This window comes from Paralichthys olivaceus, chromosome 17, assembly GCF_024713975.1.
Source record: "Paralichthys olivaceus isolate ysfri-2021 chromosome 17, ASM2471397v2, whole genome shotgun sequence".
In the NCBI taxonomy this organism is placed as follows: domain Eukaryota; kingdom Metazoa; phylum Chordata; class Actinopteri; order Pleuronectiformes; family Paralichthyidae; genus Paralichthys; species Paralichthys olivaceus.
In genome coordinates, this window is record NC_091109.1 from 8898126 (window position 1) to 8959073 (window position 60948).

General features: G+C 41.1%; 3 protein-coding genes and 1 non-coding gene across 5 annotated transcripts; 3 read left to right on the forward strand and 1 right to left on the reverse strand.

The window, feature by feature from the left end:
* Nucleotides 1–34940: 34940 nt before the first annotated feature.
* On the forward strand, nucleotides 34941–39459 carry LOC109629528 (protein MFI-like). The gene is made up of 9 exons (XM_069513106.1): nucleotides 34941–34945; nucleotides 36098–36188; nucleotides 36273–36365; nucleotides 36436–36489; nucleotides 36584–36793; nucleotides 36978–37108; nucleotides 37430–37594; nucleotides 37745–37800; nucleotides 38070–39459. The coding sequence occupies exons 1-9, from the start codon at nucleotides 34941–34943 to the stop codon at nucleotides 38114–38116; spliced, it is 852 nt and encodes a 283-aa protein (XP_069369207.1). The 3' UTR covers nucleotides 38117–39459.
* On the reverse strand, nucleotides 39395–39466 carry trnac-gca (transfer RNA cysteine (anticodon GCA)). Its single transcript has one exon. It is a non-coding gene; the product is annotated as a tRNA-Cys (tRNA).
* A 127-nt stretch (nucleotides 39467–39593) lies between these two features.
* pomp (proteasome maturation protein) lies at nucleotides 39594–42746 on the forward strand. Its single transcript, XM_069512880.1, has 6 exons — nucleotides 39594–39746; nucleotides 40033–40130; nucleotides 40950–41010; nucleotides 41964–42065; nucleotides 42154–42247; nucleotides 42348–42746. The coding sequence occupies exons 1-6, from the start codon at nucleotides 39744–39746 to the stop codon at nucleotides 42413–42415; spliced, it is 426 nt and encodes a 141-aa protein (XP_069368981.1). The 5' UTR covers nucleotides 39594–39743; the 3' UTR covers nucleotides 42416–42746.
* A 676-nt stretch (nucleotides 42747–43422) lies between these two features.
* LOC109629640 (homeodomain-interacting protein kinase 1-like) lies at nucleotides 43423–46527 on the forward strand. 2 transcript variants are annotated; one of them, XM_020087409.2, is made up of 8 exons: nucleotides 43423–43799; nucleotides 43992–44183; nucleotides 44265–44446; nucleotides 44609–44732; nucleotides 44826–44945; nucleotides 45022–45096; nucleotides 45210–45394; nucleotides 45569–46527. In XM_020087409.2, the coding sequence occupies exons 1-8, from the start codon at nucleotides 43593–43595 to the stop codon at nucleotides 45951–45953; spliced, it is 1470 nt and encodes a 489-aa protein (XP_019942968.2). In that variant the 5' UTR covers nucleotides 43423–43592; the 3' UTR covers nucleotides 45954–46527. The 2 variants fall into 2 exon arrangements, with proteins under 2 accessions (XP_019942968.2, XP_019942967.2); XM_020087408.2 differs by having other exon boundaries at nucleotides 43424–43799; nucleotides 45010–45096.
* Nucleotides 46528–60948: the final 14421 nt, after the last annotated feature.

Genomic DNA, 60948 nt, shown 5'->3' on the forward strand with positions numbered 1-60948 from the left:
GCTGAGACACGCCTACCTAAGGTGGATTCAAACAATTTGTCTCTTATATCAAATTCATTTAAACTTGAATTTCGGAAAAATTGACTTAGCAGGATTAGGGGCCATGTTCAACCCATATATGTAGATTGTTTTTATAAATGTGATATTAAAACAAGTATTTCATCAAAGAACAGTCATAAAATTTAATTTAAAGCTCAAAAAATACTTTCAAATGTTCAGTATCACTTTAAAGCAGTGTGTATATTACAGTGTATATAGACTGTAATATTACTTGAAGGCTAACTGGATTCACTTGGATCACGACAAAGAAGTATTGACTGTTCCCTCTGAAACGATTTGGAAACAGGCCAAGACTGAATAATGCAGAAAACTGCAATATGGCTACAGACATGGAAAAGTAGGTGTAAAGGAGAGGAATCTTTAGAGGAAACACCTGTAACGTTCACTCAACCCATCACCACTGGGTGCTTCCCTGAATCAGAAGTGAAAAGCAGGCTGATAGCTTTCCAGAAGCAGAGTGTCTTGTTATCCAACAGCACACTTAGAGTTTAGAAATGTTTTACTGACACTCTATTTTTTACGAGCAGAATTTTGGCAGCTCCTTTAAATCTGGTAACAGATGCTGTGCCTGGTGATAAAGAATAACCTTTCGTCGCCTCTCATTTCAGCCGCTCACACAGAACAGCAGTTCTCATCATTAGGCTGCAGGCTTAACACAGAATGTGTATTCTTTCAGAGGCCAACATGTCATAAGATAATGATGTGAAATGACTGTATGATAGCAGGTATTAGATATGATCCTCATTCAGTTGTCTGCAACTCTACATCCATTTTCCATTAAAAGGAAATTGTCCGAAATCTAATGAATGAAGCTACATTATCAGCAGCAGAGGTGGTAGATGATGTTGAGAAAACATTGTGACTGTTGTAACAGGGACCAGGTTCATATCCAGCACTTTGGTTCAGGTCAGTGAAAGATGGTGGTTATGGTTCAGTGTAAATAAAGAAAGGTCATAAAACAAATAGATCTACATGTAAATAAAGTTTGTGTCTAAAGTGTAAAGCTTTTCTGAACTGCTAAGCTGAACCAGAGACTATATAAAGATGAACAACATGATTGCCCCCGAGAGGTGAAGCCAAATCATTTTGATCGCCCCCTGGTGGCTGGCTACAGTATAAGCCACAAACACTGCCTACTTCATCTTATTGAATGGGACATGGATTAAACTAAAAAGTCAAAGTACATTTTGACAATTTTCTCTCAACGGTTTCTCTCATTTTGTGTTTGTTCTTATAACACGTATGTTTGTTCAAGTGCTCATCTTTTCTGGTAAGTTTGGTTTTAAAATGTTATTTGATGCTATAAAAACAGAGTGAACTTGATCGAGTGGTTGTATCAGTGGGAAACCGATATCATGGCTCCACACTATGATAACTACTTTGCAGACTCTGTCTCCAAGATGACGGCACCCATATCCAGGATATTTTGGCTTCATTTTTGTATAATGTGAGGAGTAAGAGCTGCATCAACCAGTTTTATATACAGCCACAATCTTGGAATTTCACTTAGCTCAACCCAGTGACCATAACACATAAGTACCACCAGAGTAAAGGTTAATGCAAAAATTATAGATAGATAATTTCAGCATCTACATATTTGTGACTTGTGATAACACAAAGCACAATAGAAAATCCGACTTTATTGAGAGGAATTATGGCCTTTCATTATTCATGTGAGGGTGTCTCCTGTTTGATTTTGTGGCTGAGCTGGAAGGGAAACGTGTGAGAAATTTGAAAGGTGGGGGATGGAGTTAGGTGCATGCAGAATACTCTTTCAGTTGTTCTGTCTTCTTGGTAGGTAAAGCGAGAGTGGAGGCTGACAGCAGAAGCCTTATAGATAGGGTGAGGAGTTCAGATTAGGCAGGGAGCTTAGAATAGAACGGCTGCTTCTTCAAGTCGAAAGTTTGAGATGGCAACTTCTCTTGGAGGTTTACTGGGAGGAGACCCTGGGGTAGAACCAGAACTCACTAGAGGGATTAAAATATCCCATTTGGCCAGAGAACACCTCAGGGTCTTCCAGGAAGAGCTACGTGGCCAGATAAGGAGAGGATAATAGATGGAGCCGCAAGTGCCCTACATGCACTGGAAACAGTTGACCAATCAGAGAGGGCTTTGTCAGGAAGGGGGGCCTTAAAGAGACAGAAGCTCAAACCAAGTATTTCAGACAGAGGCTGAAGAGAGGAGCTGCAGCAAAAGACAATATGAGGAAAGTGATATATTACATCAAAGTATGTAAACCTTCGTCATAAACTAAATTGAAACGATGAACCTGAATATGAGCATAATAAGTCTAAATGATGAGGGAGGCTTAGGTGAGCGAGCTGTCAGGATGTGATCAATCATTACTGACAGCAAACAGACGCAGTGACCAGGGCAGAACTGCTCACACGCATTTTAAATAACTCGAATTAGATTGTATTCACTGTAGTGCTTTGTTTTTCTGTTTTATATTACTGTGGAGCACTTTGTGATTTGGAGAGATGGTACATGATGTTCATTCACTGCTCTTGCTCCTCTACATGCTGTGGTTTTAAGTCTGTCCTGAGTTATGGTACAATAACCACGGTGGTTTCCATCTGCTGCTGTTTGCCACCAGTTTATTGATTCGAATGCTGTAATTTTAATTGTACTGATTGTACTTTTAATTAACTGAGGCTTCACTTTGTTTGTGGTTTTTGTATTTACATATTGCACATCGTGCGTGAAGACACATATTTTAAAGTGATGATGCGAAGGAGCGACAAATGGACTGTTGGACATCAGCTAGTAGATTTAATGAAAAATAATTAATTACATATAAGTCAGCCTATTAAGCAGATTGAAACTTGGATCTTTTGCACTAAACCAAAGCCTGTCTGTACTTTCCCTGTCTATCTCATCTCTCTCTCAGCATGTACAGTTGTTCCAAAATGAGTCACATTCAGTACCTGAGTGATGCTTGTAATTTTGTGAACACAGACTTTATCGCTACATGACGCTGCCGCTCCTCGACAGCCTCAGCCAGTGTTTTGTCTGAAGTGATCTTCAGTCGTCTGCACATCTCCATGTTTCTTCTTTCTGATGCCAACAGAGGGATCCATCAAACCTCCAGAGGCTCCAATCTCAATCTTCATTAACCTACTGTGCAGCAGCTTTAAGCTTCTTTTAAGATCTAAGTTCAAAGATGTGCATTGACAATGAGTGACCGTGCAGTAGCAGACTCAACACACAGCCTCACACACATACAAACTGTACATACGCACATATTATTCTATTAGAGGCTGGACTGCGCTATAGCTGTGATATCTTTTCCATAACTTTACATTCCTCCAGTGTATTGACCGAATGTGATATCTAAGGCGACCTCGGTCACTGCAGACATGATCAGCATGAAAATCTCTTTATCTCGTTGTTGGGAACAGGAAGTGAGAGTGGAAAAATGCCGTTGTGGTAGAATAAACAAAGCCTCTGTTTGCAAGCATGTGGAATGGCTTTCTCCATTCGATTGAGCGACCACGTCCAAGGGCATGACGCAGATTCTCAACACTGTCACTGACCCTGTGATGGTGACACAGTTGTGTTTATGTTTCATCCTCATTTTAATGCTCATTTATCATTTTCAAACTCAACAAGTTGGGACTGACGGGTAAACACTCTGGGTTCACAACGCTGGAGTGGAGAATAGTTTGATTCTGTCGTCCCTGAATATATAAGATGTAGGGAATATGTCTCACACTCACAGATACAGTCTTGCCAGAAAAGTTGATTTAATTAAGTACCTCTTCCAACTAGATTTATTTGTTGCTGTTTTTACGAGCAGGATTACACAAAAACTTGGTGAATGATTAGGGCCTGTGCTTGGGAAGAAACCAATAAAATTTGGTCCAATAGCGTATTAAGGGGCAGTTTACGGAAATGTATCTGTACAACATAAGCCATTTCTCAACATTTTCATACATCAGGGAAGATCCCTCAGTTTGAAATCTAAAAAGATCAGGCGTATTAAGTGGGCTGACATTTATGAGTGCATATTTTTTGCTGCAGATACAGATTGTTCAGCCTTGGCGGAGGTATATGTTCTACTGAGTACCATTCTAGTTTGTGTATATTTTATTGTGTATTTCTAGCATTTCACATAAATAATGTTAAAGAGCTTTTGAGTAAGCCGGTTATTTCAATCCAGGAGGAATAAGTCTGGATTTAGGATTTGCTCACTTAAAATTCCATTGAACTAGGACAAAACGTTTTCAGAGAAACATGATGAAGCTAATATATTTGCAGCTGGAAGTTTGAGAAATTCCATTCCCTCATGTGTTCTTCTCACTTTCCCCATGGGTCTCATCTTTTCTCTTCTTTAGAAACTCAAAGACAGAAAGACACAAAAACCTTTCTCTTTGTCGCTCTCCGCTTCACCAACGTGTGCCCAGTTTACTTATACTTATACTATATACTTATACTTTAGTATATACTCTAATGGCAGGTGAGCTGTTAAACTAACATAGCTAGCAGGCTTTCAGAAACAACTAATGATGCATCTTCTTTAACAGTTTTGCCAAATCCTTCATAGTTTGCATTTGAGGACTGTTTGCATCATAATGCCATGATTAGGATGTCGAATTTCAAAAATTCATCCTTCCATCCCTGAGCATCAAAGGATTCAATGTGTGGATCCCTCTTGGGCCGAACTATCCCAGGATTCCTTGCCAGGCTAATGACCAAGCTAACAAACTACATATAGTAGCTAACCATTCTGTATGAAAGTTCCTGCGGAGGATGTTTTCTTCATCTTGTGTTTGGGCTAAAGGTCCTGTGGCGATCTGTTGTGTATACACACTGATAACGCTGTTTGCTTTGACCACTGGCCTGCATCCTGCCTGTCGCTGACCAAACTACAAGAGGACAATGGACCCCCATGGTTGGATCCTCAGGGGTCTGCTTCTGCCCAGCAGTGGATTTCTCATGGAGCTGTAGGCTGACTTGGAAAAATGAACCTGGACACATTTTAATTGGAAATTCCATACATCATGCATACACAATGAATTCTCATTATCCCTCAAAATGTGAAATGACCTTTAAACTATCTCAAAGGTTATTCATTCAATTTTAGAATAATGAAACAGATCACTCTTGGATAATGCTGCAGAAACTGCAGTGTCGTAACAAGAGGCACATGTAAGTGTAAAATGTTCACTGTTTCTTTGTTGTACTGTACCAACCATAGACTCAGTAAAGATGGACAGACTATTTTACTAACTCTGTGCTCAACCTGTATTGTAGACATCCACTTCCTCTCAGATTTCTGTTGTGTAAGAGTGTATTTACATGATCTGACAGCAGAGTGAGGTGAGAAAATGACTAAAACCTGAAAGATGATAGTGAGTGTGAAAGTGCAAAGCTCCTCCGTTAGCTGACCGTAACTTTGTCTCTTTACCTCGTCAGGTCCAAACAGACATATCAACAGAGTGTCTGGGTGCAGCAGAAAATGTTTTTATTAGAGGATTCCTCTGAAGGTCAATCCATGATGATCATTTATCCAAAACGCCCATTCATTACACCCAAGATGAGTGCAGAGGGCTGCTCTTTAATCCAATTATTTAAAGCATTGTCCTTTGAGTCACTGCAATCCAGAGAGATATGCAGAGCTTGTGATTCTGTGTCATTATCATCCATCAATTACATAATGTGCAAGGGGCAGAATGTATACCAGACCACCCTCACTCAAACCACTAGACCACTGATTCTGTGAGTAAACCCTGTCTTGTTTGCTGGTGTGACGGGTACTGGATGAGAGTGGCCAGATGTTGATCTGGGAGGAAAACTAATTAGATTACCACAAGGAACTGACCAACAAATAGTTTATCTGAATACTGATTTCTAAAGCCCAGTATGCTGAAGCCTCAAACCTCACAAGGAATACATCAATCACAAAGCAATTAGCGTACACTTTAAAACAGAGAAAATGAGCTACAGAGTGAACTCAAAAAGTGAGTACTATTAAAAACACATAAACATACATTCAAACTGAAGCTACAACAATGCAAGTTTAGCCGATGTGTTTTTAGTTGACCTAAACTTTACTAACAAATGTGACACTTAAACGTTTCAGACATGAACATCTCTGGACCCTATTCTCCAGACATTTTCCAGGCTTTGCTTTTCAGTTAAAGAATGGAGCAGGTCCGGTTCAGACGCATTAACAACAACAGGAAAATATCTGAAACATTCAGGTGAGGGGTGGTACCTAGGTATAGAGCATGCAAAATCACGTGTTTTTACAGCACATTGACACCAACATCAGTTCTTATCACCAAAAACTTTCGAATCTTGAATTGTATTTCCAAGTTTATATCTTCTTTGGCATCCTCTCCTTTATCAACACACCCACTCGCTTGCTGTGAATCCTCTGGACAGTTTCCTGCTGTATTTTCACATGGCCTCACCCGGAAATTCTCCAGAAACTGTACCCAGAGGTCTGACAGGAAAAGTTCAGCAAAATGTCCAAAGCATCTGACTCAGACATTTGCTTTCTCACATGCAGCCCCTCCGGATAACTTCAGGAGAAAGTCTGGAGTTCAGTGCATGTCTTATTTTACATCATTTAGCTGAGTCTGCATCACGACGCCTCATCTACCATGTTTTACCATCCCTGAGCTCTGCATCATAAACAAGAAGAGTTACTCGACTTCTCACATTTTCCACCACACACCAAGGTTTTTCTTCATTCTCTCTCTTCAGCATTTCAGTTCCTTTTTGCCTCTGCTCGCCACATGCTTTGTCTATCAACTTTGCTGGAATAAGGTTTGAACGAGAGCTCAGTGATGTGTGTTTGTGATTAATGAGACCTGTGTGTGCAGGCGAGCTCCGCACGTATATAAACCACAGAGGGGATCACCAGTTGGAGATTGGTTTTGTGCTCAGTCACGAATGGAAACGTTACAGAGAAACACGCCACAATGAAAGTCGTTTAAACGTGGGAGATCACACTGAGAAGTTCTGCTCAAAGTTTATCTGGAAATGAGTTGTTTAGCAGCCTCCACCGACTCCTGCCATGGGAGCTGAGTTGGCTCCTGATTAGAAGGTAGAGGTCCTGGCTGATGCCTGAAGAAGTAGTTTTCCATCAATATTCTCAACAACAGCAACTCAGAGTCTGAAACAGTGATGGTAGTTCCATGCTTAAAGATGCTTCAGATCTTGGTATATGTACAGTTGGTGGTCTTTTATTTCAGTCTCAGATAAGGAGAAATTAATCCACGGTTTTATATCATCTTGCCTCGACTACTGTAATAACAAAACAATCCAAATATTACAGTTAGTCCAGAATGCTGCAGCACAGCTTTTAACATGTTCTAGAAAATGCAATCATATCACCCCGGTTTCAGCATCACTGCACTGGTTACCTGATCTTTTACAATTCACACACAGTTCATTTTCTTTTCCAAACACTGACATTATACTGTAAAAATCAAAAAACGCTATGTCCTCAATGCACAATAGAGGGTGGGTGACACATTCAGAGCAAGGACACGATTAAGCCTTTAATAATAAAAAAAAAAGAAACACCAGGGAAAATACCACAGGGGTTTCTTTTGTTTTGACGGTGAGACATATTATTGACTTAAAATCCCAGTGGTTTCTCATTGTATTTAAATATCTTCAGTATCAAGTCAGGCATCATACAAGGAGAAAAGATAAATAAATTAATAGGACCCACTCCCAGCACTGTCTCTGTGTATGTGCTTTTCTCTCAACCATTACACCATGTTTGTATGTGTGCATGGTTCCCAGAGCTTTTAAAAAAAAACGTTCTTAGAAATGTTGCCAGAGACGATTTGTGTGGAGGAGATGGAGCGCTGAAGACACCCATGGGACGTGACAACAAGCGCCAGGCCCCTGAAATGTGCAAAGCATCAAATGCATACAGTGAGATCTTCATTTCAGTGGACGCAGGAAATTAACAGAACAGAACCAATTTCTGTTTGTTAGTTGGATGAGACAAAAAGACATAATTCTGCACACACACAGACACACACACACACACACACACACACACACACACACACACACACACACACACACACACACACACACACACACACTCACACAAACATAGTGAAGGCCAAAATCCTGGATCCTCTCAGTGTTTACGTGACAAGCACCACTTAACCTGATTCCATTTTCAGTCCACAGATGCCTCAGGCCTTCTTTATGTTTGATGGGGCTGATGGTGTGTGTGTGTGTGTGTGTGTGTGTGTGTATGTGTGTTTATGTTCTCTTCATCTAACCATCCATTTTTTGTATCCGCTTATCCTACTCAGGGTCACGGGAAGCTGGATCCAATCCCAGCATGCAATGGGCGAGAGGGATTTACAGCCTGGATGGGTCACCAGTCTATCGCAGGGGTCTCTTTATCTGTGTGTGTGTGTGTGTGTGTGTGTGGTTATTGCTCAGTGTCGTGTTGTGATCCATGACTCATTCCGTATTAAATATGTGCCTGAGTTTACAGTAAATTACTGGCACCAGCATTTCGTTCCCAGCACATTACAGTAAATGACTGTAAAGGGAATGTGACACATTTTCCATGTGTAAAATATGTAATGGGTAAATTTGCATTTAAAATTTAGAAGAGCATGTAAGAGCACATAAGAAAGGATATAATGGGTATGTTTCATTATGTGAGTGTTTAAGGGTTTATATGTGGCAAAACAGCCCAGAGACTTTATTATGGGAGATAAATAAGATTGTGGAAATTACTATTAAAGCACTTAACTGAAGAGGTTCAGTGAACAGTTAATCCAGTGACATTAACTGATGATGAGACGCTGTTGAACCTTTCAAGCTGCATGTGCTTTTGATACATTGTGATAAGACAGCTGATCAATTTATAAAACACTTTTAAATACCTAACTTAAGGTGCAATCATTAATGTTTATGGATATCTATAGAGGCACGTGTCTGTACAAGAGATGGTGTCAGCTCTCCAGGCCAGATCATATTTTTGGCTTTTCACTTTGGTCCATGTACCATTTGCTAACCTGGAGGAGGTGCATTTAATTGTATTACATACTGCTTCCAGCAACCAGGTATTGATTAAGACCCTTTGGCCTGACTTTTGGGGAGCAGTCGTCCATCTTTACAGTCTATGGTCACCACCTGCAGATTAGTTTCTGAAACAGTTTTAGGTTTACAAAGCTTCATTGAATTGAGACATTTTGTGACAGATAAAAGCTTAGTGGACAATCGAAAAATAAAGACTCTAGTCATTGTTGGAGTACAGAAAAGGAGGATGTGGCTTCTTCCTGAAGCCTGAGGATTTTCATCAAACTTACAAAAGTATCAGAGTGTCAGCTGAAAAAAGTTGATTATTCTTTCAACCCACTCACAAAGCTGATATTTGTGTAGTTAGTTTTCTAGCCAGCAAGGATCCGCTGATAAAATGATGAGCTGCTTTTGCCTGCCAAATTAAGGAGTCATTGTTCTAGACACGAAGAAGAATGCAGAGGGGTGAGCAGGGTCCTGTTACAAGAGGGTTAATGAACAGTTGGAGTGAAAGGTGCTTGGTAGAAAAGGGTGAAGGTTCAGAGCAGCAGGGGCGACTCTGGCCATGTTTAGTGAAGGGAGAAGCTGTTTGGTTGACGTGGCTGTCACTGTCAGGTGTTCCTGATGCCTCAGTAACAGGGGGAGATGCTGGACAACCCCACAAACACTCAGATTATCAGCTGTGATGGCAGTAATGTCTAAGAAGAAACAGTAAAACCCCACAACTGACTTCTAAACCTCTTTTACACCAACATTAGCAGGTATACATGAGTTTTTACATACTGATAAACCTGCTAAAAAAGGTCCATTGACTCCATTTCCATTGCCAGTAGAGGAGTTTGCCTTTCTGTTTTCTTCCCAGTGCATCATGTTCAACATCACAAACGCCCTTAAAAAATGAAGGCGCTCTCACCTCTCTGTCACTGCAGATCAGAGCCAGAGCTGATGAAAAACAGCATCCACTTTTCGACCAGTGGAAAAGGGGCTTCACTCTGCTTTTTGGGCTCGGGGGTTAATCCAGCCCTGGTGTGTGCAATACTCTGATACTGTTGCATTCCTTTTCTCAAATTAATTTTTTCAAAAGATTTGCTAAACGTTTTGTTTAGCATCATCTGGGAAAATGGCAGGGTTTATTATCTATAGTGCAGCCGATCAAGAAGATTTGGGGAGGCAATGATCTGATCCATCTTTGGATACAATCTATGATCTGGAGCTTTTTTAATGGCACCAACTGGAAAATGTACTCAACCCGGCTGTTCCTGGTCTTCTACAGCAGGGGTTTAAAAAGTAGCAAAGCCTCATATCCAGCTGAGATTTTTTTTTCCTGTGTGTGACAACCCTCTCTGAGGTGACATCTCCCTGCAGGAGCCTGATTGGAGAAGTTTGTTCATCAGGATTAAGATTCACCTCACCTGGTCTGGCTGCTCTGTATAAACTATCGACATTCAGCCAGTCTCTCTCTTTTCCCTCTGTCTCCACTGCATTTAGTTTTGGTTTTATTTTGATTGTCTTTACTTAAGTTTCCTTTTCAATGCTTAAGAAAAAACATATTTTCATATCTGGTCCCTTTTTTGTTGAGCGCTAAACCGGGTGTTGGCACCTTTCATCTTTCAAATATATCACCTCGATTAAAGAAGGAAAATAGCCTCAGGCAGCTTGTTTTTCATGAAGTGGCTGTCCTGTCATGGCTGACACATCTAAGACCTGAATGAGCTGTGGACTTAACTGTTGACCGATCACAGCTACTGTGTGCGAGAAATAATAACCACGCAGCCACAATAACTGGTGTGCCTGCGTGTGACCTCAGGTCGATATAACTGGAGCTCAATACAATTTACTTTCCAGAAATCTCTCCACTCTGTCTTGATTTTCTCTTGTTGTCAAATTCAAGAAAACAAGAAAACCGTGTCAGTTTCACAGTAGAAGCAGATCTCTCCGTTTGTGTCCCCAAGGCTCCTTGTGAGTTTTTTGTCTCTGATTGCTTATTGTACTGTAGCCTGACCTCTGACTGGAGAAACAAAAGACATTTTCACCCATTCCTCAGGATGTTGCCGTTGCATTTTGGTCGATTTCCACCTTACGATATCAACGATGCATTGAAAGGAGTCCCGTGGGTTTGATTCATTCCCAGGATTTTAATTACTCTCAGAAGGAAATAACCAGGGGGACTGAAAGGAGATGATAAGGCATTTCATACACTGCTTTGAATTAAGGAAAACAAAAGCAAAAATCTTATCTTTCAACTCAAAAGCCAAGCAGCGCCCAGACGTTCTTTGCTCTCTGCAGCTGCTTACTTGCACATGCTTGACTAACTGTATACAGTAAAATCAGGGGTAAATATACTAATGGCGCACTTTCCTTGTCTCCAGGCTAAAAGGAAGAGTTGACCTTTAAAGGGCTCAGCAGCTGCAGAAATCGAGAACAGACACTTTGAACATGTTTCTGTAGCTGAGACCAGGTAAAGGAGCCACAGTGGTAAATCTCCAGAGTTAATCAGCAGCGGACATGCACAGCTGAGTGCACATTCATCTGCCTAAAATGTGAAGCCATTGAATCAACCATGCATGTCTTTTGTCTGTGGGAGGTACTGAGAGTATACTTGATGAAATACAACAACGATCTTGTGATTGATGGACATAGCTTAACCTTATCCATTTATTTGGTTTCCTTCATTAGTCCAGGGCCTTCATGCGGTTAGGATCCGGGTAGTGGATAATGAGTCCCAGCTCACAGAGACGGCTGTGTCTCACACTCAGAACAGAGAAACGTTTACATGTCCTTCACATGTTTCTGGTCACAACTACGGACTAAACACAAACCTGGAGCTGCATGTACAGTGTAGTGTGTTTGTGGCTGTAGTTTTGTTTGGACCGCAGCTTGTTATTTCCAGGTTATTTCCTCTTCAATGTGTTAATTCAAGCTCTACAGCGTTTCATGTCGCTCTCTCTGCCTGTGACTGAAAGCGTTTTAACAGTCACATTACACATCACTCACACTGTACTGAGCCTCACACCTAACAGTTACACCTGAGACCACATATATATATACAGACATACAGATATGTGCAGGGATAGAGGAGATCTGAGAGTATAGAGCCTGTGGAGCAGAGAATCGTCACACTGTTTGTTCAGCTTACTGTGGCTGAAGATCTGCAGATGTTCCTGCTCTGATCAACATGGCAGGGGTCTCTGGCCCTAACCTCAGTGTTTGTGTGTGTGTGTGTGTGTGTGTGTGTGTGTGTGTGTGTGTGTGGCCATGTGAGGATGGTTCCTCTCTGTCCTGCTGAATTCTGAGCTGTTTATTGATTTAGATGTTAGGTACAAGCTGTCAGCTGCGTTAGTCTGGAGTCTGGATTCACAGAAAGAATGTAACTGTTGATGGAGGAAACACAACTTTAGCTGGATGCTGATGCTGGTAGACAGTTGAGATTTCCAACTTAATGTAATGAAACCAACAGACCTCGTAAGTGTCGTTTCCACTGGACCCTGAGAGCTGAACGTAGAAAGACATCTGTATGAATAGTATCTGATCTGCAGTTTACTTAAGCAGAGGAGATAATTCAGCACTGTCTATAAACACTATATTGTGCAGTTGACTCCAGGATAATAGTTATTGTCCACAGGCACAACTGAATCCCAAACCACTTCCTCTGAAGCCCATGTGAGCATTCTGCCATGTGTGGTTCTGTCAGAGCAACAGCAAGAACTAAAAGATGTTGAATTTACCCTCAGAGAAAACAACTAATTGATGAATTAATGATCAATATCTGAAATTTGACCTCTTTGTGTCTCCTTTTTGTTCTTTCTGTGTCTTTTCTGTGCTTTGCGTCACCTGGTGCTGGTTTTGTGTCTCTCTGTTTTGATTTTGTGTTTTGAAGTCTTCTGTGGATTTGTTTTGTGTCAGTTTTTGGTGGTTTGAGAATCTTTATTTTGTGTTTACTGTGGTTTTGTTTCGACCCTGGGAATAAGAGAAGGAAAATACAAACCTCTTTTGTAACAGTGAAGTGGCTCAAGATGAAAATGTAGGTCTTTTTTCTGTCGTGGTGCAGTGTGACTGAAGAGTCAAAAATAAAGAGACAACAGTGCTGTCAGCTACAGTCTGGCAAATCCTCCCCTGACTGGTCCCACCTCCTGTCAATCAGCTCTCTATTTCAAACATTACATCTGTCAGAGTGGACAATTATCCTCACAAAAACAAAAACAACACAACAAAAAATGTGGTGGGAAAACAGTGAGGAGCCACACATCCGAGGTTGTTATTGTATCTGAGCTTTAATTGAGGACAGTTATGTCTGCTCTGTGGAGGACCCCAAACTGTGCCAGCGAGCATGTTGGACAGTGTGGACAAAATTTGTGCTTGAAGAGTGCTACCACATTAAATCTGCCGGTCAGAGCTGTTGACTACGCTGACCGTGGTGTAACCCCCGATGAGACAAAGAGAAACAGGCTGGACCCTCGTGAACCAGCATCATCATCTGCAATTATAGTGTGGCCTTTGTTCCGGTGAGTGAGAGACTACACTCCACCACGGTGGGATGCGAGTAGGACACTTTCACTACGGCCGATCTGTGTGCACTTGTTTTGATGACACAACCTGCTGACCCTCAGTCGTGTGGTCGTCAATGAATGAGTATCTAAAAACATTTGCAGTCATTGTGGATGCAATTAAGCTCGGGGTCAGATCACGGCCATGTGGACTCTCAGTGCGTATCACGTTACAGTGCTGTGGCATCCTCAGTGGCTGATTTGTATTCATCAGCAATTTGGCATCATTCTTCGGTTCAGCTCGTCAGTGTGAGTCACTGAAAATGTCTCCATCATCAGTACGAGAGGATTTAATTTATACTGACAGAGAAATAAATCATTTAGCAGATGGAAGTGTCAGACGTCATTTATATGAAGTTATCATGTTCACGTTCATTTAGTGACTTGATGGTGACACTCAGTGAGCGTTCATGGGAAAACGTCTCCTGAAGCAGAGACATGGAAAACATCCCCATCACTCCTATAACATGTAGTGGATGAGCAAGACCCACAAACTGAGAGAGACAAAACACAACCCTTGTTTAGTTTATGAATATTTAACATTTACTCAAGGACATTTACCAACTCTTTGAAGATGTGTTGTGTCTCTAGTGACTGATAGTCTTTCTGGTTGTCTCTTAATGTGGTTTTGTGGTTGTGGTTGGTCTGAGTGATTCTTTTGCATCTAAGTGGTGGATTTGAGTCTCTTTGTGGGGACATTTTTGGAGGTTTTGTAACTTTTTTTGGTAGTTTTGTGTGTCTGGGATGGTTTTGTGTCTCTTTATTTGGTTTCCGTGTCTCTTTTAAGTGATATTATTTCTCTTTGTAGTGATATTATGTTTCTTTATAGTGGTTTGTGTCTTTTTGAGGATTTTATGTCTGTTTTGGTGATTTTATGTCTGTTTCTGTTATTTGTATGTCTTTAAGATTTTGTGTTTCTTTGTGGTTCTTTTGAAGAGACATTGTGTCTCTTTTTGGTGTTTTTGTCTCTGTTTAGTTTTCTGTCTCCTTTCTGAGGTCTTGTGTGTGAGACAGTGAACTCAGTGAAGACATGAGACATAAAATGATTTATTAGAGGTGGTGTCCTTATCATCAATAAAAAAAAAGATTTGCACTAACAAGACAAGCAGCTTGCCGTGTAATAATCCCACAATATTAAACAGATTTGACAACAAACACTGACTCATTACTCCATCATTTCTCTATATGTTCAAGAAGCTGTGAACCATATCCACTTGTTACTTTACCACATCAATGAAGAAATGACAGGACGATTTGTGTGAGGAGACAGTAGCAGTAGACAGTCAACACATAAATCATCTGAGAATGCTTTGCACTCTCCTCTCTCTGCCTGAAAAACTGTGCATCCAAATGATCTGAGATGAATCATTGGGACGAGTTTAAAAACAGTGAAGTTAATTTGTGCGCAGAAGCAGACTGATGATGTTTTCCTTGCTCTTCTCCATTTGCCTGTAACATTTATAAGCCATTTAGCGTCAGCTTCATTTCGGCCGCCTGCTCGTTTTCTTATGGAGCAAAGATGCATCAAAGGTCGTGTGCATGTTGTCATGAAAACAATAAAAGATGACGTGAGCGTGACTGATCTGATGCTTTATCTTCTCCACCACATCAAATGACGATGGCGCCATCGTGCTTCTTTGTTTTGGACATCTCAGTGTTGTTGGTAAAATGATGTTTCCAAAATAAATAGCAAAACTGCACACGTAATCACCTGAATACTTTGTATACTGTACATCACAAATGATAGCATGAGAAGAGTGTGCTTTCAAACATGTGGTGACAGACAAGTGGAGAGATGTGCAGTGTGAGTCTGTGGATCAAGTCTGTTGGAGCCTGTGCCCATGTGTAAAGGTCACCTGTGTCTAATTGTGTTTGTGTGAGCTGGGCTGGTGGTGGTGGATGTTTTCATGTCCTCTGTTACAGCATCTTTATGCTTCTATGTCCACACCACATTCGTTTTTACATCTGATCACTTGTGTGGTATATTTGTCACAGTTTTTGTTTTCATGGTCAAACTGTGGATCAGTGCTGTCACCAGACAACTCCTATTACAGTTTTACTCATTTATTAAAACTGAATTGAAAAACATGCATTCTGCTGTTATGTCAGGTCGGTGGGGGCAAACTTTACTCACCTATCGTACACATTGACTAAAGGGTGAAGCAGAGAGAAACATTTTCCTTCATAGAAGTGACTGAATCACACTAACCATTTATTATTTGTTGCAGAAACAGAAACCATCTTTACTAACATGGAGGAGGCAGCAGATATGCCCTGTACTTCAGCCATCCACCAGGTGGCGATGGAGATACTTTGGCCTCACTTTTTGCAGGCTGTTATAGTTATAAACAGTCTACGGTCACTAATTGAGTCATATAACATTAACTTCATTAACAGACATAAAATCCAGATGCAAAAACGCATCTCTTACAGCAGGTTTACATTAAATTGAATTGAAAATATTGAGGTTGGATCCTACTTTATTTTACATGTTAAAATTCAGACATCTTTTTAACAGACTGCAGTAACTCCTGAACCTTTCACTCTGTGGTTTCCTGAGATTTCCCCACACATGAGGTCTTAAATCATTACACTCCTGGAGCAGAGTGAGCATTTCATGCTCCCGTCAATAAATACATTTTAATATTTTGCATTGCAATTTAAACTGCAAGTGCATTCGTGCATTTTCATACACATGAAAATGAGAAAGTGTAAGAAACTCATTTAAATGAAAACAGCTGCTTCTCAACTGTGAAGTGAAAAGTTTTTTCTTCTAATTTAAATTTCTCCCTCTGGACCAGTCAGTAGCTTCAGGCTTTACAGGGACAAACAAAACAAATGACAGCAATTTACTGCTCACTACGTCTGAAGGAACAGACGCACAGTTAGTCACTGGGTGAGTCTATAGGCTGAAGTTAAGGTTTTTATTTTTTAATGTGATGCGATGCTTCACTGCTCCACAACAGTCCCTGATTATTTATTTTTTAATACACTGCAGCTTTAATGCAGGAGAGAGATTAAAGACGAGTTTTAGACGTATAGATCGTTGGCTGTAATATTTATCACTCTTGTATTTCTTGTTATGAAAGACAATGTAAATCTGAGCCCTGTTTATTTCTGGATGAATAATGGATGCCTGGAGGAAAATGACAATCTTCTGAGTTATGAATGCAAATTCCCTCTTTTTCTCAGTGACTCATATTACTGTATTCAATCATAACACAGTCGGTTTGATGGGCCAAGTGCGTCAATAGTGTCCTTCAAATCTGTGTGTGCTGTGAAAGCGTCAAACACCCACAGCCTCAGCCTCCACAAGGTGTGAATGTTTTTAAACCCACTCAGTCTGGTGAACAGGTCAGTCTGTTAAATGGAATTTTCTTGTCTTCAAAAGAGGAGTAACATCACTAGTGTCAAGGAAAAATTAATAATGAGTCAGAGGTGAATTTTGACACGCCTGATGATTCACATTAAGCCTGAATTGTTCACTTGAGTCTAAAGGGCTAAGGCCTTCAAAGTGCAGCTGGTATCTGTTTTTTCATTTATTATCATTAAAATTGCTATTATTATAGATTTTTCTGGCCTCGACTGGCACTGTCTTGTGTCCTTACCAGCCAAGTTGTAGTGAATTTCACTTGGACACAGTGGAAGCAGAAGATTTCAGTCAAGTTTTCTTGGAACTTAATCTGTGGAGGTTCATGTTGAAGAGGAATTCTGGTATTTTTAAATGAATAATATTTTTGGGGAATCGTAACAATACCTCTGCAGCACCTGACACAGAAGACACAGAATAACTAATTGAGCCTTTGATTGGTTAAAACAAAAGCACATGTAGTGAACATTTTGTGGATAGAATTGTATAATTCTATTTCTTTTACTCCTATGGCACAGGCAAAGTGGCTGATTACTAAAGTGTGGATGAAACATTAGGTGTAGTATTATATTCCTACCTCAAACACCACTGATGGTTAAGTCTCATAGATAGACTGGTAGATAAAACCCAGGTGCATGTTGATGCATATATGATACAGATTTATATATATGTATAGATATATATACACTCAGTATTTACATATAGATTATACATAGTATATACAGTTAGAATAATAGAGATACACTGCTCCTGGCTCGGCATGTCTTCATGTTTTAATCTTCAGAAGCGTCACACAAACACAGAGCTCCTTTACAAAGTGCTGTCCTGAGCTGCTTTAACAGCAGCTTCATCACAGCGTCTCGTCCCGTTGAGTTCCCATGTGATGCTACAAATGGACGAGTTCTCGATCCACTGACCTGTGTGTAACCGCCTTTTATTCATGCCCACTCACATGTGCGCTGATGGGAAGGTACAGTAATGAGTCTTAGTTTTGGCCGGCAGTGACCGCTAACCCCCCTCCACCTCCTGCTGGTAAGGCGTTGTGTGAGTGGTAAAATAATGAGTGAAAGTTTACCTTTGCTTGAGCACCTGCTGGGCTCAGACGACCCTGTAGTGTGCATGAGTGAACGCAGACACACACACACATACACACACTTGCGACGGGGGTGACTCACATGACTGGATGCGATGATGAGGAGCAGAGGGGTCATTGTTGGAGCTGTGATTCATTCATGAATTCATTTATCACGTTCATGTGTTAAGACATTCCAACAGTTAACATTGCTCCGCTGAGCAGCCCCCCTCATTACACTGCCGCTAATTTGACCCTGCAGGAATTAGTCACATGAATTATTTTAACTTTTAACAAGTCCTTCTAATTAAATGAATAATTCAGTAATATGTTTGGAATTTCCCACTGACACATCAATGTTACTTGATGGGCAGTTATACAGTGAAGGGTTATTAATACAGGTATTTGATTATGGTTTGAACTAAGCTTGTTTGGGTCAGTGTGAGAGTGATGACACATTTTTTCATGCAGTTAATTTGCATGTTATTGAGATTTTTTTCTCACCTGTATTCAGTCAATGCAGGTTTTCACATCAGAAGCGGGATTTTGCCAAGTGATATTACAACTTTAATATTTCTGGACCAAAAGGGATTTTTCCAAGGATTCATTCCTGACATGAACGCAGCTAACCCATGACAATGTGTGTTGTTGTCAGTGTCACATTTGAAGCTGTAGTAACAGTAGAACGACTTCCTTCCCCATTATCTGCCGATTTATCTGATCTTAGCTCACTGTTATTCTTGTCTTTGAAAGGATGATGTTGCCGAGTTGAAGTTGTGATCAAGCAAAAAGCGACCCACCTCCTGAACATGAACCAGATGTGTATGCAGCTGGCTGGGAACTTTTACAAAGAAACAGGACTATCATCAAATTAAAAACTTCTGTCTTGGTTCCAGCTGTTGCAGCAGTTGTTCAAACTATCTAAAGAGCATCCTCATATATGTTGTGAGGCGGCTGTGCCACAGTTTAAGCTCCTGACCCAAGTGAAGCGGTGAAACTCACCAAAGTCCCATCTCTCTTTGTCATTATTGTGTGTATCAAGGTATTTCAATTTTTTCAAGTAAAAGCAGTACCTGGTCATCTTCGCTTAATGTTAATCCGATCTTTCTTGATTTTACGCTGAAGTACCTTGTGCTTTATGTGAATAGTCAAAAGGATTGAAATCACCCCTTTTTGAATGTGTTTCTCTGCATGGCCATTAATGTGCAAAGGCCAGCTAACAGCTGCTCAGCTTATCTCAGCAAAAAAGAAATTTTCAACAGCAGAAGGACCTGTAGCCTGACTCTGTATCTGTATCTAATGCACTCAGCAAATATTGGACAAACAAAACTAATTTCATGGCAGTGAGAGGTGAGAGCAGCTGTGTCCAAACTCAAGGGTCAGCGGAGATCAAGCTCTAAGCTCTTAAGTCTTTGATTGAGTCTGGGGTCACACGTCACCACTTTATTAGGTCCACCTGCAAAATATAAAACAGATGTTCCACACACGCTGTGTTGATGTGATAATGTACAGCATCTGTTGATGCCGTCAGAGCCTCGTTCATTCGACTTTATGTTTATTACAACTCAGACTTCAAGTTCAACACAACTGCAACTACAACATATGATTGAATTTAAGCCATAAGCAGCTTGTGAGCATTTGCACAGCACATGCATGGACTGCCACGCTGGTTAAAGTGGGACGTACACACCTGGGGAGTCAAATGTGGGACATTGGTTTCCTCAGAAAATGTGATTTACTGACTTGTCCTTTTAAACTTTAAACACTTACAATACCCCAATGTTGGTGGTGAGTAGATGTTAGTTTAAATAATTTTATACCTTTAATCACTTGTCAGGTTTTAGATATTTAGCATTGCAGCTATGAGGCTGTATTAAATGATGTTGTGGTTTGAGTTGTTATCACTCTCTAGTTAAAATGGTAAGAGTAAAGATGCTGAACCTTTCAGGCGCTGGAATCTCATCGGTGTTGATAATGAAACGTTGTGAAGCAGACTCCCCACAGTCGGCCTTGGCTTTGCCTGAGGGACTGCAGAGAGTAAAGGGCAGTTGTTATAGCCTCAGTGAAGCTTCACAAATGCACTGCTGTGCCACTGCTCACTGCTTCAGGTGCTTCGACGCTGTTGAGTGTCAACAAGGAAAAATATAATATCTCCTCTATGTAGTTAAAACACTTGAACAGATCTGTGAGGGTCTGAAATACTAATTATAAGAAATATTATTCTGCTCATTGAGTCTCTCAGCACACGGTGAATCTCCATGCATGCAAAGCATTGGCTTTAGCTTCCTCATGACGTGTGGTGTGTATGTGTTGTACAGTTGCAAACAGGATTTAATGAACTGCTTGTGAAAGCTGTGCTGCTCGCCTTAAGGAGCTGCTCACCCACTTCAACTAACTTCATTAGCGGGACTATCAAACCTCCTGTGGGGACCAGATTCTGCTGTGGAGGCCTTTTCTGCTCACAGCAACAATCCTTAATTTTTTTTACACAAACTGTAAAAGACAATGAAGTCAATTTCTCCCATGTAAAGATAATTCCAAGGAAGAGACAGCTATGTAAATGAAAAACTAAAAAGTAAGTCAAATTGCTGACTTCATAAGTAAGACTCATGAGATGCACGTTCACGTTAAATTCAAGGCGGTGACCTCCTTCAGAGGACGCAGTCTCCGTGGCCCATGCATGGAGGATTTCAGTGATCTGCGTCATCAGATCCCCGCCCTTACAGGTGGTTGCCCGTGCAGTGCGTGACGGCTACGTTGCTGATCTGCTGTGTCTCTCGGGCATGTGTCATTTACACACTCAACTAAATGCAGGAACTCTACAGTGTGAAGCAGTGCATCTTCCATTCCTGATATAGCGATTAAAATGAGAAATTTCTTTGAAACAGGTATATATATGTATTTTTGATGTATAATCGTTATACATTTAAAGGTGTAAGCACCGGAGGTCTTGTTGCTTTCACTTTGGAAAACAGTAAAGTCACGAAAGCGCCATGAATCCTGGGAAGAACTGACGAAATTGTAGGAGCTTTCGAAATGGGATGGCCTAGTTGCGCCACTGTGATGGAAATGGGACGTGACTCCCAATGTAGATATGAAGGCCACATTCTAAGTTAATGAAACACAATAATTCTAATGTCAGATGATAAAATCATCCCTACATCCCACACCCTGGACCTTTAAATACCAATAAGCAATCTCATCATCAGAATAATGTATCGTCCCTTTTTATTGTTGTGGAAAAAGTTTTTGAGAATCCATCTAACAGTGTCTCAGTCTTATTTCTGCTGAAAAATTAATGTTTGAAGCAAACTTTTCACCAGTTCATCCAGTAGCTGTCGGGGCATTTCAGTCTGGACCTCAGTGTGTGGTTCACAGGATGCAGTACTCATTGTATGATCAGCCTCTGGAGAGCGATAACCTGTGAGACTGTAATATCCACCCGGACTCCACCAAATTATGACGGATGTGTGGCAGTCTAAACCCTGATGGAATTATTTCCTCAGCTTCTCACGTGACGCAGCAGCCTCCACTGCAGGAAAACATCAGGAGCAATGTATATCCTGATGAACAGCAACGTTTTCTCACTGGCCACCACAGTTCATTTCAGGTTGTCTTATGGTCCCCACTGCTGCCTGACTCCATTTGGTTATTTTCCACTGATGGATCTATGTGCTGCCCCCAGAGGACATGGGCATCATTAAGAAGAGTAATTGGATTAAAGGGATTTTCTTTTTTGCTGGATCCATTGAGACTGCTGCTGTGTGTTGTTCATCAAAAACAAGAAGCATCAGGGGAGAGGGATAGGGGAGAGAGGAGCTACAAACAGGAGGGATGGAGGAGATGCAGAGAACGGAGGAGGTGTGGGAGTGCAAGACAAAAGAGGGATGAAGAGTCAGAGAGATGGAAGGACTGAAAGAAAGGAGAACTGAGGCAAATGGAGAGCGTGGGTTGACAGGTGGAGATGAATATGAGGACAGGGGCAGAAATGAGAGAGAAGGTACAGTTCCAGTAAGGAGGAGGGAAATGCTCTTTATGTGGCTGCAGTGCATCATTCAAACTAATGTGATAGAGATACAGAGACATGCAGGTTAGTGGTGGAGGTTTGTTATCCACTGAAGAAAAGAAGAATCTATGAGTGCATAAATATTTCAGTCTTCAAGGTCACAGATCGGTCAGAAAGAAAACACATTTCTCTCTTGGTGCAGGGTTCATGGCCTTTACTGCAGTGTAACCATATGAAAAACTAGAATGGCACTCAGTAGAACGTATATCTCAACAGTCAGTTCAATCAAGCTGCACCAATTCATAGATATCTCACTCATAGATATATGTTATATGCTAATATGCCTGATTTTTCTGATCAATTTTCATGAATTATTCCCTGGGAAATTGGTGAAAATGACTTGTAATGTTCCTGGTTCAACACCAAAACATCGAACATAATCTCATTAGGTGGAGTCAACTACTTCTGGAAAGTAAGTTCAAGAGGAACCTGATGTTCACTAAGACATTTGATCTTGAATGAATGACAACATTTACACAGAAACACAAACATAATCTTCAGTATCACAGATCTGATAAATTAACATTTGAAAAGCTTCCTTTCCATTTCCTGATCGTCTGAAACGTCTTGATCAAGTTACGTTGTGAGTTTTCAGACTTCTTCGATAGTCTCTGATCAATGCATGTGCTGCATTTGAGTACAAACCTCTGGATTTTCAGTGCCTTTATAAGTGAAAAATTCAGTCAAAATACATTTCAACAGTGCGTAACATGGCACAAAAACTTAATGTCGACAGGGGCCTTTCCGTCTCTCAGCTCTGCTTTTGCATGACACCAGTAAAATATAATGAGAGTCTTACTTTTAGCCTTTACTGTGGATCGAGGCTTCTCTATCTGCCTTCCCCACCTTGTTGTAGGCCGGTTTTCAATTTCCTGTCAGACCTGTCGAATGCTTTATCTTCTTTTCCAGTCTCACCTGAGGGTTTGATTTTCCCATGGTCGATTTTTGTTTTTTATCACACACTTCTAACCTCAGACTGTATTTCAAGTGTAGTTATGTTTGTATTCTGATTAAACTGCTGAGCACATGGTAACAGGAAGGAAAGCCGTAAACTGAAGATGCAGATTCAACCACTGCATGCATCATCAGCCTCGTAAAAGAAAAAGCTGGATTCAGCAGTTTCAGGGAAACAGCTGCATGTTGAGCTCCTATTCCTCATGCTCACAAAGAGAAAAATCCAAATGCATGAATGTGAAGGTTGACAGGTTGATAGATATCTCAGAATAAAAATGCATGAAATCCGACAATGGCAAATACATTATTAATACAACTTCCCACCATCAGTATATCACTGATCACTGCTGTGTGACTTTTCTCATATGGTGGAATGAATAGGATGGAAATAGATGCAATAAAAATACATGCATACCTGCCTGCACTGTACAATAGCAATACACATCCATAGACACTGTAACTGTGTCCCAATCCAGTGGCAGCATCCTTCTTAGGACTGAGTCTACAAAGGTGGGGTCTCCGTAGCCCGAAGGCTGCACTGAAATGAAACAATCCGGTCTACAGGAATTTTCTATTTGCATCAACAGCTTGTCCTGCTCTTATTGTTGCATTGATAGCTTATTGAATAATAATACAAATAACAACTTTATTGGTATAGCATTTATCTAAACAAATAAGATGTGTTTCTGCTACACAGTCATTTCACAGGTTTCCTGCTGCTGTTTTACAGTGAAAACTTTATTGATCTCTGCAGGGAAACTGATCCTTGTGCCTTGCAGCTCGGTCCTGCATGAAAGTTGATCTGACAGAGAAGCAGACTGAAGATTCTATTAGTTTCCATGTGTTGTGATTTTCTCTCAGTGTGTCAATAGCTTCCTCTCTTTTTGCTCGCTGTGAGCGATGGTGGTCATCTCCCTGCCGTCCAGACCACACTCTACTCACACAGGATTTTCAGGCCGAGACTCCAGCAAAACAACATAAAAATGCGGGATGTGTTTGACAGAGCTGTTGTTGCAGATCCAGTGTGTTGACTCAGAACAATCAACCGTACACCTGAGCTACTCCAAGCCAGGTCTGATAACCAGTGAGAGATTTGGAATAATGGGCTCCAGGGGATTTTCTTTTTCTGTGCTGTTCTTTCACGTTAATAGCTTTAGATTTAATTATCGATTTTTCTCTGTGGATACGTCGTTTTCCGAATACTGAAACAAATAATAGGTCATTACGGAGTTTACTGATCTAACACACACACACACACACACAAACACACACACAGAAGTAGTTCTTGTTGTATTGGATGTTTCAGTGGTGATATATGCACCTCATACACAGAGGCAAGAATCCAACAAGCTAATTAAATCATCAGAGCTTCAAAAGATACAGATGCAAATTTCTCAACCTCACTTCTCAACTCAGTAATACACGCGCACACACACACACACACACACACACACACACACACACACACACACACACACACACACACACACACACACACACACACACACACACACACACTACAGCTCCTGGAGGCAGAATGTGACACCATAAACAACATTTGTATCAAAATCTGAGGAATCAGTGGGAAAAGATAAATTTGTTCGTCCTGGGCCAGCATTTCCACTCATCATCCAGATGGTTCATCCAGATTAAAACACTGTGCCAAGACCTGCACCTTTCGGTGTCAGGTTTAATAAAAGTTACTGCAAAACTTGGTTGGCATAAAGATATAAGCAAACGTCGTTCTCTGATGGTTTTGTCAGCTATGCTCAGGTATGACAGTATGCAGAGTATTATATTAGGGTCACCAAAGTCATATAGAAGCATTAAGTTGTTATATTACGTGAAATTAGTTGTAATATTGTGAGAAACAAGTTGTAATATTTGGAAAGAAATATGTAATAGTACGAGGACAATAAAATCCTAATTTGACCGATTTAATGTCTATATGTTAGGCTATGTGTCATTTTACAGGGGGAACTTTAGAATCTAAACCTGTATTTCTGATAAAATAGCTCTTTAATACACAACTGTATTATCACTTACGACTTACTTCTTGTAACATTACAACTGAATTCTCAAAATCTCCGATTATTTTTTCAATGTTATAATGATCTGATGTATGATAAGACCCTATGATTATTCATTATCATCTGTGATACCCTCAGCCGATGTGATTGTTGCATATCTCACCATGTAGAGTTTCTCATGAGAGATGTTTTTGCAATCTTTCCACATATCACTGAAGAGTTTTTGAAAGAAATCAGCTGTGGAAGAAGCTGGAGGGAGCAGCCAACTCTGTAAATCGTGCTCCAACCAGCATCATGACTGAAGTCTACACAAGCGAGGATGACAGGCTCTGTTTGGCTTCTCTGAAGGAGACGAGAGCGGCTTGATATGTAAGACGTGGAAATGGATATGGATTCTTTCACTAGACAGCTCATGTTAATGCATTTCCTCCTGTGTTGAAAATACATTAATTTGAGCACAGCAATAACTGGAGACCTGTAAAGATTGATTATATTGTCTCATTGTCTTCTTCCTGTCCAGCCAACATCCTGCACATTAGTCTGTACTGATTGACGAGTCTGTCTCTTCGCAGTAATTTGACTCATAATCGAAAATGAATACTATTGTGACCATGGACAACATTCAACATAAGCACTAATTGTCCAATGCATCAGTGATAGGAAGCAGATGAGATGGTTTTTTATTTCAGGAAATAAAAGCAACAGTCTTCTGAGCTGATGCACCCAAAACAAATGACAGTGCCCCCTAGTTGCTGGTGCAATTATGACAGTGTAAGCTCCACGTAGTGACAAGTCCACATAGGGAGAAGGAGGTTGAAGTGGATGAACCAGATGTTAATGTCATTTTTCAAACTGACAGTCAAGATTGTTTCAATAGGAGATGCTCCTATTGGTTATGCATGTGCCCTTCTCTCCAATCTTGTACCAGCACCTGGGTATTAAAAGTTTGATAGGGACTGGAAAACCTAATACATTTAGAAATTATGCCTCTGGGCCCCCCACAGCCTCAAAACACCACTAAAGGCCGATTCATGGTTCTGCGTCGCTCATAGCCTATGCCATTGTGAGCATTCATAGTTGTGCGTAGGTGTGTGTGCGTCGTTCTGCAATTACATCACTGAAATGCCAGTGGAGGTAGAGTTTCTACTGTGTTGTGTTTCTTCAGGTTTCTGGTCCACCTTGGAACGCCTTAGTATTCCACAGGAGGAGCTAGAAAGCATAGCTGGGGAGAGGGATGAATGGATGGAGTTTTTTGGTGGCTAGTCCAGATACTGATTACATGTAATAGAGTGTAATGTCTTGATGTGTTCTCATCTCTTAAATTTAAGTCAATCCTATCCTAACTCTCATGCTGTTATTACTGCAGCAACTAATGTGTTTTGATGGAAATGTCAAGTCAACTTGATATTAAAGTAATAAAGAAATACTGTTAAATATGTTGATACTGGCCATATCAGTTCAGTATCAACTGCTATTATTTAAAAAAATGTGCGTATTATTTCACACTGATGCTCAGACTCCAAAAATGTTTTGATATTAGTCCAGGTTTTTAATATTAACTTAATATGTGGACTCAATACTGTCAGAGAATAATGATGAGACGTCCAATGGAGTCTAATGACACCAACATGATACTGTGAGAGGCCTGAGGTTACACACTAATGGTTTCCAAGATTAACATCACAGGGTCAAATCCAATGTGAGGCTTCAGAGAAACTTATTCCAACAAGTCAATTGGCTGAGCCTCCCTCATCACACTTCAGCCTTTACTCTCTGATGAAAGGAGCTTATTGCTTGGGGTTTCTATGGGCAGAGCTTTACAGTGATAATAAGGAGCTCTCCACACATCACTTTCTTGTACTTCTGATTGGAAATGTAAATTTTGCCATTGAGGACCTTTGGTGATTCTCTCTTTCATCTGCAGCTAATTCGAACACACTGCCCGATATGAAGGAAAGAGTTTGATTTCCTAGAAAAAGGCAAACAGATGAAGATACACAAAGATCTATCAGGAGCTAATTAGTAGTTTGAAGCATTGTCCTTTCTTTTCTATTCCCAACAGGATTTTAATGCCTGGCATGACTACAGTACACTGGAAGTAACACTTTGAACTACTCAGTTATTTCTTTGCGGTGATACAGCGACGATGTGTCGCCTCACAGCAAGAGGGTTTGTGATTTGAATCTTTCTGTGTGGAGTTTTTATGTTCTCCCTGTGTCTGCATGGGTTTTCTCCATGTACTCTGGGCCGCAGGGAGGGTTGGAGCCAATCCCAGTGGGCATTGGGTGACATGCACGCAGGGTACATCTTGAGCCATGTACTAATATAAGATATAGACAGAATCCCTCTTTGACAACAAATTGTTTGATGTGTACTTTGACTTTTTAGTTTGAGCCATGACCCATCAGGTAACATGGAAGAGGTGGGGATATATGACTGTCATGTCATCCATCTTTATATACAATCTATGGTTTGTTGTGTTCGGTTTGTACAATGTCCATCAATCAAACAGTCAACAGAGCAAAGAGCAGGTTGAGGGTGAAGACGCTTTGAAAGAAAGTGTCTGGCTGAGGATTTATTTATTTAGGATGAACGATAACAGCGTGTTTATTATCTCTACTGTCCGATCACAGCATCATCAGCTGCAGAACAACACTGGAGCTAGGAATGGATTTACTTGTTCGAGTGCACAAATATTTGACCTAAACCTTAATCGCGTGTATTGAGATTGGAGCCTTGATTCCCTTGGATTAACACAGTGCCACTGTGTCCTCAGTGTGAAACAGCTGGAGAGTGTCATTAATGAACAGAAGGACAAAGAAGCTTGGCTGACTTTTTTGTGACAGTTTTTTTCCAATTCGTCCGATGCAGTTATTCTGGGTTTGACACTCATTAATTAAATTTTTTATTAAAAGGGGTGAAAACTGACAAAGCTGAGTTTGACAGTTTGTCGGTCCGCAACTTTGGTCCAGTCTGAAATATCTCAGCACTGTTTGGATGGTTTGGCACCATACACAGAAAGTTTTCCCGAGGCGATGTGATAAGGTCGACATTTTTTGTTTTTTAGTGAAATGTCTGTGTGTGTGAGAGTTGAGAGAGAACAGGTGTTTCCCCTTTCTGCAGCTTTTATCCACTGACCTTTACTCTTGAGAAAATGACTCCACACACAAACACACCCAGATTGTATCCAGATATATTTTCTCATTATATTTAGCAGGCTGACTCATGGACTGCTCCATTGTTTTAGGTGAACACTCTCGTTTAGATTTGTCCATGAGGTTTGAAAAAGTCTGTTGCCTCGTGCTATTTTAACTTCAGCATTTACTTCCTGTGGGGCCGCTCTATGTTAAGCTCTGAACGGAGACTCTGATTCTATCAGTTGCCGACAGTGCTAATTGACAAAGCTTATAGACTCATCAGGATGTTCATCAATCAACAAGAATGATTTTTCATCAAATGCAATCAGCCAAACAAAAGACATGAGTAGAGAGTAAATAGATTCTTGTGCACAATGCTGGTAAATTACCACTTGCACAATCTTTAAGTAGTACCTTGCTAATATCCATTTTCTCTTTGCCGTCACTGCTAACAGATACAGAGGAAGTTTCTGAAGGACAGTGACTCATGGCAGACACTTGCAGGGCAGCGCTCTTTGCAAAGTCCGGTAATGGATTTTGAGTCTGTCCACGACTTCCCAAAGAGCTGCCCAGTCTAGCAGAGAGAGGAAGAAACGATGAGTGTGAGCGGCGGGAGGCTAATATTAAAGGAAACAGGAACACATGTTAGTAAAGCACCAGGTGTTGCTGACATGTTAATGCTTCAGTTTAGTCTGAGCACAGTTCACACACCGAACCACGTCCTCTATATGAAGGAAGAGGAAGCTTTTAACTGGTGCTAAGTCATTTATGAGCAGGGTCGGAGAGGTTATGTTGGCGTTCATCATCAGCTGCTTCCTGTGTGAGCAACTGAGTGATTGTCAGCAGAATTGTCAATGTTATCTGTCAAATACAGTGCAGTTGTACTGGACGGCATTATACTTAGGTTTATACAGCTGTTTATAATATTAACATGCAAAGGTCAGATCATTTCCCCGCTAAGTTTCGTTTTAATAAGTTATTTGATGCTATAAAAACAGGATGAGACGTTATGATTGACAGCTAAGACTGATCTGCGATTGGACATATGTATCAGCGGGACCTAGGAAACTGCAACTCTGAACCAGACTCTGGCCCCTGTATTTATTTTTGTACGACAAGAAGAAAATGGCATCTTTATAAACAGTCTATGCACCAAATAAATAATTGTATACAAGCAGTTTCTATTCTATAAAAATCAGTATATAAGATACTATTGCAACCATCATGGACTGCTTTCAGACATGCACTGTTCCTCTGTATTTTCTCGGGAGGAGATGTATGTGTGGACGCAAATGTCCGAGTGAGACTCACCATAGTTTCTGCTGACTTTATCTGCCTGACCTCCAAGTATAACGTCCATAGAAATCCAGGAGAAGTTGATGTGTTGATGTGAACACAGCAGGGGGTCCCTTGCTGGATTCAGATGTCAAGAGAGTTTGTGGTGATAAGAGCTGACGATGGTGTCGGAGTGATGTAAAGAAAATCGTTTCACCTCGGGTTAATGAGTCACTTCCTGCCTCTGTCTGCTGCACCTGGCTGTGCCACCTGTCACCTGAATAATGCATATGATATGATGCTGTTCTGAACGTGTCTGTGCAGAGAACATCCCGCGTGTTGTGCACGTTTGAAAGGCAAACTCTGGGTGAATTCTGAAGCCAATTCTATGGATTTGACCCATAGGTCATGTCTGAAAATTATTAAGGAAGTGGTAATGAAGACCCTTACAGGATACTTTGCTGAGCAGGGGATAGTTGTTTACATATAATTACACTGTGGTGGAAAACAAGGAGCTTTGTCTAATGAAGCTTTGAGAACTGTCAGGCTTCTGCCAAATGAATAAGGAGACAAACAGGCAGCAGGCTCAATTTAAAACCAACAACACTTGTTATCATCATCACAAGCTTCTTCAAATAGCTTTATAGTTATTACATCTCTTTACAAACAAAGCAGGAACAGTGCGCTGGATTCGTGCCTCACTCTCTTATTAACGTCTCCTCCTAAAGCGTTTGTTCTCTGTGGAGCCTGTTTTGCAGCGACAATCAATCCTCCTGAAAAGCAGAGGCACCTTCGTGACCTTCGACACAGGACAATGCAAACAAGCACAAGAAGAGATTTAACCCAAAAACCACAAATATTGGAACTCGTCGACAACAGCTTCACATTGGAGTCAAATCAGGCTTGTTGAGGGGATTGATCTATGAATGTGTGCAATTTTGTGCAGTGAATTTAAATGTGGTTACATAAGAGTGTTGGGAGGTTAACACTCTGCTGAGCATCACTGTAGTTGGTAAAGCATTGTCTTGAATTTAGCATTTCCTAAAGATAATTAATACCTGGGCAGTCTGTGCTTTGGCTGTTTGGGCTGAATAAACAACAAGTAGAAAAACACTCCAGAGATCACATTTGTGCAAATAACAAGGAAAGAATTTAATCTGTATTCAGTTTGAATGTACCCTTATCTTCCCGGTAGATGAACTAAAACAAAAGAGGCAGTATGTGTTAGGCAGAAAGTATTAGGAGTAAAGGGTAGTGTAGTTTTTACTGTATTGGAGATTGGGATATTGTACTGTGACAGTGACTATTTCTCTCTGTTGGTGAAGAACCACAAACATGTCAACAAACTACAGCTGCTTATAAAACCAGACATTAACATTGATACTGCCCAACCCATCGTAAAGGAGCGGTACACAGTTTGTTTGGCTCTGGTTTCACTCGGTTACAAACTTCCACAACAACAAAAGCTACTGTAATCAGTATCTACGTCCTAACAACAAGATTAGAGCTAATTAACCAGCTGGAAAATTGTGACAGAGCTCTGTATTCCTTGTTCTGCCAATGACACCGTGTGAATGCCCCAAATGTCCTGCATTAATTAATGAGTGGAAAAAAGGAGTGCTCAAAACAAATGAGTCAGTTTAGGCTGACATTACTATTCAGTTCAGAACAATGTTTGATCTTTTATTCAGTTGACGTTTTACTCAGAAGCGTCTGCACATGGAAACACGGCTGGGAAGAAAGAAGAATGACTGGGTTACCAGGCAGACAGACGGAGAGCTGGATAAGGGCAAAGAAGGCAGATAACGGCCCGGCAGAGAGCAAACAGGCAGAAGGATGAGGATGAGATACAGCAGGTAGAGAGAATGAAGAAGGGAAAAGGTTAGATCACTGACGGAGATAAAACAGAGAGAAAACACCTGATGCACTTGGAAAGATGCTACACCCACAGCGCTTTGCAGATTACAGTCATCACAGAGAGTCTTGACATACCACACGTTCCTCTCCGACCAATCACTGTTTGCCGTCTTTTACAACATTCACCAGAAAGGAGGTGACTATTTCTGTGCCAGCACTTTCACTCAATCATGATAATCCCTTGAGGGGTGTCACAACTCAACGAACCTGTCATATGTATCACATTTCCACCTTGTGTAAACAGATGCAGGATCCATATTTTAACATCGCAAGGGTGGAAATAAATTCAAATGAGGGGGTGGGGGGTTGCTGTGGCAGCTTTTTCCCCTCCATTATCTTCTCCTGTCCAAACTGAGCACGAGACCCTGCAGCCTGACACACTTATTTTTTTCTCCTTCGTTTTGTCATTCCATCCAACCTGCAGCCTCCTCCTCTACGATGCTGCTTTGATGCTGCTCTTCTTTTCACCTTATATGATCATATGTCCTTCTCTGTGACCTTCTCCTGCAGCCAACTGACCGTCCTCTGAGAATCGGTTTGCATTTGCTGCAGGTCAGTGCTCAGCTGGTTTGTCACACATTGATTTGGCCATTTTTAATTGGTCCTCTGAGCCTTCATCTTGCCATGTTCTTCCATCCAGAAATGTGTCCCCTCTCTTAGCACTGAAGCCATCTCGAAAAGAAAACACCTCCTTCTCTGCTCTCCCTCTCAGCCTCCTCCTCCCTGAACTATTCATCCAGAGCAATTCACCCGTTCATGGTCTTGTTTTTGCAGCTGAGGCCAGGACGCCACCACTGACCTCAGTGTTATGCTCATGTCCTCAATGAAGGCTCAAGTGGATGGTTGTCGTACTTTGACCTTGTAATTTTTCCTCTGCTTGTTTTTTCTCTGCCAACCTCACAAGCGGCAATATCACTGTGGGATGACAGAGCCTTTCAGACCTTTCTTTGATTGCTTGAACTCCATAAAGTAATGGTGTAGCTTCCATGCTGATGACAGTTGATTGGTTCCATGTTAGAGAGAAAATCATCATGACTCTGCCGGGTCCAGGAATAATCATTATGTGGGCAAAGGAGGAAACCACACAGCAACAGAAAGAGGCTAATGAGGAGGGAGGAGAAGAATCACTCACAGACACATAGATTCTGACTCTGGCACTTCCTTAAAATGAGAATACTGGTGGTAATGGTATGGATATGCCATTTGTGTCATATAGAAAGACACATATCATAATGTGCAGTCAAGATGGATGGGTGGGTGGGTAAAGATGGATGAATGGAAGGATGGTTTGGTGAGTGGGTGGGTGAAGGGATGGATGAATTGACTTTGCTCAAATTAACGTTATACTAACACAATTAATAACAATTTAATGTATACAATATTAAATACAAAAGTTATTTTCTTTCAGGTACAAACCACTCTCCGCTCTGTCTGTACTAGATGTTTGTGACCAGGCCTTCTGTTGACTTGGCAGCCAAACTCCAAATTAATTGAAATACTAAGCCAACAGATCAGAGCTGTGCGGTTTTTCAACTTCATTTTAACACAAAACTGATCGAGATCCCTCGTTTAGAAATGTTGGGCATGTGGCTCTGACTTTTCTCCCCAGCATCATACATTTCTGTGTTACACCAGGGGGGAAATATTTAGTTGGAGTATGAGTTGTTAAAATATTTGTCTCTGCATGTTCTGAGGATGGGAACAAAGTTCATATAACAACCTCTCCTTGTTAGGAGTCAAAAAGATAGAGCAACCAAAACCCCCCTACCCCCCACCACCACTGGCCCAAGAAAACAAACTGTCTGAAATATGAGGGAGTCCTCTGCTTTGAATAACATGAATTGAGTTCTTCTACATGCCCTCAGGCTCTGGTGAGGAAAATACATGGCTGACATTTGCATAATGGACATTCTGTCTATATTCATATCAGTAAGTTCCCTGGTTCTGAACCAAACAGGAACCTATGTTATCTGCAAACCATATATATCCTCCGTACAGTACCCTCTCCCGAATGTAAATATTAAGTATTTAAATATAAAGGACCCATTCTTGGGTAAAGAAAGCAACAATTTGTACATATGAAAAACAACTCTGTTTGTATATTTCACCTGAACAGGTTAGACTGGTGTATTTTTATTACATATTTTATTTAGACTGACTCCTCTGTCTCTCTCTCTCTCTCTCTCTCTCTCTCATGCCCTCATTGTAATCATCATTCATCTTTTAGGTCTTGTCTTCCGCTTTGTTTTACCTTCACAACATATAAAATATAAATGTCTCCCTCATTGTCTGACTGTGACTGGATTCCAATGTAACTGGACTGATTCAGTTGTTTGGTTTTGTAAAAAGAAACTGGACTTTGGCCTGAACCAACCCTAGCTGTGTTTTACCTGTGAAATGTATTTCCTTTAAAGCACCGTGGCAACCAATCAGCTTAGATTATCCATCCATCATCCATTCATTATCTATACTGCTTATCCTTTCAACCTGAACAGGTCACCAGTGAATCACAGGGCCAACATACAGAGACAAACAACCAAAGTTGTATGTTCAGACTGTAGAGTCGTTTAAGCCTTTAACACTTTCAGCAGTATACAGACACACAGTTTAAAGTTATTTTAACCACAACAGCAACTCTTGTGTTTTTGTTCTATACCAGATAGAGATCACACGACCTTGAGACTCTGCTTCCATGTTTTACCATAGAATGTACTGAGAAGATAGACTCTGTGTGTGTGTGTGTGTGTGTGTGTGTGTGTGTGTGTGTGTGTGTGTGTGTGTGTGTGTGTGTGTGTGTGTGTGTGTGTGTGTGGTGCACGTGGATACACTCATTGTTACTGTAAATTGTTTGAGTGATGGAAAGCAGATAGAGCTGCTTGGTAAACAGTGCCATCCAATGGCCGAGAGGCAGAACAGTTCTGTTCACCTTTAAATTTAGGGCAACAGGACTGAGGTTCAGTTCAACTGCTGTAAAACAGACAGAGATGTTTTATTCCAGGAGCCATCAGACTGTGGACATGTGCAGTAGAAGAAATACTCTGTACCTGTTAAAACTGGTATGAGTCTATGTGCCGATCTGGTCACTGTTAAAGATCTTACAGTTTCTAACCCTCTTTGTATCATTAGATTTTTTTAAAAGCATAATCTTTGTTTGTTTTGTTTGTTTTCTCCGTTGAGTGAAGGATGAATAATTTTCAATTGAAGTCACTCCACCTTCAGAATAAAAGCACACCTGCTGTATGATATTCCAGTTTCCTGAGGTCGGAGAGCTACGCTGCCTTCATGAACAAGTTTGTGCTCAAATATCTCGACATCTATAGACCGTGTTTTTTGAGTGCGTCTCTGGGACCATAAAGTTTTCTTTGATAATCTTGAACGTCTCTGATGATAAAGGTTTTATTTGGAAGGCATCGTGTTTTATTGTGGCTAGTTGCTAGGTAACCTAATGTGTCACCTGCTGAGTTGGTATATTGAATCATTGAAAGAGGAAATAAAAAGCCATGAGGTAATGTGTTCTTTTCTTTTTGTTATGTATTAACTCCTGTTCTGTCAGAAGTGAGATTAGTGTAAGTTTGTGCAATTGGCTTTTGGTATTTACTGGTGTTTTGTGTAACTCCCTCAACTAGTTCAGAACGCAGCAGCTTCTCACTGGTTTTAACAGACAACATCACATCACCCCCATCCTTGCTTCTCTCCCGTGGCTCCCTGTCCGTTTTAGAATTGATTTTTGCTGATCACCTTTAAAGCACACCGGGGCCTGGCTCCAAGCGACATCACAGGGAGAGTCTGTGACTTCTTTTAAATCACTTCTTAAAACCCATTTTCATTGACTTACTTTCATGTGATGTCTGTTTTTTATCGTCTTTTTATCATTTTCTTATCACCTTTTATTTCATTTATTAATTTATTGTTCCTTGACTCATTGTTGATGTCTGGCCTTCCTGTCGGATTGCTTCCTGCCAATTTATTTATTTCTCTGGTATTTGCCTTTTGCTTTGCTGCCAAAGCAATTTGTAAACTCTGTTATTAAGGGTGCTATAAAAATAAAGTTTATTATTATAATTCTTATCATTATTATTTTCTGTATATGTATATATTCCCATTATAAATGTCACATCATGGGCCAGGTTCAAATTCAACAAATCATGTTGTTTTTTCTTTGCTGCTCCTCAGCATTTAACTCCCTGACAAAGTACAATAATTGAAATGGTCATTATGAACAATGTAATTTTTCATGTTATATTATAGTGCTGAGCACTGTGTGCACATTCAAATAATATAAACTTGTCCATCAATCAGACTCAGACATCTCTTCTGAGTCTGACAAGTCAAGGAAGCCACTTTTAACAACTTTATATTCAGGTGAAAATGAATAAAATAAATGTAAACCCTTCCTCAGTAAATCAGATATTAACTGTGACTGTTCAATAAATGCAGCACAGTACAAAGTATGACAAGTATAAAGCGGCAGAAAATTAAAATACTTCAATAAGGTAAAGTCCTTAGCTCAAAATTATACCAAATATAGTCTTACAGTAAATTCAGTTAAATTCTACATCATAAAACAAGGCTTCTCACAAAAAATGCTCTTCAGAATTTGAAAATTAAAAGAAGGCAATGTTTTACGCCTCCTCTTTTTCTTCTCCTCATCTTCCAGCTTCCAGGAAGGGGGCCCTGAGGAGCCCCAGCAGGAGCCGCTGAGAGGCATAGCATCCAGAATAATTCAGAAGGCCTGGAGAAGATATGTGGTGGGTGATCTGCTGCTGCTATGGACAAACTGTTCTAGAGACACAGGCCTGCACCTTATAAGACTCTTCCTCTCCCACATGTAGCACAGAGAAGTCTTCAGGTATTTCAAACAGCTGATCAACGGTTGCAACCAGCGGGATCCACAGTCCATCCTGAAAACTGTCAATCCACGAGAGGTAACCAACAATGCTTTTAAATAAAAAGAGGAAGTAGAATAAATAGTGAGGTGAGACTTTCCTGTCGCAGGCGGAGCTGCTGGATGCTGCTGCTGGGGTGTTCATCAGATTTCGTCTTGGTGGGGTAAGTGTGTTGAATTCTTCTGCAGCTATGAGAATGTGATGGCAAAGACATAAACATCTTGCAAAGACATATACATCTCGTATCTTGTCTTCAGATCACCTTTCCTCCCAGCATCTACTACAAGATCTTCACCCACCGGCCCATCGCAGATGTCTGTGCCAACAGCCCAAAGAACTACACTCAGCTGGGCCTTAAGAAGCTTGAGGCCCGGCAGAGCAACATCGGCTGGCCTCCGATGCAGGAGGAACGGTCAGGGTGGTATCAGCGTATAGAAAACAACAGCTGGAGGGTGTTCTGCAAGACGGTAAACCTTTTAAATCAAACAGCTACAACAGTTATTAAGTAATAGCTGATCATACCAAGCAGTGTAATGAACATGTCTTATGAAGCTGGTGATTTAATCCAGGACAGGATCAGATCAGACTGTTGCCAATAAGAGCATGGTGTTATAAAGTCTGTGTTCTTAGGCTGCGTCCTTTCTCTGACAGGTGCTTCCCATCGCTGAGCCCATGGAGTTCGGAACAAACAAAAAGATGGACTTTCACTTTTCCAGGTTGCAGCGGCAGCAGGATGTGGAAAGGTGGAGGAAAAGGAGGAAAATTGAATGGCTGAGGCAAATGTGAGTTGTGGTGGCTCATATTAGCTCATTGTTTAAGCTGCAGTTGTGGCAGGTAATGTAGTTCTTTCTCTCACACGATGAATTGTCTTACATTCTGTAATCTGTGCACCTGTAACTGGGAACATTGATGCCACCACATGGTTCTACTCTCTTCATTTAACAACAATAATCTTTTGGTACATTTTCTCAGAAAATACACCCGGTATTCATTTCCATGTGTTATATCCCTGGATGCCCTTGGTGGCGTCACAAAGGTTCGGTGGTATAAATTGTACCATTGTGCTGAACTGAGAATAAATTAGCTCTCTCCCATACACACAGGTATAACCATGGTCGGACCCTTCCAGTGCATGAACACATGGTGACCCGGGTAGGGAACTCAGCCCAGGAAGCAATGGAGACCACTGAAGAGAAGGGGGACAATGATGTGGAGGAGTGGGAGTTGGATGAGCTCCTGTCCTGGACCACCACTCTCAGCTTTGAGGAGTAAGACTCCCTGCTCACTGTCACAGGCATCTGAGGTTCAGATTCCCCAAAACTTTGTTAAACTGGGTCAGACATGCTGTATTTGTGCTGAATGGTTAATTCTTCTCCGCATCCATCCTTCATTCTGACATTTTGTCATTGTTTGTGTAGGTATATGAAGGAGTGGAGACGTTTGGCTTGCAGTCACTCGTCTGAGCCGAGCAAAGGTTAGACTATTTCTGTATTCCACACAATTCTTACAGTCTGCAGTTTTGACAGCTTGTTGCTATTGCCACAGGTGTGAATAATACCTGTCACTTGCTTTTTGCTGTGTTGTACGTGCTGTTCCACAGGCTGCTGTTTGGATTAAAACTAACAAGGCATTAGTGTGTATCTCAACTACTGTGAAAATCCTTGTGCCTTTGTTTACATCTCATTTTCTTTTGTTTAAACTTCTCCTTCTTTGTTTTTTTTTTAATATTCTACATTTTTACAGATCTCCAGCCACATGAGTTTGCTGGTGTGTCTGATGATGAAAGTTAGACAGAGGAGAGTAAAATCATCGATGGGAATAAACAATCCAGTGCTCATGTGCTAACTGTGCGACAACAGTTCTGAGGACAAATCTGTGAAATTATTATCTGTGCAATGTCATTATCTGCTTCATTTACATATAATAATGTGATATGATAATTATAATTAGTCACTAGAGTGAGACATGGAACCAGATCAGACTGATTATAATACATCAGGCTGCACACAAAGTTCTGCTGAGGGTCAGTTTAAAGTCTTGCACATAGCCAAATACAGGAATTCCATCAAAGACATCAACATGTGTCAAGTCAGCCTTGTGTCTTTTTTAAATGTGTATTTCTGCTGTGTTTGCTGTGCCTGCACCTTTAATTACACTTTTTGAATCACTTTTTGGGAACCTGTTTATGTTCTTAATTAAAAGACGTGCAAATACAACTAATAATTTTATCTTACTCTAAAATAACGTTCATTGATGTTCAAAATCTTTTTCAAGTATAATAAAACTAAGTGACACCTGAAGAAAAAAAGTCAGTTTTGCGGGAACTGGAGAAAGTGAAACCTTGACTCAAGTTATTCAGGAAGAGAAAAAAAAACAGTCAGAAACAAATGAAGAGCACAATGTTTAGTTTATGTGCACATAAACTAAACACATTAGTATCTATTACGTTGCCCAATAATATTATCTTAAATAAAAGTTACAGTTTTTATCCACTAATGATTAATCTGTGATTATTTTACAGACACTGTGATTTTGTTTTTCGTGTAGTTTATTATACAGTAACTTCAAAAATAATTCTATTCGAGATATTTGGTTGAAGAGTTAGAAAGACAGAGCTTTTGAAACAAGTGCTCCGAGGCCCTGCCCGAGCAAGTGCAGCAGACTGACTTGAAATGTTCCTTTGAATCAAAGCTTAAATTATACTTTTCCTGTACCATATTCCCCGATTTTACCTTATTCTAGTTTGTTGGGAGTTCAAGTTTAAATGTTCGTTACACATTTAGTGTTTTTATTCCTGTATTTATCATTCTATAACTTAATTTTTATCTATGTATTTTTACCTGTGTCTATTTATTTGTGAGGTACTTAGTAACTATCGTGTGAGCAGTGCAATATAAATAAATGTATTACTATTACAATATAAATTGTGTTGTAGACTGAAATGTTTTGTTGACAAAAGTATTGAGACTCTTTACTGTGGCTGAAAACTGCTCACAACTCACAGCTTGTGTATTATAACTAAAAAAAGCATAAGGATAGTAAAATAGTTGGGAATTAAAATCAAAAGTAGGGGGCACCCGGATTTGAACCGGGGACCTCTTGATCTGCAGTCAAATGCTCTACCACTGAGCTATACCCCCGCATACAAGAATTGTAATATTGCTCAGTTATAAAGAAGCAGTCAATATTATCCCATGTATAGATATGGTGAATTGAAAGTTTGTGTTGAGAACAATTACACAAACATTCTCCTCAATAGTAATAATCTGTCATCCTCTCATCTCCCAGTAAAACGGTTCTAAACACACACACGCACTTAAGAGCGGTACCGGCTGAGAGCGGAAGTGTCGCACTGAAAACGCGACTCTCCCGGAAACCGCAGCGGATCGAACAGAAAGTGGAAGAGTCAGAATCACAATGGTAACGATGCTGCATATATTGTACATATGTTCTTTTCTGCCCACCCTCAGTGTGTAGCTCACACTGCTGATGTTTTCTGTGGATGTTGGTTTTTATTCAAGTCCTCCGGGTCTTTATCTGTTAGCGGAGGATGTTAGCGCTGGATTTGATTAGTCACTGCAGCTAATGCTAGCTAGCTCGCTCCGATGGAGGTCGGTTAGACTCATGGCGTGCGTGTGTGTGATGTTGGTTTAACGTGAGTGTGTGTTTGTGGCTGATCGTGTCCGTGTGTGATTGTATCTGACAGAATACCCGAGGACTCCGCTCACAGCTGAAGGACAGTGTCCCGGTGGCAGGCCTCTGTCCACAGGGACAGTATGGAGTCCAGGACTCTCTGCGGAGCGGGTGAGTCTTAAACATGAATGAATTCATCTGGACACGAACAAGTTCACATATTCAACACTGTAGACTGCACAGTCACGTTTCTGATTGTACTGCAGGTTAAACTGACACGGATACATGTCAAATATATCTCATTGTGTTTCAGTGCACTCACATACTTTTAATATACTTGTGATTTATAAAAGTAAGTCTGTATGTTTTAGAATAGGTCTGAGCAATAAACATTACTTATTATCCCAGTATATATATATATGTATATATATATATATATATATGTATATATATAAGAAATATCTTGGGGTTAATTATGATAATTATTGATATATTTTAAAAAGATTGCTTAAAAATCTTGATTTTTGCTATATTGTATGTTGATGTCATAGTTTGTCCATCTGTTTAGTTTTTTTTAAAATGTATAATTGTTTTGTCAATTCCCCAATAACCACATTTACTTGGTCTCTCATCAGTAAAGTCTTATTTTTAATGTGTTTGTCTGATAGATTTCTTGTGTTTTATTATTTTTGTGTCATAGACATTATGTGTATCCAGGATTGCAAGACATCATTATTTAGAAAAGGGAAAAGCACAAAAAATGTGATGTTTGATCTGTACATAGAATAATGAAATGGATTGGGTGAAAGCTAATGCAACAGAGCTGCTATGTTAAGGGAATAAATATTTTTGTGTTAACAATAATGTCTTACACTTGCATGTACAGAGTATTATCATAAATGCAACCAAATGTTAAGATTATCATCACAGAAACTGTCTGAAGCACATTAAACCTACATGCCACCTGCTTTTTATTCTGTGTCTGAGCAGATTTACCAGTGTAAAGAATGAGCTCCTGCCCAGCCACCCATTGGAGCTGTCAGAAAAGAACGTGAGTCATTCTGAGCTGTGAGAAAGGAGTGGATCAATGAGCCAAATGTTCACCAAATTCACTCATTCTGCTTGATCAGACCTCTAATTGTGGCCTAAATGCACAAACTGGGACCGTAATGTTAATAATGTCTGTTAGTTCAGTGAGGTGGGTGACATTCTCACCTACTACCTGCTCCAGATGCCCTGAACATCCATAAACACCCCTTTTAGATGTTTAATAGTAATTACAATGGTAAGAACAGCATCCAGTTGATTCAAGAGTCTATTAAACACCATTGGCTTGTTTTCATGGAACATTCACAAGACTACCAGCAGCTCCGTCCTAACTGAATTGCAAATATGATTAATGTTGCTGCATGACAAATCAGATACCGTATGTCTTCATAGTACTGTAATCAGGGATGTGCCAATACCCGCACCATAACTGCCTCTGATTCTGCTGAAAATGTTGGTCCACTCATTGGAGTACGCAAACATGTACTGATCTAATGCCCATTGCCACAGTTGTATAAAATCAAGCACCAAGACATGCAGTCTCCGTTTACCAACATTTGTGAAAGAATGGGTCATTCTTAAGAGCTCACAAAATTCGATACTCTGCTGACTCAAAAACTGCAGAGTTCCAAAACCTCCTCGGGTGTTTATATTGGCACAAAAACTATGGGCCGGAAGCCTAGTGACATGGGTTTCCATGGTCGAGCAGCTGCATGCAAGCTTTACATGACAAGCGAAATGCTTCTGTAATATATGTAAGCTGCTCAGGTGTTTGTAAACTCCAGCAAAACCCATTCATATTAGGAAAACATGTACATTCACTTATGTGGTTACTAGCAGATACACATCAGATTTGTGAAATGACAATCAGTCATCAGTGAACCTAATTTAAGGATATTTAGGTTTAGTGAGGGGTGGATAGGTTCCTGTTGCTGACAGTGTTTGTGTCGTGTGCAGTTCCAGCTGAACCAGGACAAGATGAATTTCTCAACTCTGAGAAACATCCAGGGTCTTCATGCTCCACTCAAACTGCAGATGGAGTACAGGGCAGCCAGACAGGTACTGCTTTTTACTCCTTTTCCTGTTCTTTCACATTTCGTGTTTATACGTCAAGCCTGGACCTAAGTCCTCATGTCTCTCCTTCCAGATCCAGCGCCTGCCGTTCTTACAGAGCTCAAACCTGGCTCTAGATACGCTGCGAGGCAGCGACGAGTCCATCGGTTTCGAGGACATCCTCAATGGTCAGAACCTCATCCTGTCTGCTCTGTCTCTCACAGCAGTGATGTCTCTGAGAGTGAACTCTAACCACCACCCTGTGTTTGTGTGTCTGTCACCTTTCAGATCCAGCCCAGAGTGAAATGATGGGGGATCCTCACATGATGGTGGAATACAAATTGGGACTGTGCTGAAAGAGAAAGGACGCAGATCCACACACACACACACACACACACACACACACACACACACACACACACACACACACACACACACACACACACACACACACACACACACACACATATATTAGTTCATTATTTGTTTTATTGGTTCATAAACAACAAGTCATCAACTCAGGTTCTGTGGAACTGTTGTCATCTGGGAAGGACAGGGGATAGATGAGGGTGTGGGTGGGGTGGGGGCATATATCTGGAGATTTCCTGAACAGACACATTCAGTGCTGCTTTTGTATGATTCCAACCTCACAGTTATTTCTAATAAACTTCATAACGCTTCCTCTTGCTTTGGTCTCTTTTGTCAAATGATTTAAGTGTTGAACTCATACGGCTCATATTTTTGTCTGTAAGGCCCAATCCCATTTCACCCCTTGGCCCTTCCCCTTTTTTACGAGGGTTATCTTGCCCCTTGAAACGGAGTCTCAAGGGGTAGTGGTTAAAATCTTCCCCTATGTGTTGGACAGCCCTTTAAGAAGCCGTTACATCATCAGTAGCTGTTGCGAAAACCTGACACGTCATCAGTAGTTGTTAATGTAAACAGACAAGACAAAAAGTTTTGCCTGGGATGTCATTGTAAGATGTCACATGTTAATTTAGAGTTTCTGTAATTCAATTGGTAATAAAAAAGCCATAATAAAGAAACATTTCAGGTGATAACCAATTAAGGCTGTTAAGATACAGGTTCGGTGCTTATCAGAGATTATTGTTTCTGTTTTGACCTTTAATATTTATTCAAAACAAATGTCATTGCTCGTTAAAGTCTTGTTCAAATTATTCTTCTTAGTTAGGTTTATTGGCGGTTGGCAACCAACGTAAAGGTGCATTACTGCCAATAGAGAAAGAACAAAGAAGGTTTTAGGTTTCTTCAGAACCTTTACTTATCAAATCTTCAAAGCCACTCTTAGAATTCTGAAATCTTCAAAGCCAATAAAGAAATATTGAAATATAATCCTATAATGTATTAAATCCTCAAAACTAACTCTATAATTGTAGAATTCTAACTATTGTTGATGACCAGGGTTTTAGTAGTTTTGTAGGAGTAGTGACATTTTCTACTGGAAATGTTTTTGAGGAGAAAACAGACAATTCCAAGAAAATTCTCTCCGCTTTTTGCTCCAATTCCTGTCTTACAATGGCTACACAGGTTTTTTCAACTGAACCTGACAAGAAGGGGCAGCTGGTCACGAGATGGCTCACTTCTGGATCTTCCACCTACGAAGTGCAATCCTTTGTTGGGCAAGGCGCCTATGGCATAGTTGCCAAATGCTTGAGAATGGAGGATAAGAAGACTGTAGCCATAAAGATGATAAAGCAGCAAAGCAATCACAAAAACAGAGAGGTACACTTATGCTGATACTGGTTTAAAAATAATCAAGTACCATTTTTGTGATTTATCTTTGTAGTTTCTATCAATATTTTTTGGGAAACAATAAATATTTGGAAAAATACATGAAGATATTGGCCTGTCTAGATGTATGTGTCAATATAAAACAATAATGTAAAATCTGTCTGGTCTACCATCTATATCTAGCTGGATGCTCTGAAGATCCTGAAATCTCTGGACCCAGACAAGTGCAACCTTGTCCGATGGTACCATGATTTCATAGACAAGGAGTATGTCTGCCTGGTGTTTGAGTACCTGGACAAGAGTCTGTATGATTTCATATCGGAAAAAAATGGCCAACCTCTCCTTCTGATGGAGATCAGACCAATTGTCCAGCAGGTACAGCATCTCCCACTGCTTTTCTTTCAGCACGGCTGAAAGAAACAACTGTCTAAATGAATGTCTTCAATATCTTTTCAGCTTGCCACTGCTCTTAATCACTTGAAGGCTGCTGGGATAATACATGCAGACCTCAAGCCGGAAAATGTGATGCTGGTCAACCATCTACAGGAGCCCTACAGAGTCAAAATTATCGACTTTGGCCTGGCCTGTAACATTTTAGCTGCCAGGACTGGCTCATATATTCAGAGCCGTTTTTTCCGGTGAGTAACTGGAACCATATTTGATCTCTTGGAATATAGACATCTCCTCCTCAAGTGTTTACACAAATCACCAATGTCTTTTAGAGGAGTTTTAACTGAGGAATAAGAATGTCCAAATGTTTGAAATTATTTTCATGGTTAATGATATTCGTCCTCCATAAGCTCTCCAGAGATCATTTTGGGGTATCCCTTCACAGAGGCCATAGATATGTGGTCACTGGGCTGCATGGCTGCCAGCATGTACCTCGGCAAATGGCTCTACCCTGGTAGAAGTGAATATGATATGGTACGTAATCTAGTACTTGAGGCTTACTCTGAAGAATTCAGGATGTAAAGTGTTCATATTATAGAAATTAATCCCAGTGTGTTGTATCTTCAGATCAAGTTCATAACACACACTCAGGGTCAGCTACCGCGCAAAGTTCTCCACCATGGGTCCAAAACAAGCACATTTTTCCAGAGTTTCAACACATCTACCACCACTTGCTGGAAACTAAAGGTATCAGAATGCAGTAAACAATTCAAATGTATCTCATTACTAACATGTAACCAATCTATCACAGTCCTCTGAACAGATCCATAAGCAGACGGGGATTCAGCCAAAAGAGACAAGGAGTATAAAGCTTAGCTCACTGGATGGCCTCCTACACGTAGGTCTTCTCTTTGACTACTCAACATGAGCATATTTCTGAGTCATGTATTCAATACACTGACAAACCTCCAGTAGAGATGGTGAAGATGCCTCAGACCTTTTATGTTTTAGATCCGGACCTTTGACAGTAAAGGACCAGATCTGACTGCGGAGAAAACTGATGTGCGGGTGTTTGTGGACATGCTAAAGGGAATGCTTCACCTTGATGCCACCAAGCGGATGACACCCAATCAGGTGCTGGAGCATCAGTTCACCTGCATGACCCACTTGGTCAACCGCAACTCTCAAAGCGGCTAGTAAGTGATTCAACATTTTTAACATTTAAGTTATTTTTCTCCATGAGGTCTCCACTTGTACCTTTGTTGCTGGGAGCACAGGATACATTTATACTATAGTACATTGACAATATATCTTAACCTATCTCACATGCATGATAAACTAGGGTGATAAAAGGATTCATTGTCTTGCAGTGTTAGGGCCTGCTATTCTGTGATGAAACAAAACGATACGGCACCTTCTGTCAGTGGAGCAGCTGCGCAGAGATCAGCACAGGAGCCGGAGAGCACAGGAACTGCTCAGACCACAGATTCAGACAGTTCAGGGTGGAACAGAAATGTCGATGTTGATGGGAATTTGAACACCACTACTGCTGTGACCCGCCCCAAACATGTCAATGAACATCCTGCCAGAAGCACCTCCTCCATCAAGTGGAAGATGCCTTTCTGTGACAGTAAAGAGCACAAAGGGAGTAATTTGGACCATGACACGTCCGATCATGAGAAAAGTTATCTTCACAAAAGCTCTGCAGGACCAACCACCTCAGCCTGCAGCAGCGTCAGCCATGGTCACATGTAATCTCAACATGAACAATCCAATTGAAAAAGATCAGGTGAACACCACTGCAACCAAAGTCCTTGTCCTGCAAAGGGGGCTCATCAGGAGTGACAAAAAAAGCTCCTGACAATGACACTGAGAGACGAGCCAAAGGGTGATATTTCTGAGTGGTACAATTTAAACATTAGCACAACTATCTATCTATCTATCTATCTATCTATCTATCTATCTATCTATCTATCTATCCATCTATCCATCTATCTATCTATCTCTATCTATCTGTGGTAATTGGTGGACTTTAATTTAATTTATGGAACTAGTTTGACCTTTGACCCTGGCAATGGCCTTGCATCCTGACACCAGGCATTTTTGAAAAAGGAAAATTTGTTTCTTCTAATACTCATTCCTGTCCTGATCCACCTACTTATATAGTGTTGTTGGTGCATTCTTAGTTTTTAATTCATCTTTTGATAAGATGCTGTATCAATAACTATTCTATATCCCATATAGATTTGTGTAGCAATTCTATTGTGCAACACAACTCAGCATTTAACACTCAAAATTAAACAAACTTGCCTTCATCAGGAGGACTTTACACTTGGCTGGCTGGGTTACTGTCTTTTAAGTTTGGCTAAACCACTTTATGCAAACTAGATCGTTCTCAAATGCTAATGCTGTATATATATATATGACTTCGAGATAACGATTTTTTTCTCATGAAAACAGAAAAATAGAACAGATTTTTTTTTCTTATGAAAACAAATATATTTTGTTAATTCTGAAAAACAGAGCATTTGTTCTCATGAAAACAGAAAATGTTATAAGAAATGATCTAACTCGAGAAAACAGAGCAGACTTGTTTTTGTCAAGCGAATGTTACACGCCTCCATATATTTCACATTAAAGATGAAAGTTAATGACAAGAAAGACTAAGATCATACAAAGGGAATGGAGCTTTATTATCTGAGTGGACGCTCCTCTGCTCCAGGTTGAAAACATGGAGCTAGGGGGGTAAAAGGCTAGTCATGGCCGGCGGTGAGGGAGGGGAGAGAAGAAACGTAGAGGTTCTGTAACTCACTGTAGCAATCAATTGAAATCTCACCGCCATCGGACCAACCGACATGACGAACATTGTTCGGTGATATTTATAGCACACCTCAGACAATAGTCTATAAGTCAGAGTGTTGTTCAGGGACGGAGATGGTAAAGCTAATACAGTTGTACTTCATCACATCTAGTACCATTTGGAGTATGCAGTTCTGTCAGAATCGATGTTTAATATCCTGATTTACCACTGTTTCTGACTCGAGTACAGCAGCAAAGCATTCTGGGACGTTCACGCAAAACAGGAAGTACGTTGGCTTTCGATCTGTGTGTCGTTTAAGGCGAACGTTGCGTATTTAATGTTTTATCAGATCACTCCTGGTCGCGGGTCTGACGTCACTCTTTTGGGAAACTATTTTTGTGCGAGAACGTTTTGAAAATGTGTGAATCAAAGATGAAATGCGAGTCAAGACAGAAATCCGCGGTCATCCACATTCAGGTCCAGAAAGTCCATACACTGGGAACGGGATAATACCGTCCCACAATTCATTGCGGCAGTACCATTTAAACTGACGTATTGTGTTTGCACCGAGTGTATTTTTTTTTTTCAATTATTTTAGTACATGAAATAATATGATCTGTGTAAAGCATAGTGCATTCTGTGACGTGTACAGCAGACTAGAAAGTGCTTTATAAATTGCTGCAGTCCGTTTACCCTCTGTGTCTTTTTGTCCCCATATTTGTGTCTCTCTGTCTCAGTCTTTTTGTCTACATGTCACTGTCTCTGTGCCCCTTCTCTGTTTGTCTCTATATCTGTCTCTTTATTGCCTTTTCCTCCACATATCTGTCTCTTAATAGTCTTCGTCTCCATATCTCTGTGTCTCGTGTCTTTGCTGGAACCTCAGATGAATGTTGTCTTCCTGTCTTCTTCTTCGTCTGTTGAGGGATTAAACCTCCTGTGTTGATTTGGTGTCATCGTGGTTGAGATCCACACTTTAACCACAAGATGGCAGTCTCAGTCCACACTGGGACATCTGGGTTAGTGATCCATCAGATTAGCAGGTCCTGCTCCGGACAGTTCACTCTCTGCTCTTCGTAACGGGGGGGGGGGGGGGCGCTGATGTCACTTTTTGTACATGGAGGGAAAGCTGCTTAGCTCGAGGCTGTTAAAGACCCATGATGCCTCTTTCGACAACACACAACTCCTCCTGTGGGTCAGCTCAGGGCAGCTGCTGAACATAATGCATACTAATACAGACACAACATTCCCCAGTGACCTGTGCACTCATATTACACAGAGTGAAATGGAACAAATCCAGTGCTTCCAAGTACACAACAAGCAAAATGCTGGAGCTCAAAGCAGTGCATTGGACTAATCGGTTTATTTATGCATATTGTGGTTTGGAATGAAGAGAAAACAGGAACATAATATTAAAAACAAAGTCCTGAAGCTGAGAAGTCATCAACACCAGGATGTTTTACGGACTGACAACAGTAAAACGTCATATGTGCTCTTGTTTCCAAATTGGAATGACATTCAGAGAGCATATACCTTTGTCAAGGCTCCACCGTCGCCTTATGAAACCACATTTACCCAAATCCAGATTTTCATTCTGCATGATGCCTGATTCTCTCTCATCATGATCAATTCATTATTTTCTGAGAAATCAATGACAATGTGAAGAAAATAAAAGTCAAAGTAAATTCCTGGATCCCCTTGATTCAGATCCACACCACAATGTGATGACTTCCCCCCAACTCATATCACATCCTTCCATGATGATTCTGCTTCTGTCATGAACTTCTGGAAAGACTGTTGTGGATCATTTTGAAAGACTTTGGATTTGTCTTTGGATTTGTATGGATTTATTTGTAATGTTCTTGTGTTTGGACTTTGGTTTTGTATATTTGTTTATGTTTGGCCTTTTTATTTCCCTTGTGTTTGGTGTTTGGACATATATCTCAGTTATTTGCACTTTGACGTCATTATTTCCTGTTTAACTTTGAAATTTCTTTCCTTGTGTGTGTGTCTTTCTTTACTTCCTGTCTTTGTCTCATTTTCCCGCTCCTATGATTGTCTGCACCTGAGTTCATTTATCTCCGCACCTTTATAAGGTCTCGGCTCCTCAGTCTCCTCTGTCAGTTTGTCTGTTAACATCCTGTTTACCCTTGTGCTTCACTTTTACTGCATTCTTCTTTGTTTGCTGCAATTTTTTGGCTTTCTGACTTTTAAGCTGATTTCAGACATGTGCTGCAAGTTGAACATTTTCCAGAGGTGCTGTATTTGAGAAGAAGTCAGTTGCTCTGGACATTTTCCAAAACTTTTCCTGTCAGGGCCATAGTCTGGGTTATCCCATGTAAGAGTAAAGCAATAAATTGTCCAGAAAATGCACAGCGAGTGAGTGGACATGTTGATGATGGTTCTAATACACAACAAGTGGGTGCAGGAAGTGTCAAATATTTATGTGTGTTTATTTTGCTGTGAACCGCACAGGGAAGGTGTAGAACACAGACTAGACTCTGGCTCTGGAAGAGCAGTCCGACACAAACGCAGGAGTAGCACCCGAGACGTGTGTCACATAGGCAGTGTGGCCGCTCTAACCTGATAACATGGGCGGCAAAATGAAAAGCAAGATGTTCTGCAACACTTAAGCATCCAGTGTACCAGTGAAACTGTGGTGAGGCTGCGGGGGATAAAGCCCAGTGACTCAGGTGAACACCTGATCTGTCCTCTTGCAGGATCATCTGAAATCACAGATCAGTTTTGGATCTGGGACTCGGTGTCCTGCCCCCAGATCTGTTTGTTCAGATGCACCCATCCTGGGCACCGTTCACTGAACCACGGCGGGATTTTTCAACCTCAGCATTCTTTCATTCTGTTTCTCAGCTTTTGATCTCCAGCTCCTGCAGACAACATAACATGCGCTTTAATTCCCACTCCAGACTCCAGGTCCTTGAGCGTTTGCAGACCCTGTGAGGATGTCAAGCGTTAGACAGGACACCGACGCTTCTAGCTGAAGTGCTCACTAGCGTGGTAATTGCTCCACAAATCACAATGACTGCCAGGAGGAGGGGGGGGGGGGCTCTCACCTCCACTCCCTGATGAGAGAGGGTTGCCATGGTCACATGCACTTTAACTTCACGAGAAGGAGATTAGTCTTAATTATTGCTCATGATCAGCCATGTGTTTCACTTGAATGAACACAGCTTCAAACACCATCTTTCCCTCCATCCCAACATGTCAGTGGCCTCCTCCTGTACAGTGAATGATTTCCTTAACAGTGTAGTTCATTTCTATTTGAATCCATGGTTAAGAGTTGCGCCTCCTTTTCTTATTTACCTCGAAAGGCCTCCACTGTCTTACTCTGACAACCTCCCATGCAGAGTGTCTCGAACCCACGTTCTCCACGCTGCCATCTTTAAATAGCTGCTGATTGGAGCACTCAAATAGCTGCGATCCTGCTGAGTGTTGGTGGGTGGTAGATGCTTTTCATCACGCCAGCTCCCTCAGCCTCTTTTATTGACGGTGTGCGTCTCAGCAGCACCCACTGACAGCAACGGTGGAGGCTCCGCTTCTCTTCTTTCAGGCAGTTTGATGATAGAAAAACTACTGGAGGTTTTTTACCATTTTGAAGCAGTTAAACTCCAACGAGCTGAAAAACATGGGTCACAAGGGCAAAGGCTTGGAAATAATACAGGATGATAGAAGCAGTCAAAACAGAAAATGTATTCTCATTTTTTTGTTGTTGCTAAACTTTCTCTGCATCTCTCTCTTCATCCCTGCTTCTCAGTGGGTGGTGGATGTCTCTCCATCAATCTTGGTGCAGTGTCTCAGTCTGAGCCTGCACCCACAGCTGATAGAAGACCAGCACCCCTCCAACTCTTATCTAAGGTTTCCACTTCACTTCTGCCAACTGCTGAACAAGTCAGACCAATCACTGGCTTTCATCTAAAGTGAAGCAGATTTTATATGATGACTGAGGAACAATGCTGAAGTCTATTCATGAGCAAGCGAGATGGCTGATGTGGATACGTCTGTTGAATTCTCTATGGTGACAATACTAAATGATTTGGATGGAATATTTTCTGTAGCTCCAGAATATTTTGGAGTCTAGATGTCTAGATATCTTTATATACAGTCTGTATTCCAGACATATTTGCCAAACTGACTCTTTCCTATCTAATATCCATGTCTGAGCGATGTTGTGAGATGTGTGAATGTTCAGATGTAACATTTATAAAACAGTTTACAAAAGTTTATTTCAAGTTTGACAAAAAATACAAGAAAACCAAAGCAGATTATTTGATTTGGTGACAGACATTAAATGGGTTATGTTCTTTTTATTTAACTCGTCAATTTGAAAACCTTCTACAACTTTACTCCTTGTTACGAATAAGCAAACACAACATCACTACTCATTATTATTATTATTGTTATTGTTATTATTATATTAGTAGTAGTAGTAGCGCTATATCCTGCAGCACTTCTTTAGGTCTGATTGTTATCTCGGTTAAATGGCAGCCAAAAAATTTTCAGCAGTGCTGTGAAGTCTCCTTCATTCAACATGACAGATAATGCTCTGCTGCACTTTGCTGACTCTTATCCCTGGAAAAGGAGACACGTGGACAGAGAAATTCATTCGGAGCAGCAGCAGCACTGTGACTCATGCGCTTTTGGTATAAAACCACAGTTTGCAGATGAATAACCCAACATAATTCCTCCCTGACATGGGGGGAGGCTCCTGTTCTCATCAAGAGTTGTCTTTTTAATGAGATGGAAAAGAGAGCCGCTCCTGCTAATGCGACGCACTGATCCATCTTTATCAAGCACAACATCGCAAAGCCACAGCGGCATCCTCCGCAGCTGAACCGCTGCCAATAAAACCAATCAGAGCGTGGAGAGACCCTCCTGCGGCCACTGAGGTATGGTGGGAGGAGGAGGAGGAGAGAAGACAAGAGGGAGAAAGAGAGGAGGAGGAGAAGGAAGAACCCTCCATGATGCCTCTCAAGGACACAGGAGGAAGTCCTCTGAGGCGCAGAAACTTGTCTTTACTGTCGCTCTCACATTACTGCAGCTCGGCCAATTATAGTGACCCATAAAAAACGTGGAGGGGGCAGTGATCCTGAATGCATTAAAAACAGCTGCTGATATATAGTGTTCACTTCTGAGGAGGTTTCAGGATGAACTGGGGAGACTGTAGATCCCAATGTCTTCACATTTTAAAACTTAATGTAAGTCAGTGATCTCTGTCATTTTTTACACAGAGGCCTGTCTTACATCACTGACCAATTTTAAACATTAAAATGCATTACACAATAAACAAAATCTTTTCTGTTTTCACTGCCTGTATATGAGGATGAACGACAGGGCAGCTCCCCAAAAGTGAACCCAAAGTATCTCAATAGCTACCTGGCTCCTGCCTCCTCCATGTTAAAGGATGGGACATGGGTGAAACTTGAGTTCCTTTCTTTGACCTTCTGCTAAATATTTCTTTGATGCCATAAAAATGGTGTGAAAAGGAGAGACTGCCCATATATTGGTGGTAGCATGGCTCCACACCACGTGTGTAGACACTCGCTCCAAATAAAGCCAAAAGTGCATAATGGCAGCACCATAGAAGCACCCATTGGATATTTTGGCTTCATTTTATCACACCAGGAGGAAGTGGAGACGTGTCATCCATCTTTATTTTCAGTCAGTGCTCTGAATCAATGTGATGCTTCAGTCAAACAAACAGAGACACACATTCCTCCGGGGTTTGTCTCTTTGCAGAAACGTTGTCTGGATGTTGGCACATTAACCAGGCTGAATTACGTTTTAAACCTCATCTAGAAAAACCAGCTGCTGTGACAAGTGCGGATGACGTCTCGGCCGGCGGGACCGTTGACATCGACCGGTCCCTCGGTTCTGTGGGAAATTAATGAATCTCTTGTGAATTGTGGAAGGAGTTTCTCACGGTGCAGATGCAAAGTGAGGGTTTAATGATTTGTCCGTCCCATTTGAATCAATGCTTCCTCTGCATCCTGCATCTCCGTACAGCATTATCACTCTCCTCCCTCCTCATGGGTGCGGGTTCTGAGGCTGTGGGTGGCAAACAGTTATTCTTATCATACTCTCACTCTGAAGTTGTTGTCCCCCCCCGAGGCCCTGCAGGCTGTCCTAACCCAATTTTACACCAGCACACAATGTGTGGAGCTCAGCTGGGTCAACTCTTTATAGTTTGTGTCTTTGTGGCGTCTGTCCGTCATCAGCCAACACATAATGCTGGATGATACAGTGGCTCTTCACACATCGCACATATATTCAATACGTTAACCCCCTGTGTGCTGGTTAGAAAGTGAAGTTTAAATCTTACATAAATGAGAATCCTTTTCTGAATTGAAGCAATAACAGTAACATCCTTCTTAAAGAGTGCATTTTTTTGTACATATGCAACTGGATTTGCTTTTGTTTCTTTAAAACGTTTCACCTCTCATCCAAGAGGCTTCTTAAATCCTGTAGTCTGTTTTCAGACATGCACTGAACTTTGGAGATTCTCTGCATTTTCTCTGCAGGAGGTCTATCTGTGAGTCTCCGGAGTTTCTGTGGACTTTCTCCGCCTGGCCCCCTAGTGTACAGTCCTCAGAAAGTCTGCAGAAGTTGATGTGAGAGCACAGCGGGGATCACTCGCTAGATTCACTGCAAGTGAGTGGGGGGGTTGATTTTGCTTCTAACAAGCAAAACAAACGCAAAAATATAAAGAAACAAAGAAAAGGGGCACAGGAATGAGCTGGAAATAGCAGCACGTTGCTGCAAGTGTGGAGGCACAATGTTGAACAAGAAGACTGATTTGATATCAAGTCTTCCAGTAGATTTAAATCCATGGTTACTGTTGTAGCTGATAATCCTACTTTAATCAATTCATCATAATTTACAGATTCAGTGTCTAAGATTTGACAATGTAGCAGAAGCAGCAGAAGAAGTAGTAGCAGCTGCAGTATTGTTGATACAAATGATTATCAGCAGTAGTTAAAGTAACAGCAGCAGCATTAGTTTTAATTGTAGTAGTTGTCAGGGCCAGATGTGGCCCCAGGGTTAATCATTAGTTTGACTGGAGAAGACGACTGCATGCTGCGAAACATCTAAGTAATGCAGGACTCTAAATAACTCACTTTAAATATTTAATCAGGACGGGAAGTGTTGGACCTCACAGTGTTGTTTACTTGAGAATAAAAACTCCAGGTGAACATTTAGCAATGCTCCACAGGTACCGTTTAATTACAGTGCAACAGTAAATCAACTCATTATAACCTCTGGGTGCAGATGTGTGCAGTAACAGCTGCAGTATAGTGTTGAGCCAGATTCAGTATCTAACTGCAAAAAGATTACTACTGCCACTACTAATGCTAATACTGCTGCTGCTGCTGCTCCCCCTAATGCCACTACTGCTATTACTGATGCTACCACAGCTAATGCTGTTCCGGCGGCTTGCACAGGTTGTAGCAGTAATGACTCATGCTGCAGACTAATGCCGAGTTCCATTAAACCTTGGAACTGGAACAGGAATGCCTTTTAAAAACCGAATTTAGACTTGGAAGGTTGGAGGAACCTCACCACCCCGACTTCGAAATCCAAGATGGCCCTTCCATATGTCAACATTAGTTAAAGCTGTAATTTTTACTGTTCTGTCATTAAGCTATTAGTGTGTGTTACTATGCATGAAATGCTGTGTAATGCATTAATACGAACTGTTTTTGCTTACAATTGCGTCATTTCGAGGGCCGAGCTTCAAGGTGTAATGGAACATAACATCTGAGTCCAACACAGATGCTGCTTGGCTTTAAAATGTATTCTGAAATATGTTGAAAGAGGATCTGATCAGATGTGTTGCAGCTTGTATAGTAAATATTTGAAACAGGGACAAACAGCTACCCTGCTCCGTCTACAGGTAAAGAAATCCTCTCCCAGCTCCTCTCAAGCTCATGACTGAACTATATCTTGTTTGTTTAATCCACATAAGACCAATGTTTCTGTAGCTCCATCTGTAGCAGAAACAACCATCAGCAACAAAGGGAACAACCATGTTTTTATTTTTCCAAATGATGAAGCTGTTATGTAAGTCACAAACACATAAATAATACTGAGATCATATTGGAAAATCCCCCAATCCACCACAGCTCTACCTCTCCACCCTCATGTGAAACAGTCTGTCCCCTCCTAAGCTCCAGCGCTGGGTCATGTCAACCATTTGTTTCTGTTTAACCTTTCACATAAATGTGATGTACAGGAGCTGGAACCGATGCTGGCAGGTAGTTTGTTTGTATTGCGTGTATGTGTGTGTGTAGGGACTGCTCCACTGTGTAGTTCTCTACTCCTCCATCCCTGTCCCTCTAATGCAATGAGCTCCCTGGCCCATTGGTATATGGCTACAGGCTGCAGAGCGGCATCAGGCCTCCTATCACTCTCTGTCCCATCATTCTCGCTGCGCTAACAATGTGAGCATGCGATCACGTTTGGAGATATTGCGTCTCTGAAAAAGTTGCACATTTGATACCCGACTTCCGTAATGACTTTGCAACATGTTGATTTTATACATGCTATTGATTCATGTGTGGCAGGCAGGGGGCAAAGCAGGTTTTTGGAAGGAAATGAGCACGCTGGCACGCCAGTTCAATAAAACACAGCTCACAAGAAAGAGCGAGATCATAAAAGCTTCTGTTCATCTCTGAAATATTCATGTGAAATATTAATCTGATTTTATTGTCTGGGTTTGCTGCTTCACACACGTACAGCAAGGGCCAGCACCTGTGGATATAAACTACATCTGTGCATTCTTAGCTTCTACAGAATGGCAGCAAACATAGTAAGACCTGTTGCTTTTCTCCTGTCCCAGAGAGCATACAGATGTGGTCCACTTGAGGCAATGATGTGACACTTCTGGCCTTGTGGCCCACACAAAATGGATGTGAGCCTTTAGTGGCCCAACTGGACAATAGCAAATATGGCCCAAATATACCAAAACAAATCAGGGCCTTTTTTGGTAAACATGCAGATCTCAAGGCAAAGTGTGGATGAACCTAAAGCAGCCCCATGTGGCAAAAGAAGCTACATGGCTCAAAAAGCACCAAGCAAGTTGGCCACCTTTGGTATCAGTGGTTGACGTGGTATTGCTCTGGCTTGCACTTGTGGCCCAGACTTTTTGGCCCCACGAGCCAAATCTGGGCTAAATTAATTTATAAATGTGGGCTTTCTACTGCTTTAAGGGCGAGAGCTTGCTGACACCTCTGGACGGTGTGGGGTTTCTAAATTATGAAGGCATCGGAAAAGTCGACAGGAGCTGCTTCCATCTGCGGTCGTGGAGTTAATCACTGGGAAGTTGGATGACTGTAATGAGCAAACATGAACAAATGCCACCAGCAGAGGAGCGATGGTTCAGGCTGAGACAAAAAGAAATTTACGCTCACATACATGATTTCCTGTCTGTGTCCTCCACCATGTGGGCACAAGTGTGTGGGCACATTCACAGGCATAATGAAAGTTTTGGAAAATGCGAGGAAGACAGCGTCTTGACAAGATGACAGCCAGCACATTAAGCAACTCTGACAGGAATTCAATTACAAGACACATCACTTGTCACCGCGTTGCTAATGGATGTCACTCTCTCCTCTGAGTGGCAGCAGTAAAAACCCTATTTTGGGCTGTTAGATGTCTTTTTCACCATTTTTGGGTTTCCCATCTGTTGAAGAAGTCTGAAGAAAAAGCTGCAGCTTCGCCTCTTTGAGAAGATTAAAGTGAGTCCTCACTTAGCATGGCACATTTCGACTCCTGCTCCTCTCTGATTCAAATCCAAACATGTGCAAGTGATTGTGCGTAAAAAGAGGCAGGGGGAGCAAAGAGTAATAAAAGCCTCCCTGCTGTGTGTTGGAGTCGTCTGTGGGTTTAAAGCTCATTGTTTTCATCTGCTGCTGTTACTCCTTTGACATGCAAAGTGAGCATGCTGCTGATGTTTAAGTCATGTGTGAGTCACGTCACATGACCGTGGCATAAATCCGAGCTCTTACGGACGCCTGACATGTCGGAAACAACATACATCTTAAAGTAATCTGTGAGTCAGATGAGAGGTTTTTAATCCTGGCTGGTCAGTGATGGAGGCCAGAATATCACAAATCAAGTTTATTAGACTTCAAAGGTAAAAAAAAAAAGAAACATATGCTGAAATATCATCTTTCATTTCTTTCTTTTATCTAAGCCAAATAAGGTTGAGTAAAATGTGAGGTGTTCTTCAGACACAGAGTGTTAGGAGGGTATATGTGATATTTGGGATGAAATCAGGTCACACACTTGATTGTTTGTCCTAATGGCACAGACTGCACGTCAGTCGGCGTCCGCACCGCAGGCTGTTCAGGGATCAGCCATCCACCCCCAGAGAGTTAAACTTAATCTCCCCTGGAAGTCCTGATGAGATTTAAGTCGTCACTCTTCAAAACACAGCCAGCAGCGGCTCTGAGGGAGAAGTCAGGGGGAAAAAGTAAAAGTGTCTCCACATGAAGAGATTTCAAATCAGACGGGGATTAAAGGCCATGAAAACCTTCGGCTGACTGATGACATTACACCGTAATCCGTCGGCGGCAGTATTGTCCTATTCTTCTTTGTTCTTGTTTGGGGAGGTGATTTGTGGTCACTGTCATCTGCTGAAGCACTTTCTTCTTCACTGTTTGTTACAGCTTTTTTCAGGAGGCTGAAGTCAGAGGTTTAAGGACCGCGATATACTTGCTGTTTAACCACGTGTACTTGTAGGCAACCAGCTGCATCGTGTACGTAACGGTTCACTGACATGCTCAGGTACTATACGTGTTACCCACAGGTTCCAGTATAGGGCACACCATCGAATTCAGACTAAAGATTGTACAGCACTAAATTCTATATCTCAGACACATCTCTCTTATTTTAAAATCAAGACAGAAAAAGCGACAATCACAGATAGGTGGTAGGTCACACTTTTGCAATTCTCTGCCATTTTCGTCGCTGAGGATAAGTAGACGCGATATCAAGATCCCAGTGATACACACTCTTGACCAATCTTGTGTCAGTCTCAGTTGTCAATTATGACGTGTTTGTTTTTATTGCATTACCTTTCTTATCACAACCAAACTTACCGTGATTACAGTTGTTCCCTATCCTCATAGAGCCAGAGTTTTTAAACATGTAATTGGACTGTGTGTGAGAGGACGCCTGTGTACCTGCATTCTTTCCTCTAGGGGAGGTGTCATGTTCATATGACTCTACCTTTACGGACATCATTACTGGATCTCTTGTTACATCACTCAATAGACAAACCTGATTGGTTGTGTGTTTCCAGTAAAGCTACACGCAGCCGCTCACATGTGACCATTAAGTGAATGTGTCCTCAGGGAAGAAGGGGTGACGCTGAGTTAACAGCTGATGGTAAAAGGAAGGAATGAAGGTGAATTTAATTATAACAGCACTTAAGGCTGCTGCCCATTTTAGTGCTCTAAGTTTTTCTGACTGAGAGGGTCTAATGAAAGGTTTAAGTCACTGGGGACCATGTGATTAAATTCACGTCACGCTGACAGAGGACACACAGAGTCTTGTTGTAAGTCTACTGTGTGAAGAATTTAAAACCCTTTTCCCTGAAAACGAGGCTGATATTCAGATTTCAAATGTTTACTTGGGTACTGATCCTATGTTGTGAAAGGCAGATATGTTGTACTCTCTCAGGAGGTACATTAAGAATCGACAGCATCAATACAAAAGTCTAAAAATACTTTTGTCAATAGGATCAGTAGATATAATTAAACTCTATAAGATGTCATATAACATACAGTGTTGTTGTGTATAGTGATGATTATTTATAACCTCCGCCGATGAGGTTATGTTTTCATTCCGTTTGCTTGTTGGTTTATTTGTTGTAAACAAGATTACACAAAAACTACCAGACAGATTTTCAGGAAACTTGGTGGAAGATTGTGATGTTGGTCAGGGAAGAAGCTATAAAATGTTGGTGCCGATCCAGATTCTTTCACATTGTGAGAGCCTTGAGATGCTTGTGAGATGTTTTTGATGTTTTCAATAATTAATGGATCTAGATGAAAAAATCTGTCACATTTAGGGAACTGATACAGATGAGTTTGTGAAATTTGGTGCAGCTTGATTGAAATGAATGAAGTTGTTGGACCTTGATTAGGTATGTGCTCCACTGAGTGGCATTCTGTTTTACATTTGAAAACTTGCATATGATCAAATCACTAAGAGAAAAAGAGGCCATCTTGGATTTCAAAGTCGGGGGTGGTCCTCCGTCATTCCAAGTCAATTTTCCAACTTGAGGAGGCGTTACAATTTTCCACTCTGCTCAGAAATTCAGAACTCCGAGGTATAATGGAACACGGCATTAGCCATAGACATCTGGGGCTTATGGGTAATGGTGTTTCCTTAATAGCAGAAATATTGAGAAAACAACAGTATTAATTTTTTTAAGACTGTATGAGCAACAGGATGTGCTTTGGACTTTTATTATGGTTATCAAATACCAGCGTGATGTTGACTGAGCTTTTCTTTCTTATTCTGGTGTCACTCCTCCGATCATGTCTTCAGCTCTATCGTAGAAGACTGATAACCAGTGTCCCTCACATGTTGCTGATCAGTCAGACACAGATTAACTTGTCACTCGCACAGCATATCTCTGCAGCTAGCTGATAACAGCAGGAAACAATAAACGTAAACACATCATACAAATAAAAAGATCGCCGTCGCAAATGCCCCGCTCCATCATCTTTAAGTGCACGGCCCAGTCGGATGTGAGCAGATCCTGGGGAGAAACAAAGACTATAAAAACCAGAGAGATGTGCTCTTACAGATAAACACGCAGACTGTGGGGAAGCAAAGCGGCTTTGGGCGCTGCCGGGGGATTTATTTTTTTAAAAAGGGTCTTCCCCTTACAGTGAATAGTTTGTTGTGAGCTGGACGTCCACTTTACTGAATTAAACAGCATCGTAAAATTTAACCATCCACAAAACAAATAACGCCATGAAACAAATGAGCAGTGCAGATAAGGAAGTTGATTGCTGCCGGGTAAAATCATAAAGTTCCAGTGTTGGTAAAGTTTCAATTGTGCTCCACAGGAAGGTGCCTGTTGTTTTAATGTGGCTCCGCAGTTGTTTACGCACATACTCCCACCCACTTTATCCTCTGAAGATAAACATGGATTATTGCCAGCTAATCTGATCAATATTAATTACAGCAGAGCGAAGGCTGCTCTTCATCTGCAGGTTTCTGTCGCTTTCCAGCATCAGTCGACCGACACAGCTGATACAGGGACAGGCCAGTTTTTAAACTCACTGCCCCTCAGTCCTTCTCTCCTCTTCCCTCCTCCTCACACTGGATGTCCAGTTGAGCTGACCTTTTTCAGCTGATGACTCATGCTTTCTCTCTCTCTCTCTCTCTCTCTCTCTCTCTCTCTGCGCTTCTGTTGTGGTGAGTCAGCAGACAATCACTACCGATCGCTCCAAATATCACATCCTGTCAGGAAAGGTGATTTTTTTTTGGTTTGATTATCTAGATTTTCATTTTATGATTTAAATAATATTTTCGGTTTCACAGTGCATGTATTTGTCCTATAGGATATAATGTTGACATTCAAGATGCTGAAGTGCTGCATCCCTAAATGTGCATCTCAGATGTTGGAATAGATTAAATGCGACTCGAAATTATTATTATTATTATTATTATTATTATATATTCAGGTTCTGTTGTTTCCTTGCAATATGAAGGTTCGGAGCCTGATATGGATATTACATCACACTTACCAGGCAGATATCAACATGGAGATAGCTCTGCATTGAAACATGCCGTTTGTGTCTGCAGTGTGTATCCTGTGTGGCGTTGTGAGTGCATGTGTAGGTAAATGAAAGGCGGGGGGTCCTGGTGTCGACGTGGTTCACACATAATGAAGTGCCATAAGGTCAAAGTCACCTC

Bases quoted from the DNA above. Each gene is read 5' to 3' on its own strand.
- LOC109629528 (XM_069513106.1), top strand. The intron at 36,366-36,435 runs GTAACCAACAAT...TTCCTGTCGCAG, and splicing joins AAACTGTCAATCCACGAGAG to GCGGAGCTGCTGGATGCTGC. The intron at 37,801-38,069 runs GTTAGACTATTT...ACATTTTTACAG, and splicing joins CTCGTCTGAGCCGAGCAAAG to ATCTCCAGCCACATGAGTTT.
- pomp (XM_069512880.1), top strand. The intron at 41,011-41,963 runs GTGAGTCATTCT...TGTCGTGTGCAG, and splicing joins TGGAGCTGTCAGAAAAGAAC to TTCCAGCTGAACCAGGACAA. The intron at 42,248-42,347 runs GTCAGAACCTCA...GTCACCTTTCAG, and splicing joins TTTCGAGGACATCCTCAATG to ATCCAGCCCAGAGTGAAATG.
- LOC109629640 (XM_020087408.2), top strand. From the start codon at position 43,593: ATGGCTACACAGGTTTTTTCAACTGAACCTGACAAGAAGGGGCAGCTG. The intron at 43,800-43,991 runs GTACACTTATGC...ATCTATATCTAG, and splicing joins GCAATCACAAAAACAGAGAG to CTGGATGCTCTGAAGATCCT. The intron at 45,395-45,568 runs GTAAGTGATTCA...ATTGTCTTGCAG, and splicing joins CGCAACTCTCAAAGCGGCTA to TGTTAGGGCCTGCTATTCTG.